At 32.1% G+C, this 60,948-nt stretch overlaps 5 protein-coding genes across 5 annotated transcripts in view; 3 read left to right on the forward strand and 2 right to left on the reverse strand.

Annotated features, from left to right (window-relative positions):
- Positions 1-920, forward strand: part of LOC122579160 (lipid phosphate phosphatase epsilon 1, chloroplastic-like) — a 2,645-nt gene extending 1,725 nt beyond the window's left edge. The window contains exon 4 of the mRNA XM_043751274.1: positions 455-920. Coding sequence (XP_043607209.1) covers positions 455-682 — 228 coding nt within the window. The 3' untranslated portion in view covers positions 683-920. The remainder of the gene's footprint in view (positions 1-454) is intronic.
- A 3,667-nt stretch (positions 921-4,587) lies between these two features.
- Positions 4,588-6,535, forward strand: LOC122610194 (lipid phosphate phosphatase epsilon 1, chloroplastic-like). Its single transcript, XM_043783186.1, has 4 exons — positions 4,588-4,671; positions 4,777-5,002; positions 5,693-5,766; positions 6,305-6,535. Exons 1-4 carry the CDS (start codon positions 4,588-4,590, stop codon positions 6,533-6,535), a joined length of 615 nt encoding a protein of 204 aa, XP_043639121.1.
- Positions 6,536-9,038: 2,503 nt separating this feature from the next.
- On the reverse strand, positions 9,039-12,268 carry LOC122580233 (probable methyltransferase TCM_000336). Its single transcript, XM_043752511.1, has 4 exons — positions 12,180-12,268; positions 9,914-10,333; positions 9,535-9,807; positions 9,039-9,415 (listed from the first exon to the last, which is right to left on the reverse strand). The coding sequence occupies exons 1-4, from the start codon at positions 12,252-12,254 to the stop codon at positions 9,083-9,085; spliced, it is 1,101 nt and encodes a 366-aa protein (XP_043608446.1). The 5' UTR covers positions 12,255-12,268; the 3' UTR covers positions 9,039-9,082.
- A 19,180-nt stretch (positions 12,269-31,448) lies between these two features.
- LOC122579793 (pentatricopeptide repeat-containing protein At3g62470, mitochondrial-like) lies at positions 31,449-37,915 on the forward strand. Its single transcript, XM_043752028.1, has 5 exons — positions 31,449-34,214; positions 35,920-35,962; positions 36,076-36,178; positions 36,281-36,366; positions 37,621-37,915. The coding sequence occupies exon 1, from the start codon at positions 31,490-31,492 to the stop codon at positions 33,314-33,316; it is 1,827 nt and encodes a 608-aa protein (XP_043607963.1). The 5' UTR covers positions 31,449-31,489; the 3' UTR covers positions 33,317-34,214; positions 35,920-35,962; positions 36,076-36,178; positions 36,281-36,366; positions 37,621-37,915.
- A 230-nt stretch (positions 37,916-38,145) lies between these two features.
- On the reverse strand, positions 38,146-43,939 carry LOC122609780 (S-adenosyl-L-methionine:benzoic acid/salicylic acid carboxyl methyltransferase 3-like). The gene is made up of 4 exons (XM_043782722.1): positions 43,865-43,939; positions 42,826-43,251; positions 42,459-42,716; positions 38,146-38,546 (listed from the first exon to the last, which is right to left on the reverse strand). The coding sequence occupies exons 1-4, from the start codon at positions 43,937-43,939 to the stop codon at positions 38,271-38,273; spliced, it is 1,035 nt and encodes a 344-aa protein (XP_043638657.1). The 3' UTR covers positions 38,146-38,270.
- Between the last annotated feature and the right edge of the window lie 17,009 nt (positions 43,940-60,948).

Genomic DNA, 60,948 nt, shown 5'->3' on the forward strand with positions numbered 1-60,948 from the left:
TCAATCTGCTAGTTTTTCTACATCCATCTTTAAGTATCTAAGAAACTATAGCACGAAGGCCAATCAGGATAGAATATATAGTGACATATTGCGTACTGTAGAAATCCATTTATTAATCCTAATTCCTAACTGTCGTGACCAAAGAAATTGTTTTCTTTTTCGAAAAAGTTGGATTGAGCAGATATGAATCTCATGAGCAATATGGTTAGAACCCTTTTTCTTGGGCCAAAGGGGCGTTTTGATGTCTATTTGGAACTAATTTATTTGTGCTTCAAGATTTAGAACATTTAATGAGTTGATCAAAGTTAGGTATTTGTATAGCAACCCCTTATCCGCTCTTTAAATAATAAGAACTTCAAATAGTTCCAGTTTTATAGCAAACACTCAAAACCTAAGCAATTTGTTGATATGCCTTGGACTTTATATTGCTAATTGTTTCATACTGATTGTGCAGTCATGGCTACGATCATATCTACGTTATCACAGTACCAGTCAAGTAATAGTTGGTGCAGTCGTGGGTTCGAGTTTTTCACTATTATGGCTTTGGGCATGGGAAGCAATTGTTCATACGACATATAACTCTAATTTGTGGGCTCGCATCCTTGTTCTTGTTGGAGCTACTATTTCATGTGTAGGATTCTTTTTGCATATTATCCAACATTGGATTAAAGGTGAAGATTGATTGTCTTTTCTGCATTTCTTGATAGGTCTAAATGATCCAAAAGGATAGTTGCACATTGTAGACAACTTGGCCTCATCAAAACCACAATAACTTTCATTATTTATGTAGATGTTTCATTGTGGGTTCTTCATTTTTTTAAAGTAATTATAGAAAATCACCATCCATTTATGTAATATCTTACTGTTTTCTTATACTAAATGACTTCAACTGTTAATGAACTTGATCTGATTTGACACAATTCTTACAAGTACTATTTTTCCTAAACATATTCTCGATATCTGCAGGTATAATTTTATCATTTGTGTTCATAAACTTACCTTAATTTGATGATATCCTTTAACAATTGTTGCTAACCAGAAATCTTTTTCCCCACACTTCAACTTGAGTTAATTGATAGAGGGGTTAGTAGGTCTGTGAATCTGATAATAATAACAAAGCATTTGCCAATGATGGCCACCTCTGTCACACATTCTCAGTTTTACTTAAGGTCTTGGGTTTAATCTTCGTTAAACCTTGGGGTTTTTTTCTTCGATTACTTGTAATGGCTCATGATTCACATTTTTGTTGTCTAGGATACATGTAAGGTTTCACTATTATACAGTGAGGTTTCTTTAATTTCGTATCCCGATTAAATGTTTGAAGAAAAATAACAAAAATATTTCCTGATGCATACAATAATGTGTGAATCTGATGATCTCTCTCTTGTATAATTATCCAAATTAAGATTCAAGGGCCGTGATTTTGGCCATTTGTAAGATGTAACACCCTAATTTTTGAATGGTGATGTTGTAATGTTATGTATATATATATTACATTATAAAGCAGATCTTTCCTGTTTACATTTTAAGTGTCTAACATTTACTTTCTCAAAATGCCCATATTTCAATTCTATATTTACCTACCTTTTCTCTCTCCTCAAATCTCAACCAATCATTTATTTTCTCTCTCCTCCATAAATCATTTATTCCTCCGATTCATTCAAAATCTTTTATCTCAAAAACCGTACATCGATAAATTATAAAAATTATATGGGTGTTCTTAAAATTTCATGCTTTTTTATTAGAGATGTCATTCGATATACTTTCGACGAATTTTTAAATCCGAGGGCGGACCCCGTACGGCTAAGGCATTTGGCTATCACACTCATTGACCTATCACCTCTATCATCTCACCGCCGCAATGCGCGGGTACTTGCTCTCGTATTTATTAATAAAAAGTAAAATAAGCATTTCTTTATGAAAACTATAGTGTTTATTTAAAAAAGAGTAATAATGGATCATCCTAATTAATCAATCTATTAATTCTCCATTGTCTTCTTCACCTTTTTCATCAACCATTCTGCAAAATCGACTTTCAAATATAATACTTGCGACTTTGCGAGTGAGGCGACAAATTTTGTATCTTTACTTGATAACTTTAGGTACTTGACAACCATAACTTATATTTTCATGTCTCTATAAGTTTATCCTCTATTAGACACAAATGTAATACATTTTTAAGTTACAACATATACAACGTATATATACTCATGTAATTTATAAAGGTATTTTAATGTGTGAGTTGAGAAAGTATTAAAAATTAAAAGTATTTTAGGTTTTTAAAAATAAAAGGTTTACAGGAAAAAATAGTTTGTTTTATAAGGAAATAAAAATAATATTAATGAACCTAAATTTAATGGTTAAAAAAGAAAAAAAAGCTAGGTAACTTTACAATTAAAAAAAAAACTTTATAATATTGACTTGTAATATCAACATCAAAGTTAAACAAATGTTTTAAAAAATTGCAGATGGACAATTAAAAATGTCACGGTGGTAGTCGTTTATTTGATCAAATGTCCTACGAATCTATAGTTAGGTCAACTCTAAGATTCCTATTTTGGACAAGATGTATGTTTGTTTTTTGTTCTAATTGCGAATCAGATATTACAATAAAAGGTTTAGATTAGGTTGTTTTAACCAAGTTTATGATAAAGAGTCTCAAGGATTAACAACTTGAGGGGCCCTTTAAGCTCATACTCTATTAGATAAACTCCGATAACACCATTGCTATGATGATACACACTCAAATAATACTCGCACAATACATTAAATATAGATCGACTAGCATGCTACCTATGTATTGTAGCGGATAGGACTATCAGAGCTTTTTTCCGTGATTATTAAAAATAGCATGGTAATAGCTCTTTTCCGTGATATATCGCACAATATATTGATTTTGAAAGATATTTTCAATTGGGGGCTATATTTTTCTATTAGATAGTATTGGTAATTGCTTAAAATAAAAATTGAATCCTATGTCAATCAAAAATAAAATACAACTTGTAATTTAATTACTATAAGCAGTTAGGAATGATGGTGGTCGAAGACTGAGGACTTCGATGACTGCCTATTTTTAGTCATCAAACACGCCCATATATTTTAGTTATATATTATTTAATTTTTTGAAAAATGAATTTCACTGAAAATTTTGTGTCGTGATTCGACAGCGAGAGGTCTAGCATACGTTGTCTTAATCGGGTATGCGCTAAAAAACTTCTTTGAAGTAGAAATGTTTATTTCAAATAGCCAATATTTTCATTGAAAGGAAGAAATGGTATGTGACATTTCAAGTTTCAAAGTCCATATAGAAGTTTTTCATATATATTTGGATTTTTTACATGTTTTTGAGTCATAAATTATAGTCATTATTATGTTAAATTATGATTATGGATTTAATAATGAACTAAACGTCAAAATAGTGTGGATTAATATGTTTGAGTCCTGTATGATTTTTAATTATGAATTTGTTATCTTTAATTTTAGTTGGTAAATTGATAGTTGTTATATCTTTAAAAATAGAATGCTTGTCTCTTTAGGTAAAAAAAAAAAATTTAGCCCCGTCCTTTAAAGTTTCTGGATTCGTCACTGCTTTCAACCATTGAGCTAAAGTTCAAAGACAATTTACTTTATTTTAGTTATATATATATAGGCTTTAGGTAAAATAAAACAAATATTAAAATACAACAAATACTCGTAAAACAAAACCAATAGGGTTGGTGGCCCATTGGTAAAGTTTTTGACCTTTTGGAGGATCCACCTGGGTTCGAATCCCACTTGTGGATTAATTAATAGGAGTTTTTTGAGAGTTCTGGTTTCCAGGCATACGTGTAATTTAGGAGTAGGAGTAGAATAAAAGTCGTTCAAAAAAAAAACAAATAAAACAATAGGTTTTTCTTCAATGATAATCACCGCGTATCATGAAAATCATCGTACATCAATAGTTTCGTAAATCTTCGTACATCAATTTAACCATGATCTAAGGATGAAGATATTGTCTTATTTGAAATACTTTAATACTTGTTTTACTATACTTTATGCTATTTATTAGTAGGTGAAATATTTAAAGATGGAAATCGTTTGACCTATATTACTTTTGTTTTATATTAACAAAGGTAAAATAGGAATAATATCACAATCCCTAGAGAAATATACTGTACATTTTAACACTCTTTAAAATGCAGCAGGGTTATTATAAAATCACAAAACCAAATGAAACACCTTCGAAAATACACCCATATAATCCAACACAATATCTTATTGCATTATGTCGCCTGCAGGAGTGACATTTTTCTTAAACCCATTAACAACTCCAAACCATTATCACAAATTCAACAAAGTTTTTCCTAGAGCCAAGTTTTGTAGTCCCTTTTGTAGCTTGAAGGAAGAATCTGTCATCGTCTATCCGAAGTTTTTTAAATACGAAAAAAGTATGCCGAAATTTGTTGATAATGTCAATATCAGAGGCACTAATCTTGCAACTTCTGCTTTTGAACAGCGAGCTAATGGGATACACATTATCTTTAATCGATTGGTAGGACTTATTAACTTAATTCTGTTTTAGTACTTTTTTTCGAGTATATATAAAGAATGGGAAGTGATATTGGTACCATTTCATTTGATAGATGTACCACAGATATGTATTACTGGCTTGTACAGTTAACTATAAAACTTGTACGTTGTGGTACATTTATCAAAATTTGTGGTACGAATATCATCTCCCATAAAGAATGGATGGATGAATTATTTTTAATCTTATGGTATGTTGAAATATTCCAGAGTAAATGGATTACTGCTGTAACTTTTGGTGGTTTGATTCTGTTGAGGCATGATGGTCTTGCATTATGGGCTGCAACTGGGTCCGTTACAAACTTTTTACTGTCAGTTATTTTGAAGCGGATCTTGAAACAAGAAAGGCCTGTTTCTCAAGTGTCGTCTGGGCCCGGAATGCCATCTTCGCATGCCCAATCCATATTTTTCTCTCTTGTATTTGTGATTCTGTCAGGTATGTAATATTTTGTTCCACTCCTTTTTTTGTAGATCGAGTTTGAAAGACATTCACTACAACATAAATTTGATTCTGGGCACTTTTAGGATTGGGAAGTGATCTGTATACCACCGGATTTTGACCGTGCACCACCAAACATGCTATATAATGTTGTACTGTACAACACTTTAAAACACATCTGGTGGTGTATGGTAAAAACAGATGATGTACAGGCTCTAAGAAATACATAAAATTTGTTACTTTATTTATTTGCGCTCTTAAATGCGTATAAATATACAACAAAAAAATTTTACATGCATTTTTAAGTGAGTAGATATGTTCTATTTGGTGTATAGATATTCCATGCACCCAATTTTTATGCAAAGTTGATTTTAAGAGTAAAAAAACGGGGTGTATAGAAAAACACAATAGTTTTAGGACATACAATTATATATTAAGAGGTTTTAAGGAGGGGCAAACCCGACCTGAACAATAAATGCATCGCATTCTGATGCATTTAACTTATTAGCTTTTTTTTTAACCCAACATTATTCTCTAAATTTTTATTATTTAAAATATTTCTCATTCAATAACACACGAACAGTATATTATCGTTCTTAATTTTTTATCGTCACATATCTTTTGATTTCTTCCTCTCAATCTCCATAGAATGTTTTTAAGGCATATTCTTATTGTTCTCTATAACAGTGATCGAATTGATGGGGTCAAGTGGAGTTACGACAATCCTTGGTGTTCTAATCGTAACGATTGGTTCATATTTTGTACGTATTCATATTAAACCTTTCATGCCATTTTTTAAACGTTTGTTTGTTGTTACTTCAACTTAGTAAGTGTTGTTATAGCAATGATCCAAGTAGATTGATAAAGTTTGGATAGATTAGACAATATTAACACGTTTGTTTCCTGACATAACAATTTCATATTTTAAATGTGTTTGATATGTTCGATTAACACATTATTATCATAAGTATATGATAGATATATATAAGGTAGTATATAAATGATAACACTCTTAAATTTTTTGTGAAATATTGATATATCAAAATATAAAATACATGATTACATTCAATATTTCACTATATATATAATCGTCTAATCAATAATAATTAATGTAACTAATATATTTTTAATGTTTTTGTTAACTTAATTTTTGAAACATTTTAAAACTTCATGTTTGCGTTTGTATTTTGGTAGACCGATTTTTTTTAATTTTTTTTTTGTTAATATAACATGTTTATTATGATTATTTTTGCAATTAATAATGAGTGTAAATTTATCCAATAACTATCATCTATGCAGGCATGGCTAAGAGTATTCCTAAATTATCACACCACAAAACAAGTGGTAGTCGGCACAATTGTCGGGTCCATTTTTTCGGTTTTGTGGTTTTGGGCATGGGATATAATAGTTCATGAAGCTTATAACACGTATATGTGGGTTCAAGTTTTTTTATTTGTAGGAGTTGCTTGTTACTATTTAGGCTTTATTTCCTACCTGTTTTTGCATTTGACAAAAGATGAATCATATTGATCGATTTTGTACGTTTTTCATATCGACATTATCTTGTTCGGTATGACGACGTACAAATCAATATACTATTGATTTGTATAGTGTTAGTATCCTTCTCATTATTCAATGTATCAATATCCAATTGTTGTTATGCGTGTTTAGTTACGTAAAATGTTTTTTAATTTTTAATTTTTAGTTTTAAGAAATGGTTTCATTTCTAGAATCATTTCTATAAAATAAATAAAAGATTTAAAAACAAATTCAAAACAAAAAGAATGTTATTTTCATTTCCCATATGAGAAAACCTGTTCAATTATTTAAATACTTAGTTAAGTGGGGTTGAGGGTGGGGGCGTGGGCGTGGGCATGGCAGGGGCGTATATAATTTGATGTTTCTAAAATTCAAATAATTAAAATAAAAGTGGAAAATCATAAAAAAAAAAAAATCTTTCTAATATTTCATACAAAAGTGGAAACCAATATTTTTCTATTATCATAAAAAATTATTTTTGAAAAACTATAATTTAATCGCATAATCTGTTTTATCTTTTTTGGAAAGCAAAAATTTTAAATAAAGAAACGGGTCAAGTTTTTAATTTTGAGTGAACCAATGCCCAAAAGAGTTTTCCTGGACATAAATTTGAGCAACTAATGCTGACCAAGCCATTTTCCATATTTTGAAAAATCTTTCATCCCAAAGTCACAAATTGCTCAATAACTTTACATGGCAAAGAAAAAAAAAAAAAAAGTAATACAAAGTTTAAAGAACCCAGTACGGACTTTGTGAGGGTAACACGCCCTCCATATGACAACTGTCTTGCCTTCTAACTTTTGACCTGTTGGAGAATCGGTCAATGACGTTATTTTGGCTGTCAATATTTTTCATAGATCTTAGAGCATAATTGTCTAGCCTACAAATCCTTATTATTTGACTTCGGCCATTCTCCGAAAAGTAGGATGTCATCAGCATATTGTAGAAGAGAAACGTTCATGTTACATTTAACATCCTGGCAAAAAGTATCGAGCAAAGTGCTTGAGTATGTTATGTATCTATAATTGACAATGTGTACCTGTTATTTTTCTTCATTTTGGCCAGGTTAAAGATTATAAGGCCTCTCCTTATAAGGCTTCTAGCCCGCGTCTGCCTTGCGTCCGACGCGCAAGAAGCGGAAGATGTTACTAGCACCAAGGCGTCTAAAGGGCGCGTCCGGTGATTGCTTCCAAAATCGAACGCCGCATCCAGTGGTGGTGGTGGGTCCCAAAATGAGTGTTTCCGTTGCAAACATAATCGAACGCAACATCTAGAAGTAGGGGTTATAAGGAGGGGTGTTCTTGGTGTGTCTAGAAGTGATGAATAATGTTAGAAGTGGGTTAAAAGTAGTTCCTTATAAGGAGAGGCCTAAAAGTACATATTGTTGGGCTCTAAACAGGCGATCTCTACTTTGCAAAAGATACATTAGGCCACACCCATCAAAGGTGTTAATATGGAAGTCCACTAAATAATTTAAGTCATAGTTCTCATCTTTTAATTGTAATACTAGCTTTGTACCTGTACGATGCGGCGGGGCATAGGAAAAAAACGTTCATTAAGTAGCGGTACCGTACGTGTTATTACATGATTCAGGTAAGGCATTTCCTTTATAATAATGATGCAACTAAATGAGGATGAATGATTAAAACTTCCCTAAAATCATTTATAAAACCCAATATATACACATAAATCAAAAGGAGTAAACAAAATGCTTCACTGTTGAGGCAGAAAGCTATAAACTAAAATTAGAAGCAGTTAAGACATAGAAATAAGTATACAGAGTTAACTTGGATAAAGCTTAAAACTTGAGTTGGAATGAGCTTTTATTGTGGAGACAACCATTAGTTAGTCTACTCTAAGCCATAACTGATGCCATTCTTAATCGATTAAAGAAATAACAATGATAACTAAATAAAACATGTACCAATTGACAGAATAAAACATCAACTGAAAAAGCTAAAAAGATATTTACGATTTGGAAGATAAAAGTAAAAAGATATAACAGCACCAAGATTGAATGATGGCGGTGGTTTTTGGTACCTCCGTGTTCGACACAATTGAATGATGGTGGCGGCACCCAGATCTGAAAAATTAAATAAAACTAACTAAAGCAACTGATAAAAAAAAATCTATATACGCGAAAAACAAAATAAAAATCCCCGATTGGTGTTGATTGCAGCCGGCGGTGGTGGTAATTGTTCTGGGGGATGTAAGTGTGTTTTTTGGTATAATATGTGAGTGGCTTTAGGGGAAGGGAAGAAAGACAAATTGGGCGTAAGGTTTTTTAAAGGGTATTTTTGATATTTCAAGAATAAAATGTTTGGTGGTAGTGATAATTAATAGGGTAAAATAGGGAATTTAAAGATAGAGTGTTTAATTTAGAGGGGATAATTTGTTTATATAGGGAGTACATAGATATCGTTTAAGAGAAATAAAATTATATCATAAATTTATCATCAAGATCATATTGTACAAATGAATGATAAATGCTACTTGCATCAACACCTAAATGCCTACATGGCTGCAAATGTTTTCAAATCATAATTTTTTAAGAACAATATTGAAACTTATGGGCTTAATATCTTCTACATCAATTTCTTCATCAAGTAATCTTCCATAAATGTCAAACAAGTCATCAAGAATATGTTCTCCAAAGTGATGGGAAATCATTGATTCTTGGATCGCTCGAACAGTCCTAGCCACCGCGGTGCCATGGCTCATACAAGGGCCAGAGTTTCGCTCAAGTTCAAACATTTCCAAATGCTCAATATCGAAAGATCCTTCATTCTTAACTTCTTCCTCTAGTTCATTCCTTGAAGGTGCATAAAAGTGCACATTGTACTCTTCTACCTTTTCTTGCTTAATTTCTCCCTACATGACCATATTTTAAAAAATAAAAAACGTCTACTATGAACAATATTCATTGATGTCATTTAATAATTGTTAATATACAAATAGCTAAACTTGATATTATTCAATAAATTTAGTACCTTAGAGACTAAAGTGGCAAATGATCTTGAAAGAAGTTCCCAAAGGAACGAATTGCCCCTGTCAACATGACTTTGAGATCTCCTTCCTAACAAAATAAGTACCATTCGACCTCCATCTAGTAGCTCTTTCGACCTTGATCGTAGAAACAATGAAAAATCTTCTTTGAATTGATTGAAATATGCTTTAGAGACTTGTGGAGGACCCGATTTTGAAATATAAAAGCTACATTTGTTAATCGAGTGGCCTTCCTTGTCATAAAGTCCCGGAGGAACCTAAAAATGTAGTGAAAAAAAATAGAGTAATTAGTATCAACTTTCATCATGGTTTTAGTTAATTTGAAGATTGTCCGAACTAATAAACAATTTGGTGTTTACTTACCCTGGATAGCCAATGCAAACTGTAAGAGGAATAAATGAAGTGTAAACATTTGTCAGGAAACAATCTGCCATAAAAAGTACCCGGATAAGCAGCAATATATACACTCGACACATTTTTTGCGTCATGGAGATGCCTATCGTTATTCATTTCTTTGTAGAAATCGGGCAAAATTTTGAAGATGGCATTGAAGTCATTGGTGGGAAGATCGTTAAGGTAAACATGATACTCGGGTGGAGGGACATCTAGGATTTTATGGCTGATTTCATCAATGGCTTCCACCATCTCGCGAATGGTTGATAATGTGTTTTGGCCACAAGAACAACCGAGATCGGCTATGCCCATGCTCTTTGGTGTTGTGGTGACATATGTTTCTTCAAGGCTCTTGAGGGTTATGTGTTTTACCATATCTGAAGCCTTTCTCTTATGACAAAAAAGAAGATACAAATCAATTAGATAAGTTAATCATATCAATTTTCATATACGGTTATAAAGATCACTTTGATGATATGCTCCGTAATTACAGAACAAATAAGTTGATTTTCCATATGGATCTAGTGTATGAAAAGGTATTCAATTATATAGAGGCCAAAATCTAGAGTGTATTCATTTTTGAACCTGTCTATTGTGTGTATAAAACCTGTTAATATTGTACATTGTTGTCATATATAATATTTCTTAAATTATAATTTATGAAATACGGAGTAATAACGATTTAATGTTTGCTTGAAATAGCTTTATATAGGGTCGTCCATCCACAAATCCACTATTTCCATGGGTTGTAATGTGTACGTGTATTACAAATTCAAATGGGTTGTAAATATATACAAGTAGTGTAAAAAATCTCAACTTTTTCATCTTCACTAGCATTAAGAGAATTATACAAATAGCCAGGGGCATATTTGAGTGGTTTAACCCAACCACACCAATAAAGTTTCCAATCATTACTACACTATATTAGTTTTACACTCGACGATTGTCCCCTAATATTTGTTGATGGATATTAAATGTAAAAGTAGGGGTTGGGGGTGGGGGGGGGGGGGGGGGGTTGGGGGGGGGGGGGGGGGTTGGGATTAGTTTTAAAAATAGATTATGCGTTTTGAATAATCAGAATCAAATAATTGGCTGTAACACAAAACGCTCAAAGATATATGGCATGATAATAAGCAAAATGTCATTTTCCATACCGCACCATTCAGTCATTCACCAAGGTGGTGAAGAACCGAAGATTTGTACCGCAGTGAAACCCAGTATCATAAAACCAGCCGATCGAGTAAGTTAGATTCAAACTTATTAAATAAATCTCTGCCCTAAATATAAAAATATATATTTATTTTTAATGAAGCAAGGACTTTGTATTTTCTCTAACTCCTTGAAAAATAGTACCATATTTTGATAAGTAATTTTTTTATCAGTTGATGTTCATTAAAGAAAAAGCTTTTATAAAGCTTTGGTGCTGGAGTAAGCTTATCTCGAATAATTTTAGTTAAAATAAAAGCGAATGATAATATGACATTGCAAATGAAAAAAAGTTATTATAGTTTTTTCTATTGAAAATTTGACACGACAGTTTTAAGTAAGAAATTTCAACCCTGACATACAACCTGTCAACTTGAACCAACCTATCAACCTAAAAAAAATTAGGTTGGCGGTCGAGTTTCGGGTTAACAGGTCAAATGATGAGTTAACGAGTTGACGGGTTATTTTTAAATCAAACAGATTATATGAATTATGAATCGATGGGTTGGTGTGTTGATTTCATCATGGGTTAACGGGTCAAATGGGTTGATGGGTCGTCATATTGAAAAAAGTATATAAACATATATAATTTTCTAGTTGGCGGGTCGACCTTATAACCAAAGGGTCAACATAAACCCCAACCGAAAAAATGAGGTTAGTGTGTTGGCCGGTTAACATGTCAAGATTTCATAACACTAGACAAGTTTTTTTTTGACGGTTTCAGGTTAGGTTTCGAGTTGGGTCGAATATTTATACTCTTACTCTTCACACTTGGATATTACCAAATGTTTAACAAACTTGTGGTCATTTTTATCTATTACCATGTGCGAGAATATTATGACTGATTGACTGGAATTTACTTCTAATTTGGCCATTGTAACTAGGTTAAAACTCGCTAAGAAATTTGTATTAACAACTAAGAACACAGATTTATGCCATACTAATTTCATAATTATATAAAACTCGAATAATCAAATCATATTGTTGAATAAACATAAAGCAAAGTGGTTGTTACTTGTAAGTATGTTACCTGTAGAGATGAATTTTGGGCATAACTATTTTCACCGAGTCCACCATTCATGTGGAAAACTTTTTCAACATCCATTTGTTAGTGTTTTGATTTTCGGTGTGAGATCCCTATGTTACCCACCTCCCCTATTTATACTTTCTTGAAATGGCTAGGTGCCAAAGTACTCATAACTTCCCTTTCCAAAATATATATGGGTTTTTCTATATTTTGCCCATTAGGCATAGAATACACGCATTTGATATACTCCATTTTTCTATTTATAAAGGATCATTACAACTAATGGTATGTTGTTCGAAAAGAATTACAATTAATGATATGGATAATACCGATCATACCCTTTATATTTGCTGTAAATTCTGAAGTCGATTGCTACATAGTATACATGCATACAACATAAAATAATATTTGGATTCAAACTACCACTAAAATAACATTTATCATGGACAATCAAATATGATTTCAATCTCAACGAGCAAATTAATATATATTTTTCAAATTACTTGAAAAAAAATAATTCAATATTACAGTACAATTTTTTAATAAAAGTTTTATAGTATGATTTCTTTATATTACAATAATAATTATATAACTATTATCAAATACAGTTAAATATATATTATCAAATCAAGGAAGGTTTGCTATCAAAAATGGAGGAAAAAAAAACGAAGAGATTTCATTTTTCATCAACAAGGAAAACCTGACGTTACGTTGGTCGATTATTTAAAATTATAAAAACACCGGATTTTTACAATATGCGAATGCACGGCTTTTAGTAGAACATTGAGACGAGCAAATGAAATAGTAATATAACATCAATACGTGATGGTAAGAAAAAGAAATATATGCATGTTAGAACATGAGGATTTTAATCCTTTTTTTCTATTAAATTTTAAGTGTAATTTGCGTATGATTTTTCAGTTTTAATTGTAAGAATATTAGTTTATCATCCATTTGTTACTTAGATTAATTAAATCTAGAACTTTCACTTGCATATCGAGATACAAAGCATAATTTATTGTCAAGATAAATATTACTGAAGTAAAATCTTTAGAATGATTATAATATTTAATGTTGTACGTAAAAATTGAGTTATAACTTAACCACAGATAAAGGGCATGATTGGTATTAAAATAATAATACTGTCTCATTAACTGTAATGATAGCCTGTAATTGAAAAACGAAAAACATTAAATGCGTGTTTCCTGTGCCTTGTGGGCACACTGCGTCTTGTATCCTGACTATATTTTTAGTAACCCGATCAGATTATTAATAACAGGGGTCGCTTTTATTCTGCCAGATTTACCATTACAGACAGGAGGACCCACACTATTTTGAAACGATATGGTCGAGATACTAAAAATGTTGGTCAGGATACACCAGGCGATAGAAAATCCCATAAATAAATAAAATTTGAAAGATTGAAATTTAAATGACTGTCTTTTGTTTTGGGAGATTTGAATGACATATAAAATGAAATTTTTTTACATATCCATAACAAATAGAAATTCAATCAAATAAGATAACTATTCCAGTGAAATGAATTTCTTTTTTGGACAATCAAAAATAATAAGGAAATGAATCTAATTTTAAAACCATCAGTTTTATTAATATCTGTAAACCTGACACGGTTTAAGATATACGTATATAATTAACTAGGTACTTTACTCGCACGATGTGCGGCAATTAAAAAATTTATTTAATACATACATAAAAAAGGTTATCCTGAGAAAAAAAATATACACATATACAGGTTCCAAGAACTATTTAACATATTAGTAATTACTCTATAAATTTATTATGTAAAAATTGATATGTTATAGTTATTGGTCAATCCTCATATCACTAATATTTTGAATTACATAACATTATGATTTATTAGGGGTAAGCACAAAACGAATTAGAAAATCAAAATTTGAAAAACCTGAACTGAACAAACTTAAAAAACCAAACTAACCCGATTGAAGAAATTTAAAAAATCACAATATTTACACTTATAAATGTGTAAACAAAATACTAACACTTAAAAATGTAATTGTCAAATATTTTCACACTTAAAAGTGTGAAAATCAATTTGTAACACATGTTTTCTTCGCACTCACCATGTGTGGAGAAAATAGGTGTTACAAATTAACTTTCACAGTTTTAAGTATGACAATTGACATATTTTTACACACTTGAAAGTGTTTTTCCACATGTATAAGTATGTAAATATTGTGATTTTTTAAATTTCTTCACACTTTTAATTGTAAATTATTTCTATACACTTATAAATGTGATTAAATAACAAAAAATTTCACATTTTTTAAAAGTATTAAAAAATAATAGTGAGAAAATGACATATTTGTTGTAGTGTTGTAAATATATATTTGTTAGCAACTTTTTTAAGTTCATGCTCTATTACGTTAAATTATATAAATTAGGTATAAATATATGGCCACCTTAATTTGTAAAGTAGTCATTCGTCAGCTTGGACAATTGAAAGAAGATCAAACTCAATTGTAAATTTTAAAGTAAATAAATAATTATTGTGTTATTGTTTAAGAAAGATTTAAATTAAGATGATAAATTATGAAAGTAAATCTTTTAGGAGTATTAGATTTTTGTATTATATATATATATATTAACAAAAAAAATAGGAGAATAACACATAGGATAAATCTTATGTGGCAATTTTTTAAAATATGTTTAATTTTAAAGAGGGCTTCAAAAAGCTCGGTCAACTACTGTTTTAATATGTATATAGATAGATATATTGTGTAATAACGAAAAGACAATATTATCTCAGGTTTTGAATAGACAACTTAAAATTACTTGTTTTAGAAAGTGTATAAACAATAAATGATAAATTTATGTATTTGAAAGTAACATATCAAATTTTCTATAATACCTTAAGAAAAAACAGCCTACTTTTTAAAATCTCAATTAAGGAATTGAAAATACTTAAAACACTCTTACTTTTTATCATTATATAGGGGAAAGATAAAATGAGTCCACATAAAAAAACTCTATGTAATTTACACATGTGTAAGTTAACTCCGACTACCACCATGATTTTTCGGCAACCGCGTCGCCGGAAAATCATGTGCAAGTTAACTTACACATGATTTTCTGGTGGGCCCGTTGCCGGAAAGTCTTAGTGTTTTTACAAAAAAAATTTGTATATCGTAGTAGATGATGATGGTGGTATGTAAGTTACGAAAATCAATGGACTTTTTTTAGGTGGACTCATTTTATTCTACCCCTCATTATATATATATATATATATATATATATATATATATATATATATATATATATGGTAACACTCCGGTGAGAACACTTTTAAAATAAGAACGGTGAGAACACTTAAAAGCATCATTTTGATGCATTAAAAGTCCATAAAACTAACATAGTGCATAACTAATTATCATTATTTAAGTATTTAACAACACATTGATCCTTTAAAATCAAAAAAATCACGTTTTTTGTTTTGTACATCCATCTTGGATGCATATTATCAAAATGATGCATCCAACAAAAAACGTGATTTTTTTCGATTTTGACGGATCCATGTGTTGTTAAACACTTAAATAATGATAATTATCAAGATGGATGCACAAAACAAAAAAACGTGATTTTTTCGATTTTAAAGGATCAATGTGTTGTTAAACATTTAAATAATGATAATTAGTTATGTACTATGTCAGTTTTATGGACTTTTAATGCATCAAAATGTAGTTTTTAAGTGTTCTTATTTGTTCTCATTTTAGGTTGGTTCTTATTTGATTGCCACCATATATATATATATATATATATAGGGGTGGGTTATTTATAGTACAGACATTAAAAAAAGACAAAGAGTACATGTGTAAGTTAACTTACTTCCTTAGTCTTCTCTGGCGAGACTGCCGCCGCCAACCACCACCATGATCATCTCTGACCACCACCATGATCCTCCGGCGATGGTCATCTCTTACACATGTGTAAGTCTTGCCGGAGATGGTCGCCGTCGCCAGAAGATCATGGTGGTGGTCGGAGATGATCATGGTGGTGGTCAGAGATGATCATGGTAGTGGTCGGAGATGGAAGGAAGAAGAAGAAGAAGAAGAAGAAGGAAGGAAGTTAACTTACGAATGTACTTTTTATACTTTTTTTTAATGCATGTACTATAATTATCCTTCCCCTATATATATATGGGGGTTGAGTATTGTAAAACAAGTATTAAAATAAAACAAATAAGACAAGATCTTGATCTTTAGATCATAGTTAAATTGATGCACGAAGGTTCATGAAGCAATTAATGCAAAATGATTTTTATGATGCACGGTGATTTTCAGTGAAGAGAAACCTATTGTTTTATTTGTTTTACTTGTTTTATTTTACCTAAAACCTACATATATATATATATATATATATATATATATATGTGTGTGGGGGGGGGGGGGTTATTTATAGTACAAACATTTTAAAAGGTGCAAAAAGTACAAGGTTTTTCCTCCTTCTTCTTCCTTCCATCTCCACCACCACCACCACCACTATGATCCTCCGGCGACGGTGACCATCTCCGGAGGATCATGGTGGTGGTCGTCGGAGATGGAAGGAAAAATGAAGAAGGAGGAGGAAAAACCTTGTACTTTTTTAATTGCTTATACTACAAATAACTCACCCCTATATATATATGTGTGTGTGTGTGTGTGTGTGTGTGTGTGTGAGAAAAGTGAGTATGGGACTGTTATGCACCCAACTTAGGTGAAAGACCCATCACATATCAATATTTTAATATTTTGAATAAATGTTTGGCCCCCCATGACTTTTATGGTTTAAAAAAAGGTATATGAGGGGTTTTTCACCCAACTTAGGTGCCTAACAGCCTCATATTCCCTTCCCCCTATATATATATATAGGGAAAAGTTATTTAGAGTCCACCTTATTTAGACTCCAAAAATGGTCAATTGATTTTCTTCTATCTCCTGAAATTCCAACCACCTCCTGCCACCACCACCATCATCTCCGACCACCACCATGATTTTTCGATGACGACGACCACCGCCACCACGACTTACACATGTGTAACGAACCTGATTCTCACTGAAAAAGTCACCGGAGAAGATGGACGGTCTTACACATGAGTAAGTTAACTTACACATGTGTAAGTTGTATGAACCCTTTTTGGACTCTAAATAACCTGCCCATATATATATATACCATCTCCTTTAACATCAATTATTTACATTCATCACCATTATCGTCCCTACCACCCGTCGCCACCACCGCTACCACCACCCTGCGCCACTACAACCATCGCTGCGTATTGCGCAGGAATACCCTCATCAATTTTAAAACAATGGTGTATATATCAGTATAAAACGAAATACTCAATGACTTTAATAATAAAGAGGTTATGTATTGAAGTCTTACGAGACAAAGTACCGCGCATTGTTGTGGTTAGATGGTGGGGGTGATGGGTCTTAGAGTATGATAGATAATAGAAAGTGATAAGTCATAGAGTGTGATAGCCAAATGCCTTAGCCGTCCAGGCCTTGCCCTCGGATTTAAAAATTCGTCGAAAGTATATCGAATGTTATCTCTAATGAAAGGGTTTAAAATTTTAAGAACACCCATATAATTATTATAATTTATCGATGTACGGTTTTTGAAATAAAAGATTTTGAATGAATTAGAGGAATCAAATGATTTATGAGGCAGAGAAAAAAATAAGTGGTTGAGATTTGAGAAAGAGAAAAAAAATGAGTGGTTGAGATTTAGTATTAATATTGAATGTTAAAAAGTTCAAAGTTCAAAAGTGGATTTGCTTTATAATATAGTACGAGAGCAAGTACCCATGCGTTGCGGCGGTGAGATGGTTGGGGTGATAGACCATAGAGTATGATAACCAAATGCTATAGCCGTCCGGGCTCCGCCTCGGATTTAAAAAGTCGTCGAAAGTATATCGAATGACATCTCTATTGAAAGAACATGAAATTTTAAGAACACCCATATAATTTTTATAATTTATCGATGTACGGTTTTTGAGATAAAAGTTTTTGAATGAATTGGGGGAATAAATGATTTATGGATGAGAGGGGAAAAAAATGATTAGTTGAAATTTGAGGAGAGAGACAGGGTAATATATTTATTTTAGGTATATATAAAATAAATAAGGAGGACATTTTGGGAAAGTAAATATTGAAACTTAAAATTTAGACAAGAGAATTTGTTTTATAATACGAGAACAAGTACCCGCGCGTTGCGACGGTGAGATGGTGGGGTGATACCTAGGTCATAGAGTATGATAGGTTATAGGAGTTGATATGTCAAAGAGTATGATAGTCAAATGCCTTAGCCGTACGGGCTCCGCCTCGAATTTAAAAATTTGTCGGAAGTATATCGAATGACATCTCTAATGAAAGAGCATGAAATTTTAAGAACATCCATACAATTTTTATAATTTATCGATGTACGGTTTTTGAGATAAAAGATTTTGAATGAATTTGAGGAATAAATGATTTATGGAGGAGAGAGAAAAAAGATTATTGGTTGAGATTTGAGGAGAGAGAAAGGGTATTATATTTATTTTAGATAAATATTGAATAGATAGGAGGGACATTTTGGGGAAGTACTTAAAATCAATATTGAAAATTTCAAGTTCAATGTTGAAAATCTAGGGAAAATCTGTTTTATAATATAGTATAGATACTAGATATTAGACCCGTGTCCAACATTGGACACGAGATTTACGATATTATCAATATTAGTTCTTCATACATTTAAGTCATAAAAGCTTATAATTTTGAAAAAGTACGGTTTTAAGTGTTATATTTTGCAAGTTATAGTACAATAATCATAGGTTCGTCACTGTCATTATTAGCCTAGACATATTGAGAAAATTGTTTGCTGTAGTCATTCCACAAGGCATATGCTATATATAATAATTTCTCCATTATAGAATATTTTGAAACCAAATGTACTCATAATGTGATATTATTATGAAAGATAATTAAGAATAAAAATATAAACATATTTGTGGTCTTGTACTTGACATTTAGGTATATGGATTTAATCATGATGTGCGTCCATAACACGCATAGGTTTATTTTCAATCACTTATTCTATGATAATATGATAACAATTAGGATTGTTTTTATATTCCTTGATAACAATTAGGACTCTTGATTTGAGTGACAACTGTAACTTTAAACATTAAAATGCAAAACTAATATACGAAAAAGGAGAAAATTATGTACCTTTTTGATTGAGAGATAGAATGAATTTTGAATGGGGTTTATATTGATTTGGATTTAGAATTCAAGTAACCCTCTGTTGTAAATCGTGTTTGGTTCTATGATCGTTCCATATCCTATGATTCCTATTGTGTTTAAGACAATGATGTTGTATATCGTTATCTGTTATTATGTTTGGGATATGTATGTAAAGCTAACATTGTATTTATATCTAATATTAAACTAAATATTAATATTTATAATTATAAAAATCTAATCTAATATTTGTTATTAAGTCAGAAAATATTTGATATGTTAAAAAAAGATTATTTAATTAAATGATTATATTTAAAAAATTCTCTCAAGTTGACGGCTAAAAATAAATATAAACTAAGTATTCAGGGCTAAAAAGTATAAATTATTGATGGAAAACAAAAAAGTGTAGATAATGAGACTTTTTCTACAAATTAATATAAATATTAATATAATAATACATTTGGATAATGATTATTAAATTTTTAATTTGTAGTTTATCTAAATGATGACATCATCAAAAGTCAATTTGATAAAATTAAACGATGTGATTGGTTAATAAGTCATTAGTTCAACTGTCTTATAGTATATATAAAAATAGATAGTATAGATATATATTTATATACAATTGATGTATTCTTTTTTAACATCAAGTTAATTTTAACCATGTTTTTTTTTCTCTAAGTGGTTAAAGCACCACCGCATATAAGTGGTGATGGCAATCCAATTTACGTAATGAAAAAATAAACGAATTCTAAACGCACATATCCCAAAAGTTTCGGAGAATTTTTACATAGATATTTCATAGAGAAGCATCTTCTCGTCTTCTAGCATATATGCATCTAGAGGAGAAAGCAATATCATTTCATCAAAGCTTCATAATGTCCCCACACATCTCAAATATAGACATTCCAATAAGAGCTCATCAAATCTATTACTCGTAAATAATTAAAATTATAATCGTGTTATGAGTCAAGCAGCTGTTTAAACTACATAATTATTTGCATGAGTTTTCTTTTTTGTTTAGGTTTTTCTTTCTTATGCTTTCTAGTTTATTAAAGTATTAAAGTACCTATTCCTTCATTAGGATTTTGTTTTTTTTTTTTGTTTGTTTGTTTTTTTTTGTTTTTATCATTTATTATGCAAAAGTTAACATCGTTGTTAGCATCCATTAGTCTTTTCTTTTCTAAAATGAGTTGTATGGTAGTTTTGTTTTTTTTATGTTTTATACTCTATAATAGTATAATATTAGTGCGTTTTTAGTTTTTTTTTTTATTTTGTCACGTTTTCATTAGTTTTTTCCGATTAATAATATATATAGTAAAACCTCTATAAATTAATAGTGTTGAGACCGAGTTATTTTATTAATTTAGCGAGTTATTAATTTATCGAATCTAAATTTTCAATACTTCTCTTAAATTGAGACTTGACAAATTATTAATTTTATCGTGGTATTAACTTATCGAGTATTAATTTATGAAGTATCTACTGTACATAGTTATTGCATTAGCAATCGTTTTTCCCCCTTCAACTATTATACAATTAATGCTATACTTTACGGTCTTACAATACAATATAGTTTTAGACATTTGTTTAAATAAGAAACAAACAAATATTTCTCTCGTCTGTATAATGTTTGTGGAATAATATTATGTCTAATGGAACAATACTAGATTAATATAACTAGTTATATATAGTAAATAAAACTAAAGAGTAAAATATGTAACTTTTTTAAATGAAAATAAAACAATAAGGAATATATGAATATGTAAGTTTAAAAGAAAAAAAAAGGAAGAAAAATAGAAAAGACCCATAAAGTTTTTCAATTCTAATATAACTTACATTAGGGAAAAATAACTCATTGGTTTTAACTTTCCATTTTTTTTTTAACTATTTTAATCATTTAATTTTTATTTTTATGAAAATGAAGAGCAACCTTTTAATCTTTTACAACTTTAACCTACCTTTTACCTTTTGAGTCTATCCATCTTTTATTTTGTTAAAATAATATATAACCTTTAGATAAGTTTTAACATTAATCACTCACATTTTCAAAAGTTGTTTGAAAAATAGTATTAATGTTGGACAACAACATACAAGTAGGCCTATAACCAGTTCATCTGAACTTCAACGTAACTTATCATGTCACTTGAAATGGTTATTTTTGTCGCATCATGAAGACGTAAGATGATACGTCAACATCCATTATTGGGTCCATTAATTTATCTCTCCGCCTCTTTCATTTTTATCCAGAGTTTTCTTAAACCAATCAAAATACTCTAAATGGTTTACCCTTTATCAAGCTTAAGTGGTAACTAGAGGAATCAAAGACATTTTAAATATATTTGTATATTTACGCTCATTGTTATTACCGTTTATACAATGTCTTTTATATTTAATTAGACGGGTACTCACACAATGCGGTGGCAGTGGAGACGACTGGTGGTGATGGTGGCAAGGGCATATTTGTCGACGTTGGAGTGGTTGCGTGATATAGGTAATTTATATAAAAGTGGGAGTAAATTTTTTCAATAAAATGAAAGATTACGTAGCATTAACACAAAAAATAAACGGTGAGTTAGCATTTCATTTTAACCTAAAATAAAAGGTAGTATCTAAAGTAGTAAAAATTAGACATAGAAAAATGATTACTAAACTTCAAATATATATTGTTCACTTCGATCTCTTTTAATTAGGTTATAGTAGTATGTTTAGCATAACCATTTTCAGAGTATGATATGATATGACATTTTGTGATTGTCACCCAACACACTCCATATAATTGGGGAATGGGTCTTTTCAATGAGACTTGTGCATATTCTAGAGAATACATTTCCACAAATATGGCCCCATCCCGAAAGGACTATCTCAAAGATGACTAGCGGATACTTTTCTTTCGTTTTCCAAATTAATTTTAAAAAACTACCACAATACCCGCGTAATGCGACAAAGCTCGTGTTGACGATGGTTTGGTGGTGAGAGACGATTGTTGGTGAATGGTGATGAATGTAACGTTGAGTGGGGTTGATAATTGATGTAAAAGTAAATGATGTCAAAGGAAATGAATATATTTTAAAGATAAAGGACTAATATGTTATTTAATTATTAAGGGTATTTATAAACATTTTTTCCCAATGTAAATTCTTTTTAGGATTATGATCTTCTAAACTTAATCTAATTTTATATTTAAAGTTGAATCAACTTTAACCATTGGATAATCCAATGGTTAAGATTTTAAACCGAGGTTTAAAACCAAAAGATTAGACATAAGAAGTGGTTCATTAAATTCAATGTCCTAATAATGTAACCGTTTAAGTCTGAGAATGAGTTTGAAACTCAAAATGGGTTAATTAGAGATGGCCTAAATGACTTTGTAAGGAAGAAGCCTTTTGACATTTTCTTTTTACTTTTAGAAAGCAGATTTTCAAAAACCTAGTGGCAGATTTTCTTTGTCTATGGCTTAATAGCCTAGTAGCATTTTGGTGGTAGGATAAGACTTAGTGACCATAAAGTCATGGGTTCAAAAACCTACATAGGGGGTTTTCTCATATTTATTAAGTATCCTCCTGAATTAGTGTATTGACATTATTGCGTAGTGAGGATATAATCGGGTGGTACCCTGATGACACGATGATACTACAGTGGTCCGTCAGTGATCCAAAATTGCCGTTAAAAAAATTTTTTCATTTCATTAATTACACACCAAAACCACACAAGCAAGAAGGCTTTGACATTTGAAGTGATAATCGGGAGTAGTGGGCATTTCGGAGTTGCATTTATCACTTGCCCACCTATTTTAGCCACCACCCACAAAGAATCACTTCCATTATTTCATATCATATGATTCATATCTAACATCAAATCAACACTAACATCATGTCGTGATTCCAACATGTCATTTGATAATTTGTGTTTTTTTTTTCTTTCTAAAAATCTATTTTTTGTAACATCCCGAAACTTTTGACGTTGACCGCTAACTTGTCATTAGAGACCGTTTGTTACCATGTGTTTTATATGTGCTTATGTGAATTAAAGGATATACGTGAGATATGTGTTAAAGTGATTTAAAGTAATGAAATTAAAGTGGATAATGATTAATAAAGTCAATTAATGTTCCCGATAAGATAAAAGGGTCGATAAGTGTTCCCGTAGGCGTTAAAAGAACCGTTAAGGGCCGAAACGAGTTGTAACGAAGTGCGAGGGCCTAGATCTAAAGTTTCCAACGTTCCTCCAGTATATATAGAGCATGTAGGTCGACCATAATGCTGGAAAAACAGATCTAAACCCTAGAAAAGTCTTTCACACAAAACCCTAGGTCAATTCTTCAATAACTAGTCGATTTAGGAGTATTCCGGAAGGGTTTTTGCTCGGTTATAGATCCGTTGATCAACCCTACAGGTATTATATCATCAATTTATTGTTGATTGTAACTAAGAGTACTAATGGTACACACATTAAACAACAGAAGGGTTGAATGTGTAAATACTAAAGGGTTGAATGTGTAATTACTCTCATTATAAATAGAGGTAATTAACCCTAAGTTAAGGTTAATCCCAACACATAATAAACCCTAAAATTCGTGTGGGCATTCCTCTCAAATTCGTGCATCATGTTCCAGCCAAATTACTCATCCCACTATTACTCAATCACCTTATTATGGGAACCCGAAATTAATAGCAATTATGCTTTAATGTTCTTACAAGTTCCACAGGACGATTGAGGATGTTTTATCACTCGAATCGAATCATGTTTATTCCAACATGATATGTCTAGTTCACTAGATACAGGTGGGAATTGCTATATATTGTGCACGTTAGTGTGATTAAATGCTAAAGTAGACGTGAGACTAATTAGGTAATGATTGTACCTAATGTTAAAGTAAAATGTGTGATGTGAGAAACCGTTCTAGCCTTAGTGTTAGTGTGTAAAAAGTAAGAAAGATATAAATACGTGGGAAATGCTATAGCTAAATACGTGAGATTGATGTGGGAAGTGTTAAGCTTAACTCGTGCTAGTTTATGCCAAACTAGTGCGTACGTGGTCGCTTGAGTGGCTCTTTGCGGCATAGTTACGTGGGACTAGTATTTCTGGGTGGAGTGACTAACCACCAATGTTAAAAGCATGATGGGATACTATGGAAATGGCATTGCCTTTTCTAAAAGTTAAGACGTGGGAAATCGTGCTAGTTGTAAAGCTAGTATGTAATGTGTAAATTGATTAAAGATGTAAGATGTGGGAATAAGTTGATTATGATAACTATAAGAATTATGAGAAAGACGTACATGTTTTAAAACGTGGGATTACAATGTGATGTGAGATTTAAGCAAGATAAGTTGATATGTGTGATATAATCGTTGATAGGCACAATTAGAAGTAAATACTCTACATGTGCTAATATGTATTACGTGGGATATGTTTATGTGTGTTATGCAAATATATGAGATGCTGATTAAGTTGTAAGTATATGATGATATGATATGAAGATACGAATGCATTATATGTATATGTTGATACGATATGATGATACGTTTGTGTTGCAAGTATATGTTAATATCATACGAAATGTGAAGGGATGTGGGAACAAGTAAAAATGGGATTATCTTATGGTGTTTGTAAATGATATGTAATGTGATCATGTTTTGATATATAAAATACGAAGAAGTTTTATGAAAGTAAAATGAAGAACGTTTTGTAAAATGTGTGTATCTTACTTAGCTAATTTATTAGCTAACACTTGCTTTTATGAAAATGTAGTGTCATTCAGGATAAGCAAGTTTGAGCTAGGAAATGATTAGCTCGGTGAGATGGGTAGATGCAATGAAGAACACTAGCATGGATTGTTGAATGCTTAGACTTCTCAGAGCCTATGTTTCAGCTACAATATTTACGTTTATGATGTATGTAATAATGAATGACATTTATGTTGGTGCGATGACTTGGATTTCATTTATATTGTTTTGATGATGCACTTTAGTAACATCATTTTATGAAAGGTATCATTCGTTTACGGATGTGACAGTTTTTAAGTGATCTTTTCCGCTACGTTTAAACGCCGTTTGACAAATTTTTTTGAAAATCCAAGTTTTTATAATGACAGGTGTTACATTTTTTCTTCTCAGTTTTATTCGAACATGTGATTTAATAAGAATGATATATATTAGCTAGCTACATATTCTTTAACCAACAATCATATGTGATCAATAGGAAAGACATTTTATAAAGGTTAAAAAGTGACCATGATTCAAATCTAACCATTTAAATTATTTTGGGAAGATAAAGAAAATGAATATAAGAAAAAGTCACAAAAAGTTGATTATGCCACGTTTATGGAGGTTGGCAATGGACAGAAGAAGAGCGAAAAATTCCCTTCATAACGCGAGAATACTGCCGCCAACAGTATGGGGATGAGTCATTGGTTTTGAATATTATAGAATATATCCTCTTGATAAGTACGTATCTTTACCAAGTTTAGACTTTCTTCTTTATCAAGACAATCTATGTATTCTATATATTTGGAGGTTTTATTCCTTCTTCGATGTACAATCAATAAAATACCAGATCTTGAATTTATAAGGAGTGAGGGGAACTTTACCGTGGAAGGGAAGGTGAGGGGAAGTACAAATTGAAGGTTTGGAGTGCCCTTTTCTTTTGTTTTATATACTCGTAGTAGATTATTTGTTTTTTGTGGGGTTATTTATATGAGGTATAATAATATAATGTGGTGTGAGGGGTGCGTTAGAGATGGAACGCCAGCAAATTTAGTGGAGTGAGGGGTGAGTGAGGAAAAGATGAGGTAACACAAGAGAATTGGTTGGGAGTGAGAGGTGGGAAAAAAGTGAAAATTCTATTGTGACCCCCTATGTACTACGGGTAAACGTTAATCGAAGAAAGAATAACAATGGATATGAACATTAAAAAAATAAAAAATCCTATGAGAGATACCAGTATGCATGTTGTGCCCGTACATTATGAGAGTTCGAGCATATAAATTTCACAAGCTTAAGTTCGCAATAAGGCTTATTCGGCTAATAAAAGTCTGACAACTTATGCAAAAGACAAACATCCAAATAATTAACTACTTAAGTTAGATTTTTAAAAACAAGCCAGCGACCAATGATGATTATTGTGTTGTTATCAAAGTGAAAATAATTAATATAAAAAGATGTAGTGTTTTATTTTTAAGTATCGAATGATATATGTTATAATAGTTTCATTAAAGATATTATATGTATATTTAGTTCAAATATAAAATCAAATTGTGTTATTATCGAAAAGTAAAATAAGATACAAAAACTAAAGTAGTTTTACTAGTTTGACTTAAGCAAGTTACAAGTTTAACGTGATACGTAAACAAGCAATAATTTAATTTCTTTTCTTTTCTTTTTAATCAAATTCTTTTCGAATTTTTGAACCCAACCATCCATTTGATTCTTGTGGGGGTCGACTTGATGGTTAGGATGGAAACTATCGAGTCAAATATAATTGGAGATAGACATGTATATGACGTGACCAGCCTTCAACTAGCCCGGGCCACATACTGAGGACCAAAAATTAAAGTAACTCCACCACCTCACCCAACCCAACACCTCCACTACCAAAGCTACAACATAATGTAGTATATCATATATATTAGTCTGTCGGCTTTCCCTTGTCTTTGATTATTTTACTCTTTTAATTAACTTTTACTATTGCAATGATCTTTTCTACTATTGTTTTGGAACCCACCAATCACTTCCATCCACCGGACAATCGACCACTCAACCACAGAATTGTTTGTCACCTTTTTTCACACACTTATTTGTCGCCATGTATACATAAGGGTAGAGATCCCCTCAAGTTATCCCAACTAGAGGGGTAAAATTGAAAAGCTCTTGACTCTCGATTAAAAATCAAAGGTTAAGATTAAAATATAAATATTAAATATTGACTATAGACGGATGTCCAGATGATACAACGGCGACGATGGTAACGTCGGTATGGGGTGGCGTCGAGAAGTGGTATTGGCAACGACCAAATATAAGAAATTATACACGAATATATGTAATATGTTATGTGTAATCAACTTCGATTTTGTTGATCTTTATGAGTATGTAACTTGTTTTTGTCTAATTCATGTAATAAATCGGGATGAATTCGGTTGTTATCACATACAATGAATATTTGTGCATAGTTTGTTACACAAAATATATTGGAATTAGTATACGTGAATGTAACTAACTATAGACAAATTGTGTTCATTGTATGTAATAGTTTTCGAATCTTGTCTATTGTATGTATCCGACCAATAAAAATTTACAAGTGGCAACTTATATGATTGACACATATACCTGAATACATACAATAAACAAGATTTAAAAGTTATTACATATAATGAACACAACTTTAATTTTTTCACATTATATACATTCGTTTATAGTTAGTTACATTTATAGATACTAATCCCATATACATTTGTGCATATTTTTTTACATTTTAAACACTAGTCCTAAAAGATTAAATCATCAAAAATTTATATGATTTAGTATCTGTAAGTGTAAGAAACTTTTACATTTTTCTTATTTTATATATGAATATAACTTATATTTGGTGTATTGTAGAAAGAAACTTTGTAATACCTGTTCAAAAAATGTAACAGTTTTATATGCACCAATCGAAAACTTACATGTGACAGTTTATATATATATATACATTTTTACATTAATTGAACAGTTTTACAATGTTTGTTCTTACAATGTATCAAATATAAGTTACATTCTTACAATAATAAAAGTGGATGAGTTTTTTATACTCTCAGATACTAAACCCAAATCTATATCTATGATGATTAACCTTTTAATTTTTGTATTAATAACAAGCACAACATTGGAAAGAATAGACGCACAACTCCACAAAGCCCGGCTAAACTTTTAACTAGAGCATCCACGGTTATAAAAAATCATAATAGATTTTTTACTAACTTCTATTTTAAAGCCTTTCTTAATATATTTACATTGATAATTATTTTGATAAAAAAAAATACATTATAAAATAAATATTTTATTGGAATAAAATTGAAGAACAATTTGAGAAATTAAAATGAATATTTAAAAGGAAAAATGCCACACATAATGTACATTCTAGCATAATACCGGCGCATAGCGGCAGATGTAAATATGTCGTGATTAAATCTTGTTAAAGATTAGCCTAAAATCCTTCTAAATCCACAAAATCATGACACGTAGGTTCACTAGCTCCTTTTTTTAATCTTTTTTTTTTATTATTATTTCACATGTTATAATCTTTTGGTTAGGAAGATTTTTAAGGAGTTATTCTATATTTGCATATCTATATTCTATAATCTTGTGGTATCCTGTTTTGGTTGACAGACAGGGAAAGTGAAAGAAAGAGAAGGAAAAATGTAAAGATAGGTTTTTGATTTAAGCTTATGTAAGCTTGAGAGAGCCTTACATTATAGGTTATAAAAATGATTAAATAACTATATTATCCTTTTTGATTGATAATGTTAAATATGATATGAATTGTCCAAATTTTGAGTTAATTTAAATCTAAAAATATTTACAATTCTTAAGTAAAAATAGTGCAAATCTATATACTATATAAATCCCTACTTGGGTTTTTCTAAAACTATCCTATATGGCATGCTTTATGAGTGATTATTACAACTAAAGATCCTATGTGGCATGTGTATATTAGATTTACTCATATGGTTAAGTTATAATGGCGGTTACATATCCACAGCTTTTTCCCTCCTTTTCGATTTTGAATAATGAATTTGAATTTAAATCCTAAAACTATATGGCAGTTACAACCGTCCATCTTGGTGCCTTAAAAAACAACCCATCGATCACCTTCTCAATAAATAACACACACATCAAATCAAATTCCGATCATGGCTTCCAAAAATCCCGTAATGATACGCGAACTTCACACAAACCACAACCCATGTTCCATAACTGTGAGGATCATCAGGTTGTGGAAACAACCTGTGTATGGCAATGTGAACAACATCGGCAGCATCGAGATGATCTTAATGGACGCAGTGGTTAGTATTTCTTATCAAATTTAATTTCAGATGATATATGTATGGTTTATTCATGATTTATGATATGGTTTATATTCATGATTTCATGAACATATAAAACGTACAACTACTTATGTTTGTTTCAACTTTGTGTTTTAGGGTCAATGAATTCAAGCTTTTGCCAGGAAAAATGTGATACCAACCTTTGAGAAACTTTTAGTGGAAGGTGGATCGATATGCATGAGTAACTTCTTCGTGCATCAGAATGTTGGGTCGTACAAGATTTTGGATAACCCATACAAAATCAATCTTCACAAATTGACTGCTGTGAAGGTTATTGAGAAGTTTTGTGGATCCATTCATGGATTTAGGTTCGTTTCGTTCCCTGATATGATAGATGGGAAAGTCGAAAACAAAACCACAGTTGGTATGTGTTGCTAATTATATATCTATATCTATATATATATGTATATTTACAGTCGATTTATTAGTAATTTATATGTGGATGGTACAGAAGCATAACTAAGTTCATCTTCAATTTCAGATGTGATTGGTAAAGTTTCTGGATATGGTGATGTGATCATTAGTGATAAAAACGGTTCCTCAAATCAGAGGATGGATGTGTAATTGAAAGACATTGAGTAAGAAACTGTTGTGATTTATATTTCTTAATAACTACATCAATATTTTATATGTAGGGTAATTATTTTGATTATGTAAATATGTAGTGGTAACTGAAAAATTAAAGAAGATTGGGTACCTATCATCTTAAAAAGCAAAGCACAAATAGTTGGAAGTTAACTATATCTTAATCGTCTTAACAACTCAATAGTTGGAAGTTAAGTATGTCGAATTACACAAATAAATGAGATAACACGAAATCAGTTATATGTGTTTGAAAAATAATTCATCCATTTTTACAATGAGAGATGGAATCTGCTTCTTGCATCTCTGGACTTCAAAATTTATATCTTATAATAAGAAACAATATTTAAGCACCAATAAAGTAGATGTACCATCAAAACTCAATATTTAGACTAATTTTTTTGAATATGCAAATATGTAGTGGTAACAAGATGAAGGTAACATTCTAGGATTCATATGTGGATGACTTCAAGGCAAAAATTTCCAATGACAAGGCTGATGTTAATGTGATGATTGTACAGTTTGCGAAGTTGCGGGAATGGAGAGGTATTTCTAGAATATATATCATTGGTTTTTCGATTTTCTCGATACTACTTTAATTCATTACATGTATGTTGACAGGAAATTTCTCTGTGTCTCATGGTTTCAATGTTGCCCGTATTTTCATGAATAATAATATCGATGAAATCATTGCCTTCAAAAAAAAGGTTAGTCATTTATATAGTTGAACATGAAATATGTGATATGAGCGTGTATGATATTTTGATTTATTATATGCAATTTTGTTGAGAAAAACGAGGATGAAGTTGCAAATCATAAGATGATATCATTAGCAGATCCATCAACTGAAGCATTCTTCACTGATACCAAATGTGTCCAACTGTTCGAGTTAGATACCATATTCTTCACTAATACCAAATTTGACATGTTTTTTCTATCTCCAATAGTATGTATTTGCTTTACATAAGATGTGCACATGAATTAAGTTTGGTTCTAATCACAATCATCATTATTGTCTTTACACTTTCTTCTTCCTGCCGATCTTCAATCTAATAATACGAGCATGTAAATGTTATTACTGTTACTATTTTGGCATGAGTACGATGGATTAATTCCAACTCCAGTAAATTGTGACATATTGCTTTATGATATATATACATATATGTTTAGAAGTTGCGTACTCAAAGATCTATACAATTTACGTTGAAATTTTAGGTTGTCCGTGCATCGCACGGGTTTAGGCACTAGTGCTTTTATAAATTTGTTTATGGGCCATTGGGCCTAAATCACCTAAGTACCCAACAATTTGTCTAATAACCCGAATCGATTAAAAAATAACCCGAACCGATTAAAACTCTCCTTCTACACTGAGACGATCGCCGTTAATTTTCAATTTTTCATGGAGTTCAACAATGGCTACTAAACCCAGAAACCATTTAATTTCATCTATTTTTAACATCAAAAACAATGGCGAAATCAAACACCGGACCACCACTACCGCCTTACCCAGCATCGTTCACCGACAACAAATCCGGCCGACAACCCATCGAGGATCCATTCAACGGAAAATGGTCTTTTCTAACGGTATCTCTATGCCCATGTTTAGTATGTTTCATGTTTTTAATGATTATAGTCTCAATCATATTAACAATCAAATTCCATTTGTTGTGCCACACTCCCATTGGTTCTCTTCTTTACAAGAAAAAATGTTAGTTTCAAACCCTAGGGGTAATTTTGTAAATCTACATTCAAAGATGAAATCTTTTCAAAGAGGGTTTTGTGGGGTTTCAAGTTTTGATAATGAAAGTGATGGAAAGGAAGTTGAAAGGGTGTGTAATGTGATCGAAGAATTGTTTGCGTTGGATCGGAATATGGAAGCAGTTTTAGATGATTGTGGGGTGAATTTAAGTCATGATTTGGTTGTTAATGTGTTGGAAAGGTTTAAACATGCTAGACGACCAGCTTTTAGGTTTTTTTGTTGGGCCGGGGGAAAAGATGGGTTTAAGCATGATTCAAGAACGTATAATGTGATGATGGGTATACTTGGGAAGACTAAGCAGTTCGAGACGATGATAGCATTGGTTGGTGAAATGGGGGAGAAAGGGTTGTTGACACTTGAGACGTTTCAGATTTGTATTAAGGCGTTTGCTGCTGCTCAGCAAAGGAGGAAAGCGGTTGGTGTTTTTGAGCTGATGAAGAAGTATGATTTTAAAGTTGGGGTTGATAGTATTAATATGTTGCTTGATAATCTTGGAAGGGCGAAGCTTGGGAAAGAAGCGCAGATTTTGTTTGAGAAGTTGAAAGGTCGGTTTAGTCCTAATATACAAACGTATACGGTGTTGTTGAATGGTTGGTGTCACGTTGGGAATTTGTTGGAGGCGGGGAAGGTGTGGAATGAGATGATTGATGCAGGAATCAATCCTGATATTGTGGCTCATAACATAATGCTTGATGGGTTGTTGAAGGTGCATAAGAGATCTGATGCGGCTAAGCTGTTTGAGGTCATGAAAGCTAAAGGTCCGACGCCTAATGAAAGAAGCTATACGATTATGATTAGGGATTTATGTAAGCAAAAACGAATGAAGGATGCTGTCGAGTATTATGAGAACATGTTGGATTTTGGATGCAAGCCAGATGCTGCGGTTTACACATGTTTGATTACGGGGTTTGGAAACCAAAAACAGATGGATAAAGTTTATGGATTGTTGAAGGAAATGAAAGAAAAAGGATGCCCGCCTGATGGGAGGATGTATAATGCTCTAATTAAATTGATGACAAATCGACAAATGCCAGATGATGCGGTGAGGTTATACAAGAAGATGATTCAAAGTGGCATTGAACCAACTATTCACACCTATAACATGATGATGAAATCGTTCTTCAGGGTCGAAAATTATGACATGGGTCTTGCAGTTTGGGAAGAGATGAGCCAAAAAGGTGTTTGTCCAGATGATAACTCCTATATCGTGTTTATAGGTGGACTTATCAGGCAGGGAAGATCATTGGAGGCCTGTAAATATCTTGAAGAGATGATAGAGAAAGGCATGAAGCCACCTCAACTTGATTACAATAAGTTTGCTGCTGATTTTTGTAGGGCCGGTAAGCCTAATATACTCGAAGAGTTGGCTCAAAAGATGAGATTGGAAGGTAAGATCGAGGTTTCTGACATATTTTCCAGGTATGCTGAGACAATGAAGAAAACGGGTAAGCGTAAAGGCTTTGACTTTGTTAGAAACTGAGGTAATTGGGTAACCACTATTGTGCATTGTTGTTTTAGTGTATGTTTCTCTAGGAGTTAAGTATGCTATCCAGTTGATTGGTACGTCAGTTATCTGTATGTGCGTATCACATTGTGGGGAATCAACCTGCAATTTTTACATCAATGATGAGTTAAGTATTTCAAGTTTTGACTTCAAATTGTAATGTTTTGCATTTTGTATGCTGTATGTATCTTTGTTTTACAGTCTGACAGTTGCGACTATTTTTTCTTTCTTTAGCAGTTCCTGATCATCTATGAATATTTATGAAGCCGGTTTGTACTAAACCAATAGTTACACTTGATTACTAAAAAGTTCCCTTGAATATTTAATTTAATCAAAGCATGTTAACACGAGAGTTATGCCAATCAGTCAATTTCCTTGTAGGCAGCTGAAATATCATCTTATGTTACTTCTTTTTTTGTTATCATATAATTTCTAATCATAGATATATTTGCATGACATTAACTACAGTTTCTTTGCTGGATATTTTATACATGAAAACATTTTCTTACTTCATGAAAACATTGTTGGGTATTGCCCTGGCAACTTGATTAACAACCAATGAATCAATCCCAGATCTGAGCCACTCTTAATTTTATGCCAGTGTATCTTTTTCTTTATTTATCGTACTTCTTTTGTTGTCTTCCGTGTTCTGCAGCTTACTTCTGAATTGGGTGACTGATTGCAAGGAACGTTTTTTATCCAACTACATTCTTGATTTCAGATTCTTAGGAAGATTGATTGCTGCACCAAATCCAGATGATAGAGCTTTGAGAGTAACTATTTAAGTCATATAAACATGTATTAGTATATTACAACACATTATTTCCAACTAGGTGGCGACAGGTGCACTGCCATCAATGCAACTAATGTGAATGTAAGACCAGCCGGATATGCTTAGATGCCTCATGCCTTCTTATAAGTTAGCGTTGCGTTGAGTTGTAAACCCCAGATCCCCTTTGGAGTCTCTCCAAATTATATCTGCATGATTAAACAGTAACACATATCAGTCGCCATCTATCTGCTTTTCTTTTGGACTTTTGGTGTCAGTATGTGTGGCCACGGTGCTTCAGATATATAAACCTGTTTAATATTATTCTCTTACCTGTTAAGATATCTCAAGAGCTAGTAATTCTGCAATGCCTGTCCTGGCTGCACAGAAGCTCAAATTGAGACATAATCGGGCATAAAATGAGGGTTCCATTGCCGTTCCTTTGTATCCCCAGGGAATACAATTCTTAAGTTTGTCCACGCTGCCCCCTAGAATAAGATGATAACCAAAAAACATGGGCTTTGAAAACCAAATCATTAGCAAGCTTAAAGGTAGGGATGGCAAAAATACTTGTACCTGATGGGGAATCCGATACCCAAACCCCATTTGACAGGGGAATCCCCGAGTTGACCAGGGATGGGGACGGGTATGGGGATGTAATCCTATTCCCCGATGGGGGTGAGGACGGGAAACCGTAAATCCCCGATCCCCATTCCCGAATCCGAAAACACTATCTATAATCCTTATAAAGCAAACTACCAATTTTTTTTAAGACATTCAGAACTTAATAACACAAAAATACCCCTCGACAATCTACGTCCCTTACAACTTCACACAGCTATCTACCAAAAAATGCCCCTAAACATATTCCACTCCTCACACCCGTAAACCCCACCAACCATTTTTTTTATCTCCTTTCTCGCCACAAAAAGAAACTTACCTCTTAAAAATCCCCCCACCACCATTGCAGCCACCAGTCCACCACGCTGCCGGCAGTTGCCATATCAGAACGACCAAGCCACCATACTGTCGGTGGTCGCCAGATTACAGCTACCACATCGCCAACATTATGACCATCAACATCTCCACTTAGCCGCTATCACTCTCTTCACTCACCAATGCTGCCACCACCACATTTGATTCATCGTCTTCTTAAATCAACCATTGTTCATTCGTTATCTTTAAAAATCAATATTGTTGCAGCTCTTGAATTCATAACCAATTAAAGGTATACCTAAAGCTTAACCGCTGAAGGAACCTCTTTCTGTTGTTAAAGCAAGTATGCTTTTCAAGCTTTTTCCTTGCTCTTACTAAAGCAGGCACACGCAAAACTCTCTATTTGGCTTTTCACTGAAACCAATACGTCTTTTGTTCCATATATATATACGAGTCATATGCCCGCGCAATGCGGCGCTGCTGGTGGTAGTGGCGCAGGGTGGTGGTGGCGGCGAAGGTGGCAGCGGTGATGGCGGCAACGGTGGCGGTGACGGGTGATGGGGGCGGGAATGCTGGTGAATGTAAAAGTAGTTGATGTTAAAGGAGGTAGTGTAGTTATTTTAAGGATTGAGGGATTTATGTTGTATATTTCATTAAGAGTTATAGGTATATTAGGTGCAGATGTTTAAACTAATGAATAAAGGAGATAGGTATTTTGGGTATATCAATTCATCTTTTGAGATTTTGGGGGAGGGTTCCCCTTTTATAAGTTATTATAGATTATAGATATAGATATATTTGTAAATCTGATCTTTTTAATTTTATGTTTGGCTATTTTAATATATTGTTATTTCTCGGTTGATGTTAATTGCAGGGATTGTCACACACCACCAACACTTATTTTGAAAGTTAATTCGGTAAATTCTTGGTTTTTTGCTCGTATGATTTGGGTATTTTAAAACTTTAGGGAGGGGATATTTTGAATCAATTCACTTTTTATGATTTCTGAACTATATGAGTTGTTTCGTAGAGACGTCGAGTGATTATCTAGGTAAAATGATGGTATGTGTAATTGAGGGAACTTGTGAGGCTGCTTTAAGAACTTTCATGTCACTTGGCATGTTTAGATCAGAGTAAGATTTAATATTTAAGCTTTCAGAGATTCTTTTGTTCCCTGTTATTACTGAGACTATTGCGTATATTTTATTTACCTGTTAGTTAGATTCCAAATGCAGATATGACTTTTGTTTGTATACTGAGAGTGGTTGCTCCTTGGTGGTCATACAGAGATTGTACACATCTGCCGTGACTCGCTACCATGGTATGTATTCATATTTATTGAACGTTTAATGACCCGTTGGTTTCAGGGGAATGCGTCGAAGAGATTTACTCTTCCGAAAATACTAGAGAAATGGATGGGTTATAACCTTCATGATTTCAGATTCACTAATGGAAGGATATACACTAAATGCTCCAAAATGGGTGGGTTGGGTAACAGCAAATGTGTTGGATATTGAGTTTAGACGTGTACCAACTGATGTATTTAAAGAATATGTGTAACATTTGGGGGTTTCGTCAATTGGGAAACTTCATGATTTAATACATAAATCGGTATGTTCAAGAATTCATATTTATCTAAATTTCATAATGGTTGAAAACCTAATCATTTCCCCTGTGTCAGTGAATATCCTGACATACGTGGTTAGCTTGATGCCCCTGATTGTTCATTCTGAAAGAAATAAGTGATAATCTTGATTGCTTTCAATTTTTGAATAGCATATTCTAGAGAAATGACATTCATTTTTATGGTATATTTTCTTCCGTAATACTTGTAAGTTGTATGTGAAATTTTAAAATCTGGCTTTATATATTTTGGTTAAATTGGTTCATCTTTATATCTTTATACAAGTATATAAGTATATATATATATATATATATATCTATTGTTTTGGGTTGATCATTATGACTCATGAGGCCTATGGCGACATAAAATTGGATGCATTGCATAAAACCACATAATTTGATGTTGTCGTTTTTGCTACATAACTGTTCAAAAAATGTCATTACTTATTTAAGATTTTCTGGGTTATTTTTGTTAATTACTCTCTAATTGAGTTGCTACTTGGCTATGTTTGATCAAATTTAGCGACTGAAATTTTTTGTTTTGCAGAGTATCTGCATAGCTAGAATCTCAACTGTAAATGACGTTATGATTGGATGGTTGTCCTTCCAGAATTGAGGTCCTACTATTTATATGTATGATGCAAGTATCATTCATGGGGTACTTATAAGTCATTTGGGTCATTCTAAAAGGTGTTGAATAAAAAAGTCGAGTAAACAACGTTCTATCTTCCATTGTTTCTTGGTAATGAGCTATTGTGTAATAGTTGTCTTTATATTCTGTTGACTTCATATTGTTTAATCATTCCAAATGGTATATATTTTGCCATTACCATAAGAATTTTGTTTAACAGGCTCACTTCCATGGTTCTACAGAAACCTTTTTGAAACTCTTACCTTTCCAGAAATCTATTTCTCCACGTCTAATTATTTACGTTACATTTTTTTTTTCCAGAACTTTTCGTAGCTATGTAAAGTTTGGTGGCAACCATTGTACATATGACGTTGCACCGATGCTCTTAGGCCATGGGAGATGGATGAGATCAAAGCTGGTACACGTGTTCTCTCTATGAGGTGAGATTTGCAACCATTCTGTTCATGTTTATTTCACATTGTAGTTCACCTTTTCGAGATGTATAGATTATTAGATGACCATGACTTGAAATTATTTGACGTCGACTTGATCTGAGTCGAGCCGAGCTCGAGCTACTCGTGTAGTTAATGATGAATGAATTTCTATATTTTTGTAATTTTGCGCATATCAAATTCATTGCAGCTAAGGTTCTCTTTTTGTGCTTCCTAACCAGTGGACTAAGTCCGCTACACGTAAAATCACTTTCTTATAAAGGAGATATGCTTCACGTATACAACAAGATTTTTATTAATAATACCATATTTATAGAAACCTCATATTTTTCTAATTGTTTTTGAACATCTTTATATCATTTATAACCACACCAAAGCAGTTGCTCTTTCTTATTTAGGCTTATAACATAGATTACCCTTTTCGAATCAAAGAGACAGTTATGGAGACTACAACTTCGCCTTCCTTCTTTGATTTTCGCCCGGTTAGAAATTTTGCATATCTCATGAAAACATCGTCGACTATTGCTTCACCAAGTGATTAGCAACTAATGTCTCAATCCCAGCCCTTACACTCTTTGCCACAGCATGTCCTACACCATTATCATCGGTTGATGCATCATTATCGTTATCGTTATCGTATTTCTTTGTTTTCCAAGCCTCCCAGTTCACATCAAAAATCTCGATGTGATCGATTGTGAAGGAACCTTCAATCTCCACCAATTTCATTATCTCAGTAGGAGATGCTGTAAACCAAGGAAGGTTGAATGAATCCAATTTTACTTCGTCTACAAGGCCCTATTATTGCAATAACAACAATTGAATGCTTTAATTAAAAGTGAAGACGCCTTTGTTCTCATAAATTTTTTCAAAAGTAAATGGTAATATTGGCTCCGTTTGGTTAGATGGAATTCCTTAGAAATTCATAAAATTGAAAGTTTAATTCTATTCATTCACTGTTTGGCCTAGCAACTTGAAAGAATTTAAATTTAAAGTTTTCCAACAATCCTTCCATCTATTTAAGGAAAATTTTGAATTCCAACGAAATTCAAGTATGTTGACCAAAACACCATTACTTATTATCATCATCATCATTATTATTATTATAATTTTTGTAAAAACGTATTTTCATTCCCAAAATTGCGACAACCCAACGGAAATCATAACCTCATAGTAATATACCTTATGTTTCAAATAAATACAATTAGCTTACTAACCCGTATAATATGTCGATAATTTAAAAATTTTGCTATCATAGTTTAAATAACAAAAGTAACGGAATTTTATTTTAAAAAAGGAAAATATTTATGACATTATAAGTAAATTAAGAAAAAAAAACTAAGTTTTGAGAAAAAATTGAAGATGAAAAATAAGCTATTTTTGTAAAATGTTGATGTCACAACAATTCTCTTTTACTTAATACTAGTCTTAATACCGTACGATTTACAGATTATATAATATATGATGATACAATTGTATTCATGTAGAGAATAGATTATATATGGTTGTTACATACCTAACTTTGGATACAAATCCTTTCACATATTATATGAAACCCTTGAATTGTGTAACATATATGTATTTAATTAAATGTTTATAACTTAACATATATCTAATCTTTTAAGATAGTTGTATTCAATATTGATATATTAATTGTTAAAATTATTAATTTTTTTTACAAATCATATATATGGAAATGAGTTTAATAATAATAATAATAATAAAATTTATAAAGATATATATATATATATATATATAGGGGTTGGATATTGTAAAACAAGTATTAAAGTAAAACAAATAAGATAAGATCTTGACCCTTAGATCATGGTTAAACTGATGCACGAAGATTCACGAAGTAATTGATGTATGATGATTTTTATGATGCACGGTGATTATCACTGTAGAAAAACCTATTGTTTATTTGTTTTACATTAATACTTGTTTTATTTTACTTAAAACTTATATATATATATATACACGAAAAGGTTCATGTGAAAACTATTTGAATGTAAGAACCATGAGAACTTCTATATAATAATTTGATGTTCATATGTGAATGGTACGTGTGAACATATTCTTTCACATATGAACTATCAAGTTATAGTTATAATTACCTATGTTCATATGTGAATAGTTTTCAAATGAAATTTACCATATATATATATATATTAAATCCAAAGATTATTATTTGATTAAAATTAGGTAATTATGAATTAAGAATTTTTTTTGGTTACACTAAAGTAACACGTGTCGTGCAAGGAATGCGTCAAGTGTCGATTAAAATTTCTTTTTATATTAAATCTAAAGAAAGATTAGTATGTGATTACAATTAGGTAATTATGAATTAGATTTTTTTTTTAACTACACCAAAATTGACACATGTCGTGCAAGGAATACGCCAAGTGTCGATTTAAAAAAAAATACACAATCCTGTTTAGTATATTGGTAGACTAGATGGGTGTCTGCCCGTTGCAGCGGCAAAAATAGACAACGTTCGAAGTGTTGTGACAATGTTAATTTTAGATCAAATACTTTATCGGAACTTTTATGTGCATGATATGTTTTGACAATAACAAACAAAAAAAAATATTTCACGAACAAAGAGAACTTTAAGTTTGAAACTTTTGTATTGACATTTTTGTTTCACCATATAGTATTTAGATAGGGAATACAGAAGCTGGATGAGAATGCGTCATTTCAGGTTCTTAAAAATTAAGGAGGGAGGAACGCAGTTTACTTTATAAGGGAGTATAGATAAAGATTCTAAGAGCATTATTTTATTGTTTTAATTATTTTGTTATTATTATCTACTATTAACATATATATATATATATATATATATATATATATATATATATTAACAACATTATTACTATTGGTTTTTTTGTTATTTATTATAGAGAGAAAATGTCACAAATGGTCGTTTGTCATATTCTCATTTGCCCCATGTGCATTTTTTTCATTGCAAATGGTCCCTTGATTTTTTACTTTCATTGCCAGAAGTCTCTGACAACAACTTCTGCTAAATTTAGCCGTTAAATCCATCACGTGCATACCACGTGAGGGTATTTTGATGCATTTCATAATCATAAGGGCTATTAATCATGTGGTAATTAATAAAGTTGTTGTTATATTATTATTATTATTATTATTATTATTATTATACATAAGATGTATAACAATGCATTATTAAGATTAAATAATACAAGTTTTAATAAAGGATAACTTTAACTTTTGTCAAGTTTTTAACTGAAAGTCTTTTAATTGAATTTCATTAAATTCTGTCAACCAAACATATGACACTTTTTAAAACTTATAAATTCAAATTCCTTAAAATTGTAATTCGATGAAGAGATTCCAATTTATTCAAAAACATTCTGCAAATCAAACGTCCCTTAAAAGAATGGCTGCTTTCTGGTTTTTAGTCATACATAGGGATGACAATGAGGCAGGTATCATCGGGAATCTCAATCCCCATCCCCATACCTGATTTCGACTTGCAAATCCCTGTTGGAAAATAGATTACATCCTCATCCCCATCCCTGACGGGTATCGGGGATCCCCATTGGTGATCGGAGATTTCTTTTTAGAATAAACATAAATTTATAAAAGTAAAAAGATAGCTAAAAGAATATATAGTTCGACCTTTTCTTTTATAAATATGAATATAGTTTTATATACAAACTAATAGCTATGTTAATCAATTGATAAATAAAGTGTGATACATAAAAGTTTTAAATAAAGTAGTTTTAGAATTATAATGATTCTAACAAATAAAAAAACTTAATGTAATTAATTAAATATATATAGCCTTTTTGGGTCGGAGATTTATGGTTTTCTATCCCTATCCGCATCCCCATCTTCATCCCTATCGAAGGATGAAATTACATCCCCATACCCAATCAACTTGGGAATTTTCTAGTCAAACCGAGTTCGGGTACCAGATTCTCCATCATGTGCGAGTACTTTTGCTATCCCTAGCCACACACATACATTATATTATCACATTTTTTTTTCACATTTTGAATATTGGAAGCTTTTTTTTTTTTAATATAATTTTGACCTTATATATATTATTTAATATTATATAATACTTGATTAAACTTATATCTAGTGAAAGTATATATGGAAAACTCAATCAATTTATATAAATTTCATCAAGTATGTTTTTGACATAAAATTGAAGAGTATGTTTTTGACATGAAAATTGAAAGAGTATGTTTTTGTCATGAAAGATATAATTTAATTAATATAAATTTTTTTATATAAACTCAATCAATTTATATAAATTTCTTCCAGTTATACTTTTATTATAAAATTGAAGAGTATGTTTTTGACATGAAAGATATAATTCTTTATTGTACGCTAACGATAACTCTAGAACAATAATTAGCATTCTCATTTTTCTATCTACATTAGTCTATTTTCATGTGGCTATTTGTTAAGAGTACGTTGGTGGTCACATAATACGTATATTACAACGTTATCATATACTCTTCTTTTTTAAGAAAAATAAAATTTAGATTGTTGTATTACTTATAATGCACAAACCAACTCATCACTTAGATGAGTTTTTGGTCAACTATGTGCGAAAAAGCTTAGGGTCAGTTATTGGGGAATATTTATATAGCGCCTGTTGAATCTTACTCACGGATTTTTATACCTTTATATATTATCAAAAAAAAAACAAAACAGATATTGGATGATTACCTCAGATACCATTTCCTGAAGAGCCATGGCCAAAGGCCTCCAAAGGTAATAATAACTTTCTTCACCACGAGGATCCTCAGTCGTCCTACCGGCAAATGTTAAAACCATCCGCCCTCCAACCATCATCTCCTCCGAACGACACCTCAAAAATTGCAAGAAATCCGCTTGAAATTGTTCGTAGTATGCTTTACTGACGCTTTCTGGGGTCGTACTTGCCAAGTATACGTTCCCTTTATTTATCTCTCTCAGTTTAGGAAGCTACATAAAGTAATATTACAACACAAGGGTACGGTTTATGCATACAAATTATGACAATGAATAATGGACTGTTATATTCGATCAATCGTTTTTATGAAGAGAGACTAACCTGTGACAACCAATGTAGACTATAGGAAGAGTGGACGAAATTTAGTGATTCGGCTGGAAAAAGCCTGCCAAAATATGAACCTGGCACACCAGTGAAATAACACGAAGGTGGACTGTAGTGTACATCAGTTATTTTCTCGGTGTTTAATTTTTTTTCGCGTTCATGTAGTGCACAAAAAATGGTGTTAAAATCATTGGTTGGGAGATCGTTTAAGTTGATTTGAACTTCAGGAGGATTTAGACCCATTTCTTGGCTAGTCTTGGCTACCTCATCGATCACCATCGATCCCACTAGAAGTGTATTCGGTCCCAGTGAACATCCAAGATCAGCCATTACTAGAGTTTTGGGATACTTGATGATGTTGCTCTTACACAGGTTGCTAATTGCTTCTTCTATTATCCGTCTTGTTTTCATTATCCCCATTCGCTATCGCAAAGACAAAATTCATCAATATATTGTATATTAAAACATATTGTTAATTATGCATACAAATAACAAGTTATATGATCAATTTTCCCCCTTAACTGCACATAGTTTATATACAAACTAGACATATATCCACGCAATGCGGCATCTGTAGTGGTGGTGGTTATTTTGGGTTTATCAACAACTTAATTGAAAAAATAGATTTTTGTTAATGTTTTATAATGTAGTGTAAATATCCAAAATAACATATCAATCGAGTTTGATCATAATGTACAAAAAGTAAGTTAATTAATTATATGGGAGTTCAGAGTCATAACTGGAAATAAACCATCTTTCCTTAACAACTAATAATTGATGAATAACTACATATAATTAAGTATATGTATCGACGAAGTGCAAATGGTAGCGAAATGTGTAGTTGTAAGGGATTTCAGGAAACCATCAGCCTAGGCCACAAGGACCAAAATAGGGAGAAAAAAAAAGTTGGGAAGTAAAGTCAATGCTGTACCAAAAGTTGATGCTCATAAATACAGTAATTAAACTATCACTAACTCGAAAACTTGTAACAATTAAGGATTTAAACATTCATGAATCGCAATTTGCAATTTGATACCTGAAGTCCTGAGTTATTTAAATAACTTGCATCTCCAACTCCACCATTCATATGAAAGAATTTAACCAAGTCCATTTCTTTAGATTCCATTTTGCCACAAGTTTGAACTGCATGTTACATGTAAGTTATGGTCTTATTTTATAGGCAACACATACGCCCTCCATGTCATTTGCAGTATCTATAATCTATAATACATAATAAAGCAACAAACTTTTTTTTTTTTTTAAATCTTAATTAAGGAATTGAATTACTTAAAATAATCTTCTGATTTATTCATTAATTTAAACATTTCTACATAATATATCTATAATATTCTAATGAAATAATTTATAACATAAATTTCACAATCCTTAGAATAACTACACTATCTACTTTAATATCAATTACTTCTACAATCACCACCATTGCCGCCCCCACCACTCGTCACCATCGCCGCGGTCACTGATATGTCGTATTTTACATCCATTTCCCACAATGAATATAGTTGATTTAGCATGTTTTATGTGTCATTTTAGTATACATTTGGTGCGTTTATAGTATTTTTTAGTGTTTCGGGTTACTGACAGGCATTCAAGCGTAAACCTGGAGAAAACGACATTATTGAGGTGAAATAAGTGCTAACGAATAATTTCCAGAGTGTTTGGATGAAGATAGCAGCTGGTCAACAAAAGTCAAAGCTAGAAAAAGACGCATTGCGCCGCAACAGAAAAACAGTGAGGTTTAGCTGCACCGCAACTAAGCTAATTGTGCCGCAATGCCTTCAAGCTCCAGTCAACGAAAGTCTTCAGTTAAAGAAAGTTAACACCCCATTGCACCGCAACTACCTAGTTGCGCCACAATTGGGTCCGAACCTGGGCAAAATTTTGGAAACTATATATAGCATGCTTAATCATTCCAAAACCCTAACTTTCACTTCCCAGCTGATTTTGGAGCTCTTTGAGGCATTTTTTCATCAGATTTATTATCTTTGAAGATCTTCATTACGATTGGACGATTTCCGTTATTCGTTTTCATTTATTTGTATTCGATAACGATGAGTTCTTCTATTTTGATTTGTTCTTTCATATTTAATATGAGTGGCTAATCTCTCTACCATCCATCTTGATGAAGTGAGATAATATGTAAGGATTGCACAATTTTTATTAATTCAATGTTGATTTTATTTAACGTTATATCGAGATCTTAGCGTATTTCTTTTTTTTAATTTATCTTGAATTGATTGGTGGTATATGTGTGTCTTTAATGGTAATTATTGATTTCATATATGTCATTTTGATTGTTTGGGTATAAACGATTGGGTCTAGGACGGGTATGGTAGATAATCGTTCGATGATAATAGGAATTAATGTGTTAACGGTTGGGTACAATCGATAGGTATAATTGTTATTTTAGGGAAGCTATAAAAGATGTGTCGGGATACCGGTCTTTGTAATAAACTGATTTAAACAAGAGAGTCAAATGATGCATTAACTTGACGGGTACAGGGTTGGTGCTTTGTTTGAGTCTCGGTTATTTAATCAACTTAATTTGGATTTGAACTTCATTTATGTGCAATCTAAGCATGTTGTCAAGCGAAATCAAGATGGATGCCTCTTAAATTATTGTTTACAACCAAAAACTCTCTCTTTTGTGATTAATCATTTGGGATTACTAACCATTTTACTGACTTTTGCAAAGTGGCAATTCAGCCATTAAAACCCCTTCTTTTTGAACTACTTTATTTTAACAATTGCTTAATTAAGTCCTTGTGATCGACCTCGGATTTACCAAGCTAACTATACTGCATACGAACGAGTTCACTGCCTGTGAGTGTGTTGTAGTCAGTCGCTAGGTGATTCATGTTTATAAATTTTAAGACTCGATTTCACACATCAGTCACTCGTCGCCACCGCCACCCACTACTATCATCGCCGCCGTATTGCATGGACATATGACTTGTATATACAAAAAGAGGCGGAAAAATTTAGGGGGGGGGGGGGGGGTTCTCCAATTAGATATTAGTATTATACGAATCAATGTTTATATGATCACAATCTTTAATTTCTTAATCGGTGAAAGACAATATTAATTTTCACACTTTAAATTATTAGTCAAAATAGATCCCTTAAATTAAAAGTTAAAATTTATATTTAATAAGTGATTACATGATCACATCTTTTAATTTCTTTATTGGTCAAAGACAATATTAATCTTCACATTTTAGATAATTAGTTAAAATATATCTCCTTTAATTAAATACTATATGAATTACTTGATTACACCTCATTAGATATATTTATTTAGAAAAATAATTAATTCTCTTAACCTATCTTCTTAAAAATCCGTTTAAAACCAAAATATGAGATTAGAAGAGTAAATTAATGAATTACATTTAGTATAAGGTAACTAAATATTATATGAATCACTTGATTATACCTCATTAGATATATTTATTTCGGAAAATAATTAATTCTCTTAATCTATGTTCCTAAAAATCCTTTTAAAAATATGATCATGAACCAATATGAGATTAGGAGAGTAAATTAATGGATTACATTTAGTAAGTGTATTAAAAGAATTATTAAAAAAAAGGTTAAAATGATCAATCATTACCCATTTGTTTAATTTACCTTTGGCATAATATATAAAATCTTGTAAACATGCAAATAAAATATGTTACTACAAATACTTTATTTGTTTCAACGCACACCATTGATGAATCTCATCATTTATTTAAATTTTTTCCCCCATTTATAAAGTTAAAATTATTTTAATTAGAATAAACTTAAATATAATATAGATACACAAGATTTGCATGTAAGTTTTATATGCAATCCTTTTAAATTATTTTTTTTTTCTATTTTAGCTATTTTTAATTACTTTTTATTTATAATAATCTACCAAATTACCAATTTATATATAAGATGTAAAACACATAAAATAATGGTATTCTGTGATTATGTATAAAGTTTGTGTAATGTGTCTTGGAAGAGAAATGGAGGAATGGAATGATTGAATTAGGTTATCACCAATGTTAAGAACATCTTTAGGTGTCCTTGAGCTGCCACATTATATGTTTACAAATTTGTATACATCTTTATAAATCCTTCAAATCTTATAATTTTATCTTCAAACATACAAACATCCTTACATATCCTTTTACCTCCACTAAAAACAAAAATATATTAAGTAAGAAAAAGTAAAGGCACACCCTTAAGTAAAAGTATCCTTCAAAAAATCCTTAGTTTTGGACAAGATTCAATGACAAAGGATATCCAAAGGTACCTAAAGGCACCCCATTGAAGATAGCCTTAATATGTGACAAAATGTTACCCCCTCTGTCCCATTAATAAGGTCCAGTTTTGAATTTTCAAAGTCTTTTTTCTACAACTTTAACCTAATATATTTTAATTTGTATTGCATAATACTTGATGAAAGTTATATGAATAGGTTGAGGTTTAGATGTGTTTTCATTGGGTATAACTTTTGTCAAGTATTATATAATCCAATAAAAAATATTTAAGGTCAAACTTATAAAAAATAGACTTTGAGTATTCAAAACTGGACACATTTAATGGGACGGAGGGAGTACAAAATATGATGAATGATGACGGGAAAAATTCATAAAAAGGTAACCTTTTACACAAAATTCCTAATAAGTGGAATCCATTTAGTTTTCGTATATTAAAAGGATACAAAATGTTGTTAGTTTTTAACGAACCTCTTCGTTAAGTGTTACATCACGTCAAAACAAAATATGTTGCCTGTGAGTTTTGTTAAAAACTGAAAAAGAAAAAAAAAAAAAAGTTCTTTCATTGAAACTATGATTAGTATAACCATCTTTGAAAGATTTTCACCAATCTTTTCAGTTAAAACGGGGAAGACCACCCACCATATGTGAATCTCGTTGGTTTCCAGCAAAAGGAAGAACTACCCACCAGATCTAAGCATTCTCCATGTTTTTCAGCACCGTATCTGAATTTTAGGCTGTTTCCATTTACCATCAAATGTGAATCTCCGGTGGTGGTTTCCGTTTTTCATTTATCCCGCAAAAACATTACAAAAAACACACACAACACTTAATCCCCCCACCGCACCCCCCAATTAAAACCTCCTCAATCAATAATAAAATGTATATATTATATTTATATTATATTATATTATATATATATGTACAACAGCTTAGGCCATTGTTTCTATTATGTTCATTCTTCTAATTGTTCTTTTTCGACAGCTCGTGTTTCGCCGGAGAAGATTGTGGTGTGTGGACGGGTGTGTGTTTGTGTCCAGCGTTCAACAAAAACAAAGGTCCACCAAATGAAATTGAATAAATGGACATGGAGTATTGTTTATTGGTTTTTGTATTATCGAACATTTTCGTAATTAACTCATTTATGGATTCCATTTTAAGTCCATGTAAACAAAATTAACGACTTGAGTAGAGACGTTGCACTTAACGGAAGATTGGCGTTAAAAATTAACGATATTTCCTTTATTGCAAAATTTTTAGAAATTGAATCCTTTTAATAGACGAAAACTAAATAGGTTCCCCTTATTAAGAATTTTGTGTAAAAATGTTACCTTTTTATGGATTTTTCCCATACATGCATCAAGCCCATCACCAAATGGAAATATATAAATATAAGTTACCAATCAAACAATATCAAATAATATAATCTAACAATCTCCTTTTTAGTGTTTGATTTGTGAATTTGACGTTCTTCAATCAGTTGCCTCTTCCATGACTTCTACCTTGCCCCCTTCCAACTTTTCTCATTTTGTTAGGTATCCTGTGCCATTTATTGTAAGTCTCAACTCAAGAGATGGTACTAACTGAAGACACCTCTATGTCGATGGTGAGATTACTTTGCAATATAAACACTGAACTGGAGACGACCAATTGCAGTGAATGTATACCAAGTTCTTGGTTAGATTACTTATTAAGGTGACAATAAGTAAAGAGAAAGGAACAACTAAATACAATAAAGTAAATATGGTGAGACCAAGTTGTGACTTTTCAAGTGTATCTTATTTATTAACTTCAATAAAATACAAGGTTGTTGCGGAACCAAGATAATACACGAATGTAAATATCTTAACAACCTATGAAATATAAATGATCTATACTTGAAAATTCTTTTATACAATTGAAACACTTAAAGTTGTGAAATGCTCCTTTTAGCGCTTGGGAGAATATTGCACAAGTTCACTAAAGATATTGCAAAGTCTGAATATGCAAAGGTTATTTCTTGGTTGTGCAAAGACCTCTATTTATAGGCAAAGTTGTCATTGGGATTCCAACTTTGCCGTACAAATATGGTTGTGAGCATTTAAGGATGTAATTTGAAATCGTTTGAAATGCTAGATAAAGTAAGACATAAAGTCACTTTATCCAACCTGCTTTATGCACTTTTGTACTTTAATCATAGACAATTGCTATGGTCCGGATAGTAGTACATAAAGCAAAAATGTCTTCCTTGTAATCAGTGTAAAGCGTTGTAAATGCTTTAAACTGATAATCTCCAGTTTCTATTTGAGTAGAATTTCAAATGGGCTTTGCTGCCATTGTCAATCTTTATCTAGCACTTGTTGTCTTCGACTTCAATTGGAATGTCTTCAGGTTTGATCAGATCTCAACTGGAGGAAGTCTTCAGTTGCATTAACTGTACATTGCAACTGGACTTCTATATATTTCTGGACAATTCTTCAGGTCTCCAGATGCAACTGGAGACGCTCCAATTTTCAGCAAAGCTGGACCTAACAGTTATCCCCTTATGAACGATCATCCGAAGCTTGGATATTATCAGCAATGTCTGGAGGAGGGGTGTTATGAGACCCTAACACATTTTTCGTATCTCACCAAACTCCTCCTTTGGCATACCTCACATTTTCTGATTGTGTGACCTATTTGGCTTCTGTTAGTTTTTGAATTTTTTTTCTTGAGGTCAGTCTTTCTTTGATCACTTACATTGCATTGATCATTCTTCTTCGTTCTAGATACCTGGTTTCATCTTCAAGCAAAGACTCAAATATCTTTTAACATTATTGTAACACCTGCTGTTTGGGCCGGTCAATATTACAGGACTAATAAAATTGGAATTGAGTCAAACCTAGAGTTTATAAACTTTTGTGAAAAAAAGGTGGGTATGAATAGTTAGAATAATAATTTAAAAGTATGTAAAGTTGAGTCAACAAAATATTTGATCGAGTTTCGATTAAAAAGTTTTAACTAAACGAATCATTTCTCTGGAAAAACCAACACTAATCGCGAGAGTGCTCAAAGGGAACAACAACCCTCCACCACTCCTTTTCCTTCTCACTTCCTCATGTCCCATTCTCTCTCTACTCTCAATTTCTCTCCTCTATCTCTCTAATAAAGGAAGACCTAAAAGTTCTTCCCCGTCTCTTCTTCAATTTGGTTTTCGATTAAGAAATAAGCATTGTTTTTAAAACTAGACCCAACCTCGAACTGGTCTCGAGGGCGGTCACGGTCCAATGCAACGGTCGAACCGTATTGAGAAAACCACACTTTAATTTTTATATATTTAGAAAGATATATTATGTAAGTTGATATATTGAATTTTCTGTAATATTGGAAACAAAATATGACTTAGTACAACTGGTATGCGCGCCCAAAGTTATTGTGTAGGTGCCAAGCTCGAATCTTGGTATCGTTTTTTAATTTAAATTTTGAAAAATTGACAAATTAATGATATATATATAATAGAAGGAAAGTTTACACCAACTCCCATTTGGATGGATTGGTAAGCATCAAGGTTATAAATATCGGTTATCGGTTTATTATCGGCCGACCCCCGATAAGCGATAAATAGGATATATATCAGAGATATATCGGTGATATATCGGATACCCTAAAATGTAAAGGAATTTTCTCTAAAACTTATATATATACTAGCAATATATACAATTTGTAATGCAATACATCAATAATTAGAATGAAAAACTGTAGAAAAAAAATAATTACAATTAAAGTTTCGAAATTTAAGTATCTATAGAGTATATTCAGAAGGAAAAAAACGGTAGTAAAGAAAGTAATTACAATTTACAAGTAGAAATTTTTTTAATATTAAAGATTAACTCAAAAGTTAAAGAATTAATTAAAAATTAAATAGAAAAAATTGAATTAAAGAAAGTAATAAACCCTAACATTTGATAAAAACCCAGTTTGTTTTTTATAAAAGAAGTGGTCACAATTTTTTTTGACCGATATTGACCGATAAGTGTCGAGTTTGACCGAAATTTGACCAAAACGATAAATTGCCCGATAAGTCATTTTTCTTATCGGTGAAGGGCCGAAAACCGATATATATCGGTCGATAAATTCGATATTTACAATCATGGTAAGCATGCTCCACTCCAAGTTGAAGGTCCCCCGTTGAGTCTGCTTGCCAACAAGATTTTTAAGTCTTTAAACACAAGACCATAACAAAAAATCGTCCGACCCTCTGGTTTCTGGTCGGACTGGTCCAACTGGCCGGTCTGGTTCGTTTTTATGGACGATAAGCAAGAGACTTGTAAAGTTGTAATAACAATGGAAATAAGCAAGAGATCAACAACAACTTGTAATAAGAATCTAGTAAATGAACCAAGATCATCCATCTTAGGAAGAACAAGTCACCATTTTTTTCTCTGTCTCAAGTTTGGATTTATGGATCTAGGGTAACAATTTATAAGTAAACTTACTTCATAGTTACTTAGATTATGTTTCTATATGTCTTGGGTCACTAGATTTCGTAACACTTATAAAGATTGAATGTCGCACCAAATCTATATGAACAAGTAGTAATATATTGGATGATACATTAGAATCAGCCTTATACTACTCGTGCTCCTCTCGTCCCTGTTCGTGCACCATCCAGGGACGAGTGAACACCGGGTTCGACTCATCCCTCCCACTTTCATTCTTCAATAGGCGAGTGTGGTTGGCTTTTCTTTTCTTTTTTTTCTTTTTTTAATTTGGCAACGCCTAATAGAAAGAAAAGTGAAACTTAGGGGGATTTACATACCAAGTCCCTCAACGGCTAGTATATTTAAAATTGAAGTTTCACAAATTGACACAAATAGTTCGTAATAGTCTTTTTTTTCCAAATCTATTTTTATGCTACCATTTAAGTTTAACTCACACATAAAACTCACATATTACTTATACTAATACATAAAACATTTCCAAATCAACCATGTCAAACATCAACAACCAACGACCCGCCGATTTCTTCAATGTGACTCTAAACTATGCACCGACAAACTCATTCTTGGTACCACAAATATCGAACAACTGACCGCCAAAACCACAATATCCACTGTTTTCAACATCTGAACCACCACTCCAACTGATGATGCCACATCCAACACTCATTTTCAATAATTCACGCAAGCTTACTTCAAATCAATTTTCGCAACAACAACCAAATTTCTACCATGGAGGCTCATTGTCGTCGATACCATATCTACCCGATCCCACTCCCACACCCCAATCCGCACCAATTCCCATACTCGAAATCGTACCTGATCCCATACTCGAACCGGCTTCTAGGCGCAAGAAGAATTCGAAGGAACCAATGGAAACCAACAATCCGGAAAGAGCGGTTTGGAGCGAGTTAGAAATAAAAATTATAAAAGGAATGTTGAATCGAAGCTTCCGAGGATCCAAACCTTGGCAACAACCAAACCAGCGATTGTTTTTGGGGAAAAAACAATACAAAACTACAATGCCCGAGTCTCTATATAATGAAGACCTAATCAAGTAACGGGGAAAAGGAATCAATGCCATTTGTTCGGGTTATGATTTACACCAGGGTAGTGGTGAGGACGCGCGCAGGTTATATGGAGCCAGCTTATTCAGAGTACTTTAATCAAAACAACCCTAAGTATAACATCTATGATTGTTGGAAGATAAACCGAAGTTCCCGACGGTTTCCGGTGTTGATGTATTGGGTTGAACCATGCATAAAAGGCTAAACATCAATGTCGTTGATAGTGATGATGATGTCCAAGACCTTGATCTGTCGACCTTTCCAAACCAGACCTTTTCGGTCTGGCTATATATGTGGCTCCTGCTAAGACAAAGACTCTGTAAACCTCGGGAACATTTGACGCAGAGTCGTCTCGTTCATCAGCTTGGTACTGGTTACTTGGCTTGAAAGGATTGGGAGCTCCAAAAAAGCCCTTTTGGAGACACAAAGGAAATCACTTTACATCATTCATGAGCAATAAAAGAAGCGCACTATGTACACGGCTCTATATTTTATGGTTCAAACCAGTTTGACGACGAAGAAACAAAATTCATCTGCTTCACGAAAAAGAAATTGATGGCCGAGTATGCGCCTTTCCTCCAAGGTTTAGACAACTCGTTTATTTTACTTTTTTAAATAATATGTCATGCTTTTTTTTAAAAAAGTATTTAGGTATGTTGTTTTTTTTCAAGTATTTAGGTTATGTTGTATTTTTATTTTGTTGTATTTTTTTTTTATAAATGTTTTATTGTATTTTTTCATTATGAATAAATTGGGTGTTTTATTTAGTTTTTGTTAAATTTTGGGAGATTAAAAGTGGGTGATTAAAAGTGTGAAGTTAAATAAAGTGTAGAATTAAATAAAAGGTAGGTCCAATAGTAGTCTTTAGTATTGGGTTGATTTAGGAGGATTAGTCCTTGGATGATGTTTTCTGATGTGGCTTTAACTGGGACTAGTCCACCTGGGACGAATTAGTAGTATTGGGCTGCCCCTTATGTCCAACTAGGTGGCTGCATGTGCAGTGACAATCAACGCAACTAAGTGAATGGTGCGTTGAGTTGTAAATGTTGGAACCACGTTAGTGTGACCGTCACTGATCATGTGTCATTCCTGATATGATAATTGACGATAGCTGAAATTCTTATGTCTAGTAAATATATAATGGGTGTATTTACTCTTAAAGACGTAATATAGGGTTTCCCATTAGATCATTGGAATTATGAGGACTAATGTTACACACATTAAACACCAGAGGAGTTGAATGTGTAAATACTTTCATTATAAATAGAGAGTCATTAACCCTAAATTAGGTTAATGGAGAATCACATAAACACACCCTAATCCCTCCTAAATTCGTGTGTGTCTTCCTCATTAAATCCGTGCATCATGTTACAGCCGAATTTATCATCCCATTATTACTCAATCATCTTGTTATGGGAACCCGAAATCAATAGCAATCATGTTTTATGTTCTTACAAGTTCCACAGGACGATTAAAGATGTTTTATCACTCGAATCGAATCATGTTTATTCCAACATGTTGTATCAGAGCCATGTTACGAACTATAAGTCATAATTTGGTTCGAATTTGGTGAATTTCGCGAACTAAAAATCTGCAGAATAAGAAATTCGCGCTGACGCCATCACGAGTTCGTGCTGACGTCATCATGTACTAAAACTAACTTCACGCTGACGTCATCTTCGTGCTGACGTGTAACATCCTAAATATTTTATGTTGACCTTCCGTTAGTCAAACGTTAACCGTTTGTTGTGTCGTTAATTTCTTTAAGCGTTAACTAATATTTGTGTTGTTAGGGGATGATTAATGGGCCTAATGTGATTATGTTATTGAGTTATGAGATGTTAGTATGGTGTGTCGGTTCACCATTATGTGCTTAAGACATTAATTGGTCATCATTTAGTATATATATTAACTTCGGGCCTTAGTTTTTAGGCTAATATGACTTTTTGGGCTTGTTTGTGTGGACTTTAGCCAAGCCCAATCCTTATGGACGAAAATTAGACATTAAATCTACTTCATTAGGGTTTTCAAGTCTTGTAACCTCCATATTTAAGTTACCATAAACTTACAATTAACATATATCACAATTATAAATACCCTTACGTGAGTTTTTGCTATTTCTTTCTTATCTCTTCATCTTTTTCCATCAAAATTCATGGCTATATTCTGGATTAAGAGTAAGTATGTCTTTCTTTTCAATATATGATTTATTAGAATGATCCTTGCTTTTGTCTAGAGGTTTTCATACTGAAAATTAACGTTTTCGAGCATAATTTGAGATCTCAATGATGACTATCATACAAGCAGAGATTAGTTCTGTAAAATAGTTTACTTGTGATGTATATTAACGTTGTGTAATTATTTGGAAGTATCTTGATTCACACACATCAATTTCGATAGGATCCGTAAAGTTTTTAATACGTTTTTCATGAAATCTGGTGATTGCAGTGACTTAAACGAAAATTATTTTCTTTAGTATCTTCCTTTCTGTAAATAAGGAATTTTGAAAATGGAATCACTCGATTTGGTTGAATAATGAATCAGGAATCTCGTTTTAAAGATTTATATAGGTATTATAACGTTTATGTGGTTTAATCTTTAAAAAGAGAATTAAAAAAATAAATTTTATGGAGAAATAATCTTTGATGAAAAACGAACATTTTGCAAAAAGAATCGCTTAAATCCGTTGAGTAACGAAGTAGAAATCATTATTTGAAGTTTTATAAAGCGAAAATGGCGTGTTGGAAATGCGGGAAACCGGGACATTTCAAAAAGGATTGTCGTGTGCGAAATCATGGGGCAGCAAACAAGAATGGTGATGGCGCTGGTATTAGTGGATCGAAAGATCCATCACCAAAAGGTAAGTCTTTTGTTCAGTGCGTATCAAATGCAAACTTCCATGCATCCCCTGTTATTAATATTGCTACTCTTGATTTGGAAAAAGAAAATCACATGTCTTTAGAAAAAGCTAGTAGCAATTGTAGTGGTAAATTTGATTCTAAAAGTGACACCACAAGTTCTGTGAAAGATACGACTAGTCTTTTAATATTAACCCATGTGATGTTGTTGACTTTAGTCAACATGAAAGACAATATGCCCAGACTCTAAATTCAACAGATTTCAATAATACATTTACTAACAATGTGGACTGCAGCCTAGATGGGATGAAGCCTTCGGGCTTCGATATAACATATAGTCCGATTGTGTATTATGTTTCCTTTATCTCTGAATTATATTTTATTCAAGATGATGATTATGCATGGTGGGTAGACTCGGGTGCCACAATACATGTATGTAAAGATCTAAGGTGGTTTGAAGAATTTACACCAAGTGAAGATGGATTTGTCTTAAAAATGGGAAACGTGGCAACCGAGCCTATCAAAGGATTTGGGAAAGTTAGACTAGTATTTACTTCTGGCAAACATTTAGTGTTAGACTATGTGTTGTATGTTCCGGGTATACGGAAAAACTTGTTGTCTAGTATTGTACTAAATAATTATGGGTTCAAGCAAGTCATTGAGTCTGATAAGTTTATCTTATTTAGACATGGAACCTTTGTTGGATTTGGATATTTATCTAATGGAATGTTCAAATTAAATATTCATGTTCCTTTTGCCAATGAATCTGTATGTGTTGCATCACCCTCTAGTAGTCATGAAAATGATAGTTGAAAGTTATGGCATGCTAGGTTAGGACATGTTAATTATTTTAGAATGAAAGATATGTCCAAAATGAGTTTAATTCCAGCTTTTGATATGCGAAGTGATAAATGCCATACATGTAAATTAACAAAAATCACTAGAAAGCCATTTAAGGATGCTAAAAGAAATTCTAAAGTGTTAGAATTGATTCATAGTGATTTATGTGATTTACATTCGACTCCTTCACTTGGAAATAAAAAATATGTCGTTACTTTTATTGATGATGCATCCAGGTTTTGTTATGTTTATCTATTACATACAAAGGATGAAGCTCTTGATAAATTTAAAATTTATAAGCAAGAGGTTGAGCTCTATCAAAATGATTTAATAAAAAATCTCCGTACTGATAGAGGAGGAGAGTATTGTGATCCAGTTTATTTTCAATCTACTAGAATAATATATCAAACGACAGCTCCTTATACACCTCAACAAAATGGTGTAGCAGAAAGGAAAAATAGGACATTGAAAGAAATGGTTAATTCCATGCTGTCCTATTCTGGTTTAAGTGAAGGATTTTGGGGTGAAGCTATGCTAACAGCATGCTATTTGTTGAATAGAGTTCCCAACAAAAAGACTAAAGTAACCCCATATGAGTTATGGTACAAAAAGGCACCAAACTTAAGTCATCTTAGAGTTTGGGGATGGAGAGCTATTGTAAGGCTCACGGAACCTAAAATGAAAACCCTTAGGTGAAAGAGGCATAGATTGCATCTTTATTGGTTATGCATAGAATTCTCCTGTATATAGATTCTATGTTATAGAACCAAATGATTACGTATCAATTCACTCGGTTATTGAATCAAGAGATGCTGATTTTGGTAATGAGGATAGATTCTCATCTATACCTAGAGTTAAGGAGATGCCTTCTAATACCTTGGGTAGTACCTTTTCAAATCCTAAGGATGTTCCATCTACTAGTACAGAACCTAGGAAAAGTACTAGAGCGAGAAAACCAAAGTCATTTAGTGATGATTTTCAACTGTACTTAGTTGAAGGATCTAGAGATGGAATAGAGCATCAATATCAATATTGTTTTAATATTGAAGAGGATCCGAAGACCTTCAAGGAAGCTATGGCTTCTAGGGATGCTTCTTTTTGGAAAGAAGCTATTCAGGATGAGATTGATTCTATCTTGCAATATAAAACTTGGAAATTGACAGATTTGCCCCCTAGATGCGAGGCATTAGGATGCAGATGGATATTTAAAAGGAAGATGAAGGTGGACGGAAGCATTGACAAGTTTAAAGCCAGGTTGGTGATACAAGGCTTTAGATAAAAGAAATATATTGATTTCTTTGAACTTATGCTCCTATTGCAAAAATATCCACCATTAGATTGTTATTAGCATTGGCAGCTATACACAATCTTGTAATTCACCAAATGGATGTCAAAACTGCTTTTTTGAATGGTGAATTAGATGAAGAGATTTATATGAAACAACCAGAAGGGTTTGTTATGCCTGGAAATGAAAACAAGGTGTGTAAATTGATAAAATCTCTTTATGGTTTGAAACAAGCACCTAAGCAATGGCATCAAAAGTTTGATGAAGTTGTGTTGTCAAATGGTTTTGTATTAAACCAAGCTGACAAGTGTGTTTATAGCAAATTTGATTCTTCTGGTAAATGAGTGATTATTTGTTTGTATGTGGATGACATGTTGATTTTTGGAACTAACCAAGATCAAGTTGATGATACTAAAGATTTTTTATCGTCCAAGTTTGCTATGAAGGATATGGGGGAGGCGGATGTTATTCTTGGAATAAAGATTATACGTAAGAATAATAGCATTCTAATCTCTCAATTAATCTCATTATATTGAGAAGATTTTGAAGAAGTTCAATCATGAACATTGTTCTCCTGTGAGTACTCCCATGGATCCTTGTATTAAATTGATGCCTAATAAAGGTGATCCTATTTCTCAGCTAGATTATTCAAGAGCTATTGGTTCTCTAATGTATGCTATGATAAGTACAAGGCCTGATATAGCATATGCAGTGGGAAAACTTAGTAGATATACCAGTAATCCTAGTACACACCACTGGCAAGCTGTAAATAGGTTGTTTAAGTATTTGAAGGGAACTATGAATTATGGTTTGTGATATACTGGTAGTCCTTCTGTCATAGAAGGATATTCTGATGCAAGTTGGATAACAAATTTGGAACATCATTCTTCAACCAGTGGTTGGATCTTTCTTTTAGGAGGAGGTGCTATCACCTGGGCTTCCAAGAAGCAAACTTGTAGTACAAATTCTACCATGGAATCTGAATTTGTAGCTTTGGCAGCAGCTGGTAAAGAAGCTGAATGGTTAAAGCATTTGATCTTTGAAAAACTTTATGGCCAAAACCGATATCACCTATCTCTATTGATAGCGCAACTACCTTGGCTAAGACATATAGCCAGGTATATAATGGGAAGTCTAGACACTTAGGTGTTAGACATAGTATGATTAGAGAATTAATCATGAACGGAGTGATATCAATTGAATTTGTAACATCTCAGTTGAATATGGCTGATCACCTAACAAAAGGGTTAAGTAGAGATCTCGTGAAGAAATCAGTCATAGGGGTGGGTTTAAAGTCCATTTAAAGTTTCTTATGTCAAGACACCCAATTCCCATCTAATACAATGTTAGATGCTGAATTCAATGTGGAAAGCTTGTCATAATGATATTGGAACACACATTTCACATACATCCCAAGGTTTGTGTTCAGACTGCAAGATAAAGTAGGTTGAAGTTTAACTTCTTAATAGTTCTTTGATAAATTGCATATGCAGGTGCAAGAATAAAGAAACTACCTATAAGAGTATGAAGTTTAGCCGCTTCAAGAAGCTTGGACTTGGCTTTGATATGCTCTTTGAAGCATTGGACATAGACTAGTAAAAATAGTGTCAAGTAAGAACAATGGAATTTGTAAATTTATGTGTATTTACCTTCAAGTATTCAAATGGATAGCAAGGGTTCAATCCATAGAGACACCCCGATATTCGAATATTTGGATCGTGTAATTACTAAGATGAAAATTCAATCCTTAGGACATTTTCATTTATGCATAAATTTGTGTTTCGTGAGAGTTATTGGAGTTGAACATGGATATCACTAAAATGGGGAAGGATTGTTGGTTATTTAGTATAACTAACATGATTTTAGTGATATTGGATTGACTCGTTGATCAAGTTAATTTTATTAGTATTAAACGAGTTAGGAGATGCGGGAGTGCATGCTTGTTTAATTTAATAAAATTAAATCTTGTCTGATTTATTTATTCATCTATGGTATATGTTTGTATATATTTTATTTTATATACTCAAGTACATATGAAAATGATATTTCATAACTCATTTGGTGTTGGATATAAAATAAATCGAATGTGACAAAATTGTCAGCCACCATGTGGTCCTTACTTTGGTCAACATAAAAGAAGAAGTATATAATATTGGACAAAAGGGAGTATGGATAAAAGAAGAAACGGTTTTGATGGTTTCCGTTAGTTGTGACGGTTTCCATTGGTTGTGATGGTTTCCACTTTTATCAATATATATCCCTGGTTCCCTTTCAAAGATAGTACTGTTTTTTCTTCTTCTTTTACCCTCTCATACGAAATATACATATCTTGTTCTTGAGAATTTCACAATTAATCCGATTAAATCATTTGTGTATAGTACCCACAAATAGGTTTAATCTGATAGTGACTACACGATTTGTGAGATAATCCAAGTGCCATATTTCTCATCTTGTGCTCTATTTTCTGCGATAAACTTGTATGTATTCACGTACATTTTCAACAAGGGGCTCCGGTTATCAGGCTTCGAGCATCATTGTATTCTTCATGTTTCTATTTATTTTTAAAAAAATTGCTTTTTTATATTATTTGAAGATTTAAAAAGTTAAATATTTAGCAAGTCAAACTGGCTATCGCAAAATAATTTTGTGATTTTCTTTTTCCTTTTTATTAAAAGAAGACTCAGTTTATGTCTTCACAAAATACTTTAGGGGATGAAGTTTTGCAGATGATTAATGTCGTTAAAAAAGGTCGTCGTCAGTGGGCTTTAGCCACGATAATTGGGACATTAGGTGATGACTTTTGTCGTTGCTAAAACTTCTTCTTGTAATGGACAGGCAAACTTATGCTAGCTAAACTCATTTTGTCTTTTGCTGTTAAGAATAGTATTGACTAGTAACTTTTGTTTCGTCTCGAAAACATAATTTTTTAACCCGTAACTAGGAACGTGACTCAAACTTATAAGAGTCTAGACATTTTTAAATATTACATAATATAGTATAATTATGTATATGTGATGTACTCTTTACAAGCAAAATATAAGTTATTATCTTAATAGGTTTACCAAAATATTACATATTTAATAGTTTTTTAGTCATAAACTTATAATTTATTTCTAAATTCACAATAAACTGATCAAAACTAAAAACACAAAACTATGTAGCAAAATAAATATAATATATAACCACAGTATCAAACTACAATAATTATAAATTTGAGACTCGTAACTTGGTCCAAGTTCAAACAGCAACTCATAAGAGTCTGGATAAAAACGAGTCACCTAGCAAATCGACTCGTTTTTATTGTAAGTCGACTCTACCCGTGACTCGTAACAGTTTAATAAATATGCT

This window comes from Erigeron canadensis, chromosome 8 (genome assembly GCF_010389155.1).
Source record: "Erigeron canadensis isolate Cc75 chromosome 8, C_canadensis_v1, whole genome shotgun sequence".
Classification (NCBI taxonomy): Eukaryota; Viridiplantae; Streptophyta; class Magnoliopsida; order Asterales; family Asteraceae; genus Erigeron; species Erigeron canadensis.

Excerpts from the sequence above, each read along its gene's own strand:
- LOC122580233 (XM_043752511.1), bottom strand. The coding sequence starts at position 12,254 with ATGGATGTTGAAAAAGTTTTCCACATGAATGGTGGACTCGGTGAAAAT. Across the intron at positions 10,334-12,179 it reads CCCAAAATTCATCTCTACAG|AGAAAGGCTTCAGATATGGT; the intron begins GTAACATACTTA and ends TTTTGTCATAAG. Across the intron at positions 9,808-9,913 it reads GTTTGCATTGGCTATCCAGG|GTTCCTCCGGGACTTTATGA; the intron begins GTAAGTAAACAC and ends CTACATTTTTAG.
- LOC122610194 (XM_043783186.1), top strand. The coding sequence starts at position 4,588 with ATGGGAAGTGATATTGGTACCATTTCATTTGATAGATGTACCACAGAT. Across the intron at positions 5,003-5,692 it reads TGTATTTGTGATTCTGTCAG|TGATCGAATTGATGGGGTCA; the intron begins GTATGTAATATT and ends TCTCTATAACAG. Across the intron at positions 5,767-6,304 it reads TAACGATTGGTTCATATTTT|GCATGGCTAAGAGTATTCCT; the intron begins GTACGTATTCAT and ends TCATCTATGCAG.
- LOC122609780 (XM_043782722.1), bottom strand. The coding sequence starts at position 43,939 with ATGGACTTGGTTAAATTCTTTCATATGAATGGTGGAGTTGGAGATGCA. Across the intron at positions 42,717-42,825 it reads GTCTACATTGGTTGTCACAG|CTTCCTAAACTGAGAGAGAT; the intron begins GTTAGTCTCTCT and ends TACTTTATGTAG. Across the intron at positions 38,547-42,458 it reads TTCAGGAAATGGTATCTGAG|GGCCTTGTAGACGAAGTAAA; the intron begins GTAATCATCCAA and ends TTGCAATAATAG.
- LOC122579793 (XM_043752028.1), top strand. The coding sequence starts at position 31,490 with ATGGCTACTAAACCCAGAAACCATTTAATTTCATCTATTTTTAACATC.